The sequence below is a fragment of the Protopterus annectens genome, chromosome 6.part1 (genome assembly GCF_019279795.1).
Source record: "Protopterus annectens isolate FY-2018-M chromosome 6.part1, PAN1.0, whole genome shotgun sequence".
Classification (NCBI taxonomy): domain Eukaryota; kingdom Metazoa; phylum Chordata; order Ceratodontiformes; family Protopteridae; genus Protopterus; species Protopterus annectens.
Genome location: NC_056738.1, coordinates 476,289,374 through 476,361,462, shown reverse-complemented (window position 1 = coordinate 476,361,462; position 72,089 = coordinate 476,289,374).

The window sequence follows — 72,089 nt, the reverse complement described above, 5'->3', positions numbered from 1 at the left end:
CTGAAAGGGCTACTCCTACATACCTTAGCAATTTCTAGAATTGGGTTGCTATGACAGTGAGTACTGCAATTACCACACAGCAGGCTGTATGCATTTACCAAATGCTGGGCACCAATTGGTGCAGAGGGCATCACATGCACATGCCCAGATACCTACTAAAGTAGATTGTATTTGCTATCCCCACATGCAATCATTACATTGCACATGTCAGCAACTACTGACAAACTTTATTACTTAAGAAAGAAACCTTACTTAAGTAAATATTATATTTACGTCTTTAAAACCTAACTATATTAATTAAGAAAAAAAAACTTAATTAATAACCAATAATAACTAATCAGTAAAAAACTGTACTTAATAAATAAAAATAAACCTTGAAAAGCATACACAGATGGACCTGACAGTGAGTAACAGGTATGTAACAGATTTGTGGTTACCAGCAAGTAGTAGATGTTTAGGAATAGTACTGTACATGCTCAGAAACATGCATAAGTGGCATCAGTAGGTATGTATGCAGTGATGCCATGCATAACTACTGCCATGGACAAATTAGTGTGTAGCTGTGTGCAGTGGGGCATAACTGTGATATATGTATCGCAGCATTATATGCCGAACATCTGAACATGTTATCTATGGTCTGTACAGTACTGCATATAATGGCGGTTTGGGGGAGTAGTGCCACCTATATAAACTTGGATGTAACAGAGTAAGACATGCATGACAGTAACATAATTTGTAGCTCAGCATTGGCAACTGCTGTATCAGGCTAGTATAGTAATGTTATCAATTGCAGCTATATATACTCCCTGTACTATTACTGTATGCACACATGTGACAACTGTCCATGTTGTAGCAAGGCCCAACAGGTCATCCATGAGGTGTACGGACTTACAACAGTGTTGACCCTGTGTGTGTATGGCACACACATATGGAGAAATATGTATGTGTCTGATAAAGTAGCATCTGAACATGTGCATAGAGCAAGGGACATACTGCAACTGTTTGTAAAGGGTGGACAATTATATGTTGTTGCAGGCTGTTATGTGCATTTTTATATGTAGGTAGTAGTGTGTGGCAAACAAGACAGCATACAGTGCTGGCATATATGTGGCGTTTAAATGCCATGGATATGATTCCTCAGGTTTTAGTCTTTCAGATAGGGGGTCCTGCTAAAGGTACATGGGCTGAGACTACCTTCCATGCATTCTGCACAAGACTGTGCAATATCTTTAAATAACTGCATCCCTCTCAACCTTTGCATAATTGGTATTCCCACCATGAAAGGTGGACTGTATATGTGCCTATATGTATATCTATATGTACACAAATGGATGTTCATATGTACACCCAAGCTCAATGTTGTAAACGTATTGCCATCCCTCTTGTTAAAAACCCTGTACCCATGAACTACCACATAGGTGGTAGTCTACTCAACACCGAAAGTGTGATGAGAGACTATGGGACAAAAGTGGACAGTAGTGTCCCTATTGATAATCACAGTGCCACACTAATCATGTAAACTGAGTACGGTCCACATGTCGTCAGAAAAGGTGTGTCATCCATGGAATAAGATGTCAGCATTCCACTGTACTTATCAGTCATAACACCCATCATAGAGTACATTGGCCCTGTTGGTATGTACCTCAGAAGACATCCACAGCAACAGTAGACGCCAGACACATACCTCACAAAGAGTATTACCAGACTCAAACAGATGCCCTATGCAGACTGTCTTACAAAACCACAGATACACTGTGTCACATACCGCCTACCCAGAGGCAACCTCTGCCTAACATACAAAGCTATGCTAAACCCACAGGTGTTGGACATGCTCCATATATACAGATTACACTCCATACATGCTACACACTGTACTGATCTAAACCCTGTAACGTGAAAAAGCAGAACATGCTGGAGTGGTACAATATCATCTCAGACACATACCATACTCTGGAACTAACCACCTATCAATAGCACATGAAGGTCCTCATTAGCAGTTGTCATGAATAATCATGATGAGTGGGTGTGAGATAGGAAACACAATCCGGGAGTCACCACTGTGGCTCTGCATGACAGGGGCACATGAACCTACATTACATGGGTGTGGAAGGGCAGGGTACCATATGGCTAGGCTTCCATAGGTCCTACGGATAATAACCTATTAACTACCTAGGACCCCATACACACACGCATGTACTTGTTGCATTACTTGCTATGTGAGGTTGACTGGGTGTGATGGTGAATGTGTAGGTGAATGTGTCAAAGTTGTGTATATGTGTGATAGCCTAGTGTGAAACCGTGTATATCATGGTATGTAGTGTTGTAGCTCAAATCCCAGCAAAGGATACGTATGCTATTGCTAGGCAGGAAAAGCAGTAAGGCATACGGTGTGACGTAGTCCCATGGTGCTGACCAGAGTGTGCCATTGTAGGCTTAAGCAGTACATGTATGCTTATTGATTGGTAACACTAGTGAATACAAATCCTGTATGAACAGTAGTACTACCTGAAGCTGTAGGCCTAAACAGCACAGTATGGTTTATATCCACATTGCTTGGACACACTGTTTTGTTTGTTACCTGCAGTCCTCACACATTACAAACCTCAGGCATGAGGTTTTGTAGGTGCTGACACACAATACTGTATGTTACACAGGTAAAACTGATCTGAGTTGCCATACTTATGTGTCCTGTAGGTATGTCTGATGTGTGTGTGGGTATGCCTGTAACATGGCCTTTGTGGTATGTGTGTCACAGGATATATGTGCATATCTAGCAACATGTGTAGTGTATTACAGCAGTATGCCACCTATAGTGATGAATGCGCACATTTGTTACTGAGGGGTTTGCTATCAACAAGTAGCGTGGTGTACTGATAGTACTTAAACTGTACTTAACATTCATTTCAATGGATGACAAATGTCTGCATGCATTAGCTTCATACACACCCCCTGTGGCAAGGTGGTGCATTGTGTCACATAGAGTGTGCCATGTACTGTTGTATAGTCTTACATACTGGTTCCACTTTGTTGCTGTGCAGAACATATTTTGGAATATAGTATGTGGCAGGCACTGTCAGGCAGTTGTGGGCTGAGCAGTACTATGTGATATTAAAGGTGTGTATCTACTGACAGCCAATAGGTTGCTATATATGGTATTTCATTGATGTCTGTACTTTAGGATGTTAAGTGTGCCATATGACTTGCTCACGATGACTGTTTTATTGTCTTACAGGGATATGTCTCACAACAGGAAGCCTGTCTATTCCCCTGAGGAGGAGGAGGTCATCTTTGATGCCCTGGTACAGCATTACAACCTGCTGTTCTCCAGATCTAGCCAGGACCAGCATGGACGCACTGCACTGTGGCAGGATGTTGTCCGTCGGGTGAATGATGTAGGCATGCATAACCGGATTTATGAGCAGGTACGCCATCACTGGAGTGATTTAATCAGGCATGTCCGGCAGCATGCCTCCGATGTCCACAGACAACAGCTTGCCACAGGTGGTGGTGCATCAACACACCCACCCTCACCAGAGTGGAAGTGCTGCTCCTCAGCGTGGTGGCTCCTGGACAAGCAGTACAACAGTCATGTGTCATCATGGAGGCCGGAGTCACCCAGCACGTAGATACAGAGTGTGCAGGTAACATGGCATATCTGTAGACTACTGTTAGATCAATTGTTAGAACATGCATTTACCATATGTGTACTGTGTATTCAGACGATGTGGAGCTTGGTGTCATGCAATACTGATAATTTGGAAAATAATTTGTATGCCTGTGACTGTCACCTCTTGTACTACTGTGGAATTGCAAACACACAGCAGCAATGCCATAGCTTTTGACACTGACAAACTGTCTCATATCCTTGTAGGTCCCTCTGGTGTGATAGCAAGACAGCACACCCATGCTGGTGAGTGTTCAACATTTAATATAGCATATAACATGTGCATGTCATAGGAGACCTGTAGGCCATATACACATGTAAAACACCTACACATAATGCATGCTCTGCATGTTCTCTGTGGGACTATGCACATCCCAGAAAAATGAGTATCTGCCTCAAACACATGCAATACACAGAGCATCCCAACCAATTGTGGTACACTGTAGTGGACATTGTACAGGCAGAGTCAATACACATGCACACAACATACACCACTTTGTCGTATGCAGTTAGCGTTAATTTGATACACATGGCATATGTAGACACTTGCTGTAAGGTCATACTCCAGTATTCCAAATGTCAACAACACAGCACACATACTATACCTGGGGGTAGAGGACTATCATGGGGTGGTGTGACACACTTCAACACACAACACATTCATGTGAGGCAATGCTCCCTACTGAACACCTTACATACCCATATAACAACTGGCTGTGAAATGGTTAATGTAGCCAAAGTGGTGCAGGTCAGGTACAGTAAGATAGTTGCCAGTGTGACATACATTAGTGGCCTTGAGTGACCATATGATGCTGCCTGATGATGGCCAATGGTACTACACTACATCCAGTTACAGTAACTACAGTACTACACATAGCATTCATTGCTATACACCTGACAGTTGTGTGCATCTGGCCATCATATGTATACCTTAGAGTGATGGTGCACAGGACATTGGAAAGCATTCCAGACTTGCACAGCAATGTTGTGTCCATGTACACGTTGTGTTCCAGGGTGAGGCCAATCATTGAACAACACACGGGCATCAAAGACATGTATACTGTTATCAACAAGGACTCTCCACACTCGCACTTCATGCTGTTGAGCAACACATATCCTGCATGCTGACACGTGTAATAGGACTCTTTGGCTAGTGATACTGTACTGCACCATCAACCACTAATGGATATGTTCCGTATTGCTGTTAGTGTGTGTGTGTGTGTGTGTGTGTGTGTGTGTGTGTGTGTGTGTGTGTGTGCATGTCATGTGTTCATGTGTGCATGTGTGCATGTGTGCATGTGTGCATGTGTTCATGTGTGCAAGTGTTCATGTGTGCATGTGTGCATGTGTTCGTGTGTGCATGTGTTCATGTGTGCATGTGTGCATGTGTGCATGTGTTCATGTGTGCATGTGTTCATGTGTTCATGTGTGCATGTGTGCATGTGTACATGTGTGCATGTCATGTGTTCATGTGTGCATGTGTGCATGTGTGCATGTGTGCATGTGTTCATGTGTGCAAGTGTTCATGTGTGCATGTGTGCATGTGTTCGTGTGTGCATGTGTGCATGTGTGCATGTGCGCTAACATCCTGTACAGATTGTGAAGTGTGTTTCCTGTCTTCCTCTCACAGGTGCTGAGGTATTGGATGAGTGTAGCAGGGAACCTGAGGTCACTGCCACAAATAGTGGACATGATGACACATGTGTAGTGGCACAGGTAGGTTTGTCAGGGTCTGTCGTTGGTCCGCCAATCGACAGTACACAACTGTCCACCCCATCTATGTGCACATTCATACTGCCAATACATCCCTCAACACCAATGGCCTTAGTGGAGGAACAGCATACAACAGGCACCGACCAGGATAGTGTGGTATCTATGGCACATGCAACCCCACACAGCAGCCATACCCAGACACCTAGAATGGCACCACATAGGCATATGTCCAGGGGTGCTCGTGGGAGCACTGCTGGTTGCAATGCCCCTGTCAGATGTGCTCCCACAGGTCTCACAACCTCAGCCATGTTCCGGTCTGTAATGCAGGCACAGGCACATATGGAATGTTACACCAGACAGGGACTAAGGGCGCAGAGGGCTCACAACATCACTATCAATGACAGTATCCGTGACCTTGCTGGTGCCATCCGTAATTACACAAAGGTCATTGATAGACATTGGGGGGAGACACTAGATGTCCTCTGCAATGTAATGTCCATGTGCCAGGACAGTGCAGGACAGCTGAGACATCGATGTGGACATATGCCAGCAACATCATCAGCTGGCACTCGTCTCGGACGACACACAAGTCCCAGCCGCTCCCGTAGTGGCAGTACCAGCCCCAGCAATGTTGTGGCTGGGCTGTCAATAGACCATCCTAGACGACCACGTGCACGTGGCTCTGGCCAGTCCCAGCAGGGTTATGGGTCCAGTTGACATCCCTCTGCCTCTGACGATAGTACCCAGTCTGGCTTGGTACCTGATACTGTTCGTGGCACCCCTGGCAGGCACAGGTACTGTGTCCATGGCCGGAGACAGTGAGCTGTACAGCCTGGCAGGTACAGTCTATGGCTGTCCCACAATCACCCGTATGTGGCAACCACAAGGTGGTACTGTGCACATGCAGACACACACACATAAACCAAACAACTAGGGCTAAAACATACACACACACATTACACCAACATTGACTCATACTGTACTGTTGTCCCTCACACACACACACACACACACACACACACACACACACACACACACACACACACACACGTCAATTGGATGGGTCATTGTTGGGCTCTGGCAAACCAATAATAACCTGTGCATATGATGAAACTGTGCCACCTCCTGTCATCTGTGACAATGATGCAGGAACAGGCTTGCATGGTGCTGATGCACAGGGTGACCTAATAGCAGTGTAGCAATGTTAGCGTGTTGTCAACAGCAAGGTGTACTGATATCCTTGTAGGTATATCTGAGCAGGCATGATGCATTAAAGCTATGATTCTCAATGTAGTATTGTTTTCACCAGTGTTAATTCCAATACTGTATTGTCTGCCCATGTGCCACTTGGCTGATATGTGCGGTACTGGCAGCATGTGTTGGTGAGTGGATGGTACGTGTGTGATGTGTGCAGTACAAATTTGCAGGTATACATGTGTGAACATGGTGGAGGTGCAGGGTGACATGCCCTGTATTACACAGTGTTAGCACTTCATATTTCCTATTAGTGGCCAGTATGCATTTTACTACACATATGTTACGACTTGGGTACACATGTGTGTATGACATGGTTTGACACTATGCTGTGGGTGATACTGTTTATATCGGTCATTGTTTTTCATACTGGTAGTATACATAACCTCAACAGCCTGACTTTACCCAATTGTTAGCTGATGTCTTGACAACTGACACACAGATGTAGGATACACAGTAGCATTTGAGTCCTTCCGGTACTATACTATACCAGTAACCAGTGGTATTAGCTGCCACACATTCCTGAGACCACTCCTGTTTGGCATGTAGACGTCCCAGGTACAAGCAAACACACTAGGGATATCTCCGTCCAGATCTGGTAATGCATACAGTGGCCTACAATGCATTCTCCAGATGAGACACTTATCCTCCACAAGGGTATCATACAGACAGATATCTGTTGACCAACACATGCTGTAAAGCTATAAGCCAACTATAGCATAGACATCCACATTTGCAATACATAGCATCCTGACAGTACCACATTGTTAGTAGCCCACAACATGTAGCAGGGGTACCAATGTGTACATACAGCCACAAGTTATGCCATCTGTCCTTTGGTATTCATATTTCCAAAGGTATGCTGATGTCTCTCAGTGAATCACATAAGCATGAAAGGGTCTGTATGCATATCCATGGAGGTGTTGTACACCTGTAATGAATTGCCATTATTGACAGACTGTGTTGTGTTTGAACATGTCTGACATATACCCCAGGCATGAACCCTCACTCACACTATTCTATAGAAACTGTCATGGGTGTGTGTGACACAGATGACCTAGGCCACAGATCACTATAGTGGCTGACCTTGACACATACATACATATGTGACCTAAGGTCTGAAAAGCAGCAGCACATACTGTCAATGGTAACATATGTATTTGTGTAGAAAGCAGGCTTCACACCTATGAACTCATTGAGGTCACATGTACATATATGTATTTGCCACACAGATAACAATTGATGTCACGTGTACATATATGCATGTGCCACACAGATACCGGAAGTGTGCAATGCACATACTGTTGTTTTACTGATATGTCATACAGTAGTAAAAGCAAAACCCACAACACATTAACCAACAGTGTCACACACACACTCAGCAATTGCATGATTCAAACCCCTACCAAACTATGTTATGATACTAGAGAGATACGCAGTAACATGACGCACTATATGCTTTACTGGAAGCTTTCATTTCCACTGCTGTATTTCTGGGATACTGACATCATCAGACATGCCAAAGAGGAGATTACCTCTTTGAATGTGTTTTCACAGACTCCAAAAAGGGCACTCTTCTCAAAAGAAATCACACACACACACACACTGATTTCAGGATTCAAACCCCTACTTAATTATGTTATGAAAATACAGAGATATGCATTAATATGACATGCTATATGCTTTACTGGATGTTTGCTTTTCTCCTGCCATAGCTGTAGGATGCTGACATCATTAGACTTGCCAAAGAAGAATCTACCTCTATTCATGTGTTTTCCTAGTCTCCAAAAAGGGCACCCCTCTCACAAGAAATCACACATACACATGCAGAGCAATTTCAGGATTCAAACCCCGACCTAACTATGCTATGACACTAAAAGATGTGCATTAACACGATGCGCTATACACTTTACTCGGTGCTTTCATTTCTGCTACTATATTTCTAGGATGCTGACATCGTCAGACTTGCCAAAGAAGAATCTACCTCTATTCATGTGTTTTCTTAGTCTTCAAAAAGGGAGCTCCTCTCACATGAAATGACACACACCCCCCAATCACACACAGAACAATTTCAGGATTCAAACCCCTACCTAACAATGTTATGATATTACAGAGATATGCATTAACACGACACGCTATATGCTTTACTGGGTGTTTCCATTTCTTCTGCTATATGTCTAGGATGCTGACATCATCAGACTTGCCAAAGAAGAATCTACCTCTATTCATGTGTTTTCCTAGTCTCCAAAAAGGGAGCTCTTCTCACATGGGATCACACACAGAGAAATTGCAGGATCACACACACACCACCCCACACACAAAGCAATTGCAGGGTCACAAACACACTTACACCCCCCACACAAAACAATTGCAGGATTCAAACCCCAATCTAATTATGATATTACAGAGATATGCATTAACACAACGTGCTATATACTTTACTGAGTCCTTTCATTTCTCCTGCTATATTTCTAGGATGCTGACATCATCAGACTTGCCAAAGAAGAATCGACCTCTATTCATGTGTTTTCCTAGTCTCCAAAAGGGGAACTCTTTCCACATGAAATCACACACACACACAGAACAATTGCAAGATTCAAACGCCTACCTAACTATGCTATGATATTACAGAATTATGCATTAACATGACGCGCTATATGCTTTACAGGGTGTTTTCATTTCTCCTGCTATATTTCTAGGATGCTGACATCATCAGACTTGCCAAAGAAGAATCTACCTCTATTCATGTGTTTTCCTAGTCTCCAAAAAGGGAACACCTCTCACAAGAAATCACGCACACACACCCCACAGAAATTGCAGGATTCAAACCCCTACCTAATTATGTTATGATACTACAGAGACATACATTAACACAGTGCACTATATGTTTTACTGTGCAATTTCCTTTCTCCTGCTATATTTGTAGGATGCTGACATCATCAGACTGGACATGGTAATGTGTGTGCACTTTGTTTTATGCAATCCCAGGAATGAACCATGTGGGTCAGCAGGTGTTAACAGCTTGAACAGGACTCTACAATTCTTAGCTTGTGTGATCTCTCTGTGGACAAATTTCCATTCGTTCACATGACACTACATATTTATGCACAGGTTGTTGAATTTGTGAATACAACATGTGCCTGTGATGTTGATAAAGGGCTACTCAGAGTCTATGTGGGATGTGTGTAGCTCCCTTCAGTGATGTGTGTCCTGGCTGGCTGCCTTGCAAACAGTCTAGCAGGTTTGGAAACCATGATCTGCCCATGATCATACCACAATTGGTAGGGCTGTGTGTTTGTCAGCTTCCAATAGCTCTGTTTATGACTTCAGTCATGATGGACTCAATGGCCTTGCAGATCAGACATCATAGGCTTATAGGACTATAGTTCCCATGGTCTGTTGTGCACCAACACATGTGGGGTGTGCCATATGTTGCTGTAACACATTCAACAGTTTCAGATCCTGTAGAAAGGGTGTGGCTCAACAGACTGTTCAGGTGCAGAGTCTGTTTGCTCTGTAGTTCACTTATGACACATATGTGGAAACAATGTCATCCAATTGCTGCCATGTTTTCAGATTTGGAAGGAGCTGTTTACCCATTCTACATGTGATATATCCTGGTATGATGATAGGGACATTTGTCAGTGGGAGGTGGGTATGTATGTATGGGCCTGTCTGACAGGATGTCGGCATTGTCAGTCAGGTACAGTTGGCCCTGACTCAGGACATATATGTGTGCAGAGTGCTGTGTATGACATAGCTGAAGGAAGTGTCATGGTTCTGTCTGGACTCCTTCGCAGATAATCTTTCAAACACACCAACATACCTGAGCACTACACCCCTGTTATACTCTTTTACACACTTAATGCCCTACTGATCCCTTTTGATCAGAAAACAGAGAGTATGCCATCATAATATCCTGGCATGTCCAACGGTTAGTTTTGCGTGTACTCCCCAGCCCAGCTGGTGAATATGGGACTTTTGAGGCAATGTTACAACGGCCTTATGTACACAGACAATCCTCACCTCCTCCCAACAAACCCAGATACATGTGGGAGATGCAACTATATAGACAAATGGTAGGCTGAGCTCTCTCGACCCATGACTGGCACAGTCTATCAGGTGGTGAAGGTAACCACACACACCACAACTCAGTCACACATAGACCTATAGCAACAGCAAACAAACTACATTACCACACAATTACATACTCAGAGGCTCTACATAATATCTGCCTAAGCAGCAGAGACCTCCTAAGCAGACACCCAGACAACTGCCACCCCATGACATTACCCACATATCACATGGTTCACATAGTCAGTGTGCCACACATTCACTGCCCTTAGGGGTAAAAATACACCTAATACACTTGTAAGAGATGACTCTCTTGTCAGACACACTGACGTCACACTCACCAGGATGAACAAGGAGATGGACACTTTGCGCTGTCTGTTGGGTGGCAGGTTCTTCCACATTAAACTTGCACTCAGGTCACTCCAAAGCAAGTACAAATATAGCTCCATCATTGTCCATGCTGGTGTGACTTACCTCAGATGTTCCTCCCTGGACTACATGACAAGGGACATAGAGGAGCTCTGTGATCATGTAACCCAGGCCAGTATGACCCTGACCTTGTGTAGCATCTTATGCTCACCAAGAATGATGGCACAGTATACAGACAAGCTGATCAATTGTAACAGTTGGCTAACATATTGGTGTCATTCAAAGGGGATCCAGTGTCAGTCAGTCTGGGATGACATGCTCGACATGCCACGTAGCTTCACTATGGACAGCTTGCATCTGTCACCCCTGGACTTTCAAATACTGTCTAAGGCTGTTGCCACCCCCACAGTGCCTTTTTTGGGCAAGACTCAAATGACAAACCCACCTCCATGGACAATACAAGGTAAAAGAAAGTATGGGTAATGCTGCTCGACACCAGATGTCTAGACCCCAAAATGCACACACTCAAGACTCTCCTCAGTATGGTGAATGTCAATATCTGTGCAGTAACAGACACCTGGTTGAGGCTCCCAAATGCACACCAGTACTATCAGGTTATACTTCATACCATGCTTTTTGGCCACAAGACTCGGACCGACCAACAACTTTAGGGGGAGTATCCGTATACATCACAGATGCACACACCTCCATGTTAGTAGAACTGCAGGAAGCATCACAGAGCATACATGTGCAACTAACAGTGGGCAAAACTGCATTTCAGTTTGTAGCCTGCTACAGACCACCCTCCTGAACTCAGGAACCCCACTCAGCTTTCCTGGGAACACTGGAGGATATGACGGTCTCTACAAACACCATTATATGGGGTGACTTCAACTACAGAAACATTGACTGGGAATACTACTCAAGCCACAACACCCTCGCCCAACAGTTGCTGAAATTTCTAAACACAAATGATATGTCACAACTAGTCACCACACCCACATAAGGGGAAAACATATTGGACCTGATCATCACCAACATAGGGACTCCATGTTCCACACCAGAGGTATGCCCCTCATTGGTAAGGTCAGACCATACATTTATCTCACTGGACATCCATATCCCGTCCCCATCCCCATCCTAGGTTCTCTCGGTGAAGTACTTACCAACAGCAAATGTCACACTCCTCTAAACCAAGGTGGTATCCTTCAAAGACCCTGGGACAGAGGTAAGTATGGCTCAGACCGCTGAATCCTTTACAAACACATTCTATTGACACCTACTGGAATGCATGGATCGTGCTATCCCAAATAAGGACAATACTCACTCCTCCAATGGCAGGGGACCTGTCTGGTGGACCACAGCCATAAATAAGCTATACAACAAAAGGAGGGGGCTACTACATGATAGAGCACAATCCCAATAAGGGAAGGCATCTCTGATCAGTACTAGCAAGAAGCTACGTTCACTCATGAATTCATCTAAGACCCACTTCGAAAGGTAAATTGCACCACACACTGAGAACAATCACAAGGCCTTCTTTAGTTATGTCATGAACCTGGGTGCCAACTCCCAGATATTCTGCGTGTTACTGCAAAATGACAATACATACACTGAACCCACAGACATTGCCATCATCCTGGCAAACAGGTTCAGTGCAAATGTCACCCCCCCATCCCCACAATGAGCAAATGTCCATCCCAACAGAGTGTAGCCTCTGTGACATCAAAGATGATCAGGTGAGTGCTGCCCTCTCCAAGGCAGACAACACAGCATCAATGGGACCGGACGGTGTCCCAGCCTGCATCTTACACAAGCTTCATGATGAACGTAACCCTCACATGAAGTCACTATTCAATTTCAAACTTACTACAGGATATGTACCCAAGGAATGATGTACAGCAACAGTGGTCCTGCTCCACAAAGGTGGTGCCACAACAGACCCCGGACACTATCGCCCTATAAGCCTATCTAGCCTGGTCTGCAAAGCTATGGCATGTATCATCATGATACTCATACACACAGACATCGGGAACCTACGCGCACTGGATCCTACACAATTCAGCTTTGTTGTGGGCAGATCTTGCCTCTTGAACATGGTCGACTTCTTTAAACAGTTACCAAGTCAATAGACATAGGGAAGGTAGTCCACACAGCCTACCTGGACCTCGCATACACCTTCACAACAGTACCCCACTCGGGCATCATACATAAGCTCACCAGCTTAGATATCAACACATATGTCACAATATGGATTGCTAAGTGGATCAGGGATAGCACCCACATGGTATGTATTGCAGATGCCAAGTCTGACTCTACACTAGTTACACGTAGCATCCCACAAGGCTCAGTCCTGGGACCTGTCTTGTTCAGTATATATTCCTCTGACATACAGGCTAATACATGAGGAATATGGCTGACCATGTTTGCAGATGACTGCAAACTGGGTGCCATATTTGACTCTCCAGCTGGCACAAGCATCCTCCAAAAGGGTCTCACAGAGATGGATAACTGGTGCCAGAGCCATGGCCTACAGCTATATGCCATTAAATGCATAGTCATCCCCTTTGGGAATCACATAGTGCCCACACATTACCACATAGGTGTTAATACATTAAGTAGGGTAGAAGTTGTTAGGGATATGGGGACATGAGTAGTTTGTAATCTTGCCTTTGACAATCGCATTGCCATAGTGGTTAGACAGACATTCTATATAGCCCTCCCTAGCCCAACAGGCTTCACATCTAGATCAAGTAAAGTCATTGTGCCCCTATACTCATGAGGCCCATGATTAGATACAATGCCCCATTTGGGATGTACCTTACCCGACACCTGCAGCAACTGTATTGGCCACAAAAGTATCTCACCAAGTGGATCTAGGGACTCACACAGATGCCATGTGAAGTTCAGCTAAAGTAACTCCAGCTCTACTCAGTCGCTTACCACCTACTCAGATGTGATCTGTGCCCGTTGTTTACAGCCATGTCTAACACAGACTTAATGGACATGCTCCACCTCGGGATATCCAGATCCCTTAGAGCTACACACTCCAGGGACTTACACCTCAGCACAGATATTTATAGGACATGCTGGAGGGACACATTTCTATCCCAGACGCTCCCCTCACTCTGGAATGGGATCCCAATCCCACATAGGCTGAGCCCCCCACTGACCCCCTACAAGAGACATGTTGACGAGTGGATGGGTGATCGTATGTTTACCCCTGGAACCTCTTCTGTGTCCCTGCTGGACAATGGCACAATAAAGCAAATGTAGAAGGCTTATCTTGTGTGACCTACTATTCACAGGCGCAGTCTACTAATCTAACAGGACTGCGAAAGCCAAACACACTCTGGCTAGGCTTATACATGCCCTAGGGAAGATAGGCTTGTATCAACCTATGCACCTATGGTAATGTTCGGGATGCACATTGTTTATTGATGATACTAATTGCAGGTTTTTTTCTCTTCTTTGCTTTCACACTTTTGACGAACAACCTAAGTATCTGCAGAACATATTTTATTATGACAGGGTTCCGATATATTATATATGTGTCTGTTGTCATATAACTGTGTGCACATGGCAGATTGGTGAATACTGAGAGGTTCCTGTGTTAACACATGCAACTGCCGGATATGTGTGGCCCACTGCTATACTCAGACATGGCCTAAGTGTGTGAGCATGCCCAGTCTGTCCTTTCAGTGTTTTGTTGCCTGACATTTGTCTCATTTATTCAAGTGTGTGAGCATGCCCAGACTGTCCTTTCAGTGTTTTGTTGCCTGACATTTGTCTCATTTATTCAAGTGTGTGAGCATGCCCAGTGTGACCTTTCAGTATGTTGCTGTCTGAAGTCCACTACATTTGTTGATGTGTGTGAACATGACCAATATTAACAATTATACTATATGTGTGTTGAAAATCAGGTTCTATTCTTACTGCAGGACTCACCTTTGTGTCATAACTTGACAGGGATTATGCTGTGCCTGCAGGGTTTCCATGAGATACGTTGCACAGACTTATCAACATTTCTTCATACAGGCTGACCAGTGCAATACTGTCATTGTTTAGTGGTTCAGTAGTATGACGGTAGTGCACAGTATCCTGGGTTCGAGGCATGTCACTGCTTTACATTTTCATACTGAGCAGACCAGACTGCTTATGGGCCAGTAGAGCAAATATGAGCATGTTGGCTTTTGTTCAGCTATGCCCAACATAGGCCAGGCTTGTCCAGCATTGCTCAACGTTAACCAACATTACAGAACATTGACCAATATTGCTCAACATTGACCACAGTTGTGCTAGTGTTAGTGTGTGCAATTGCTTTACATATACTAAATGGTGGTGAAAGCTGTTTAGCACTGCTTTATATTGCTTAACACATGGCAATCATGCCTCAGGTGGTGCTGCAGGGCTGCCTATGTCGGATGCACATACTGCACTCCCTATACATGTTTGGAAACAGGTAGTGTCAAGTTAGGCATCCCTTTTACTATTTGTGCGAGTCAGGGAGAGGTATCATTTCCAGGGTTCCTACTGAGCCAGTGTATGTGCTATGCATTGCCTCTTTGCCAAGGCCAAAGCATACTGGGCATGCCTCCTTCTGCCTAATGGGGCAAGCTCAGGTTGTTCCTCCTCCGAGTCACGCTCTGCCTGTGATGGCCTTGGCAATGGTGGGGGGCTGTTTGGCCGGGGCCTATGCTGCTCCTGCTGCAGCTGGTTTTGCATGATCATATTATGTAGCCTGGCACATACCATGACAATTTGGGTACATGTAGTTGGTGAGTACTGCAAGGCTCCACCAGATGTGTACAGGCACCGGAACTGTGACTTGAGCAGGCCGAACACACACTCGATTACATTTCTTGTTTATGCGTGTGCCTCATTATGGTGTTCCTGTTCAGGTGTGTGTGCGTTTCTGATGGGTGTCATCAGCCACGGCTCCAGTGCATAGCCAGCATCCCCCGCTAGGTGACCATGAGGGATGTCCCCATTGGCAAATGTCTGGTACAGCTGCGTCAGATGCCAGATATGGGAATCATGGTAGCTTCCAGGGCAGCCAGCGCACACATTCAGTATTATGCCCTGGGCATCACACATGACCTGGCAGTTGATGGAGGGGAAGCCCTTGCGGTTGAAGTAGACCCTACCCCGCTCACCGGCTGGTGCTTTGATGTGTATGTGCATGCAGTCTATTGCACCCCCTACCTCAGGGTATTCCGCTATTTGATGGAAGAGACGCATACTACTGGCCAATACCTCATGGGAATTGGGAAAATATACATGATCACCGACATGTGCTGACATGGCATCCAGGAACTGGTGCAGTACACTGGATGCTGATGCCTGTGATATCCCCATCATATCACCAGTTGGTCTCTGGAAGGTACCTGTTGCTAATATTCGTAGGCCAACACATACCTTGGTTTCCACTGGGATGGGTTCCCCTCTGTTGGTTCTGTGTGTGAGGCGTGGCCTGCACAGCTCAACAATTTGCTGCAAGAGGTCTCTGTCCACTCTATAGCACTCCACTATCTCCAGCTCATGTAGCCCCTGGTAGGTTACCCTGGGCCTGTACACTCTTCTCCATCTCCTTACTGTGGGTTGTCCAGCAGCATTTACATTGTCACCACCCTCAGCATGTTGCATATGTCGCCTTATAACAGCAATGGCAGCCCCTAACATTTCTTTGTCTCAGTAAAGCTTTTTCAGTTTTCACTTCTATTAGCTTATTGCAGTGTTGCAGGGTCTCTTGAGAGAAACATAGTGGAATGTTGTTTGCAGAGTTTTAAGTGCTGGGCTGGGCTGGGCTAGTGTACTGCCTGTGTAATTGCCTGATTCTGATTGTTTTCACCTGCTAGCTCTGCTAGTACTCCTTGGTTAACTTCCTACTATTTGTTGTGCTTCCTTTTCCCTTTCTGTTTCCTCAGGGGGGCAGCGCCACGCACACAAGCGCAAACACGTGCACACCGGCTCACACATGCACACACATGCTTACACTGACTAAAACTTGCTTATTCTTGCTAAAACGTGCACACACCAGCACAAACGCGCTTACACAGCTTTAAACTACATTAGACATGCTTACTCTGGCTTAAACGTGCGCACACAGGCATACATGCGCGCACACAGCCTTACTCGGATATACAAGTGCACACCCGTGCACAAACACATTGCAAGCACTTCTACAAGAAACTTTAGTGTTATCCACGGCATACACCTTCAATTTCTTGCCTTTACCTAGCCTACCTGTTGACACACCTCTTCCACTGATGAGTAAATGACAGCTGACACATGCCACTCTGCTCCAATGAGCTTCACTTCTTTCATACATGCCCCCCTCATGATGTCACCTATCTTCTACTCTGTTACTCCCCTTGTCCTACTCCTAAACTCCACTGACTGTGCTCATTTGCTATGTAATCTTGCGCTTCACTATCCTAACCCTCATTTGCATAGGATTGCCTACTAATGCTTGGTTACATATCTTAGACTGAGCTTCCCCCCTTAGCAACCTTTACTCAGTAGCCATGTTGTCTTCAGCCTGCCATTTCCTTGCATTGTAAATTAAGAATTACAATAAAATCCACATTTGTGGATTTTAATTATTGGTTTTCTGGTTTTTAGAGTGCAGAGCATTTGCACGGTGCTGCTCTATGCTTAAACATTGGTGATCGGGATAAAAAAATACTTTTATTTTTATTTTGCATCAGTGAACATTGCCAATGGGCATATTTTTGGCCATTGGCATGCTTCCTCAAATGGATGCATCCTTTTTTTGGAGCTGTCACGGCTCCGTTTTGCTATTTGCAGAACCATACTCAGTTGTCAACTGAGTACATTTCTGCAAATAACACTACTCTTACTCGGACAGGTTCGGGTTTCCTGGATCGCAAATTTACCTCATTTGCATAGCTTTCGCCTGCAATTGAGGTTATTTGCATATCCAAGCCCTATCCGTGTAGGACTCATTTTGGGAGCTTTGTTGCACGCCCCTACCGGTTGTTCCTGGATTGCTCGGCGGACATGTTGGCTGCATGGAGTCTTACTCTACTCTTAGATTCCGTGCAAGCCTTCGTGAATCTGGCCCTACGTTATTGAATGTGGGATCGTTTTAAGTTTTTTTTTTTTTTTAGTAAGTAGTAGTTATTACTATGTGAATTAGTTTTCAATCATTCATGTATATATATCCGTTATATTTTTTCAGTACGTTTTATGAGATTTGCACATGCAGCAATGTTTTGTTTAGTTAATTAGTCAGTGGTTATATGATTTAGGCTTGACCAATGTGGGATAAAACATAACACTAGTTATTATATGTTAAAAGTGTATGTGCTATATTTATACTAAGCAATGTAATAATTAAATTAAATAAAAATATTAAAGTAAAAAATATATATATTTACAATGAAAAATTAATAGTCGCATTATTGAATAATTGATTAAATAATAACATAATGATAAAGTACTTACTAGAATATATTTGGGGTCAAACAGTCTGGCGTCAAATAGTCCGGGGTCGAACTGTCCACTAAAAAAAAAATCACGTAAACAATACATATAAATTTATACATAAATTGTATAGAAATGCATTGGGGTCGAACCGTCCAGGGGCGAACAGTCCAGGGTCAAATAGGCCTGCTTCCATTTTTAATGACTGCTATTAGATTAGAATGCAAATTTCCTGCATCATCTTTTGTGGAATTTTAGTAATATATTAGACATAGTAACTTCTGACACTTGCTACTTTGAACTATAAATGGATCATGGTACTTGTATGCAGAATTAGTTAACTCTTTCACTGAATGTAGTGTTTGCAAAATAAATACCCTTGTTACATTACCCAGATACTGCTCCATTATATTACCAGGTAAGCTGTATAACTGTCCAGGGCTTTTTTTGGCAAAATCTGTGCAATAAAATTTAGCTCCTCTTCATGAAACACTTTTCTTCTGAGTTTTTCCACAGATGGCCCTCAGGAATGCTTTGTGTTTGAAATAAATGCACTCAGGTATGTTGTTTCTTTGTTGTGTCAATGGCAAGCAATGCTTCCTTTTCCACAGCTGTATTTTTCATGCACAAGATTAGTCATGAGACAGCAATATTTAATTATAGTCTCTGTAACTTTTTTCTAGGTACTGTTTCTAAAAAACATCCTTCAGTGGCTTAGAATATGGCTTCAATCAATCAGCACAGCTTGATTCAATACCAGACGAAGAATGGAATTTTGCAAATAATGTCCATATGAAGTAGAGGAGATGAAGGCATTACAGCATTAAAAGTACACATGGAATGTTAACACTGTCTGCTTTCCATCTGTTCAGTATTTACAGATAAAGGTCTATAGGACATCAAATATACAAACTGAAGTAATGTTAAAAGAATACACATAAACATTTATAGATCATTTTACATACCTTGTGGTAAGCATTTGAAACATTTTTATTAGTTTACATAAGTAGTATTCATATAGTTTCAAAATGTTTGATGGGCAGAAATTACATGCCACTCATGACTTTTTGGAAGTGCCACCCATGTAGTTCCATATCATAAACTTTTATTGTCTTGAAAATCTCATCCTCAAATTCCTGGTGTGCAAAACTTTTTCACAGTATGTCATCCCAGCAATCCACCTGGACAGTTTGCCATTTAACACTGCCAGTTTACATCACCATTTTCACAAATCCACAATTAGTCTTCAAAGGACATTTTTTTTTCATTTCTTCTGTTTGCTCTCCCTCCATATTTCTCTCTATCTCTTTCTGCCATTGTTTTTACTGACCTGTATCCCATTTTGTACAGTCTGGCCTTTTTTAATCACCATACTTGCTTGTCACAGTAATCAGGCTTCTGTAGTTGTTCTTCCTTTTGACATTGTGGCACCTCACTGTCTTTCTGAGCAGTATGCAAGCTTCCAACTTCTGTGTGGTGTTATCTAAAATGTTGCAACATGTCTAGAACCCTGCAAGAGAAGTGATGATGTTAACAGAAGATGGTGCCATATTCTTGTCATGGCTTATAAAAGCAGCACAATATAGTGCCTGAGTGGTTGATTATATTTCAGGTAGAATGCAGCTCTAAATCTATGACACTCCAGGCAATTTGTTTTGGCTAACAGCTTGACCCTTACCAAAAATTAATTGATAAACAACTTTGTGCAGCCTTGTTATATTGGTGGCCGCAATTTCATGCTATCAGATTTTAACAGCCAAGAAGTGAGTTGTGAGGAAGATATAGAGGAGTTTGTAAAATGCTTTGATGCACACCCTTGTATCTTTAAAGTGTCTGATACAGTGCCAACAGAAATGATTATCATGACATACTGGATGAAATACATTCTTATACAGCTACTGCGAGAACTGATGATGCAAAGCTTACACTTTGAGGGCTACTCCACTCTCAGAGAAAGCATAGTTGTGCATATGACCAGATGAAGAGTACTGGGATGGGGTATTTCCAGATCTGTGTGACCACTGAAACTGTACCATGTAAAACTACTAGGTGAAGAAAAAGCATAGAAATGCAGGCATATTACATCATATTTTGACACGTTAGGCATTATATGATACTTTTTAATGGAATTTAATTAGTTGGTATGCATCTGAAAGGAGCTTAATATGCATGCATGACAGCCAGTGAAGAAACTGTCACTTTGCAGAGTCATAAAAATATTTTTTAAGCCTTGTATAGGAAGTAAGGAAGCTTGGTACCATGTTACTTGTACCTGTATGACAAAAGAAGCTCTGATGAGTGCCATGGTATGCTGTGACAACTGTTTACTGTTTACAAGAGCAAACCAATTGTAAATCATTTGAAGAATAAGATAGCTGTGCAGATTGAAGTCAATGTCACCCAAAAGTTGTGCAATATCCAAAGTTGTTAAAAACCTATCTTATATTGGATGTGATAAGTGACACTATAAAAGATACACACTGGGAGAGATAGACTGGCTTAAGTCTGACCTTAAATAAAAACAGTAGTGTGTTGAAAACTGCAAAAAAAAAAATTGTGTATTTTGTATTTGAAGAGCTAATAAGGGTGCACAGGACCATGTACCAGTAGTAATAAACCCACTGCAGTTTAAATTACCAGCCACAGAAATGTGTCGTATACACACTTTTTTGTTAAACAGAATAACAAGGACTGTCTTTTTCTGTTGTGAACTATAAAATATTACACTGATGAAAGCACTGTGACAAGTTATATTTATTTCTGTGAAACATAGCAAGTATAGTTACCTACTATACAAATCATAATAAAAATATACTAATGAAAAGAGACTTGAATGTTATCTTAGGAACGGTTAAAGTGAAGATAAGAAATATGCTAAAAAATACCTAAAAAAATAAACTGTGAGCCACAAACATCTGTAAGAATGAGGAGGTGTATAGATGCTGTATATGGTATTGTTAAAACAAGTAGTAAAAATAATTTCTGCAATCAGGAAGTTACATTATTAACTTTACAAGACACCTACACCATACAGAAGTACACAAAGAAGCGTTTACTTAGAAACAGAGCAGTTGCAAATATATTGATTTGCAATAGCAGGCTGATCTTGGTGATATGTTAAGGTATTTCAAAGCAGAGTGATGGGTTTCAGCTTATTTTATCAGTTATCAATGTCCTACCCAAATATGAATGAACTACAGAATTAAACATTTAGTTTCGCAAAAGTGCTGCAGAGACTGGCAGAACGATTCTCATGACGGCTGTGGTGGTGGCAAACCTAACAATTACATACAAATTATAGATTTCAAATTCATACGACTAATTTTCATATACTTTTGTAAAAGCAAAATGTACAACAGTCTGCAAGTGCTAATGAAGTCATCGTAGAATTACAGTCTAAAAACAAAAAATGGTGAGTGATAGTTCACTGTTTCTAATATGTATAGGCACATCAGTATATTGCAAACAATAAAGGGTTCTATAATGAGAGCCATCACCAAACCATCAGAATAAGAACCCTTAATGTGATTGCTTCAGTTTATTTTTTAAATGTCTGGAAAACACACTATGGTGGTCATAAATGCAAAGCAGGAAAAGACTTTACATATTGAGTAAGGGATACAATATATAAGTGCCATGAATTAAGAAAAAAATTGATAAATATCATGAGCCAGATTTTCAGATTAAATATTATTTATGAATGTATAGCTAAGCTTCTAGCAGTAAAAGATTATGATGGTAATGAAAAAAGAAAAAAATGACTAGGAGTTGATAAAAGGTAAGAGTCCATTATAACATATGTATATGGTTGGAAAATAATTTGTCCCAAATGAAAGTAAATTAAATCTCTATATATATTTATACATATCTTTCTCCTTCTCTCTCTCTAGATAGACAGATATTTCAGTGAGGTGATTTGAGTGGCCATCATGATCTTTCTGTTAGATTTTAAAAAGTTAAAAAATTCTGTGAAAGTATAAGGACAGTCCCCTCATGTGATGGTAACACAAGCGCATTTGAGATGGATGGTGAAACAAAGGCTGAGAATGGTTTTATGTGTCATTGTCCAGCACCTGATCATTGTAGATGTTTTAATAAAGTATACCTTCTGAATATACTGTAAAGATGTAAAAAATCCCAGTTTAATGGGGACTTCCATCAGTAAGGCTCTACAGCAGGCAAGCCTATGCCTAAGTTATAATGACTGAGAGAAAAAAATACAGATTTATAATGGTATAGGTAATACATTCACTGCAAGCAGTATCTCACATATTTTGCATTTGCCACCTGGGTACCACAAATTTATCCATGCAGCATAGTATAATTTGTAAACATTAATTGTGTGTTGTTGCTCTTCTTTTTGCTTTTCCCAGTTAGGGGTCGCCACAGCAGAACTCTGGTCTGCTAATGACTGGCAGTAGATTTTTACAGTGCCAAGGTGCCAGCCTGATGCCCAACCTTCAATGAAGGCACGCCCATTCAAGCATGTCTTTCGAACACCACTCAACCATGGGGAGGACATGTAGACTCCACACAGAAGGTGCTCCAGCCGAGAATCAAACGGGAGAACCTCTTGCTGTGAGGCGACAACACTACAGCTGCACCACCATGGCCTACCTGTAAACATTGATGATATATACAATTTATGCATATACAGATATTGTTAAACATCAAAGAGTTAAGGAAATGTGTAGTTGATACACTGTATAAATTGTAGATGAAAGTAATTCAGTCATAACTGTCTGCCCTGATAAACCTGATTATATACAATTCACAAAACAACAATTTGATACCATAACAGTGGCCATAAAGAATTTTCAAACATGTTATTCTTGTGTGGTAAGGCAGTTGCAAAGCTTTATCTTCATCCTGTAAAGAGGTCTTTTTGAAAAGATGCAATGTGAAAACATTAATATTGATATCTTGACCTATAAACAGCTAATGACCTACCAGGATTTAATTGTGTCCCACTTATATATATGGCAAATAGGGGAATATTTAGAACATTGCTTGGAAAGGCCATTATTTCAATACAGAAAGCATTATAGATATCAAAACATACCTTAAAGTGGATGCTAAAAGCTTTATGGCAGATGGAGATGGGAAATGCTGTGAGATCCTTTACAACAAGCCAGCCACCATCACCACTGTAGCAAGCAAGGTCTGCAGTGGTAGTTTATGGAAGACCTGATATGACAATTTGGAGAGTGAGACCACCAAGGTTTTTAAGCTGTCATTATTATAAAGTGATGTACTCAAAAGTGAAGGTCAGTTAGAAAATGAGAGCACAGCTGAGAAACATTGTGAACCTAAAAAGCAGATACAGTTGTTTTAATCATAGCTTTAGTGCACGGCATGTCAGAACAAGGTAAAAAGTAGATATTGTCTCTCTCTCTACCACAAACTGCTATCTGATAAAGTTATTTTTGCTTGAATTCTCCGGTTGTGAACCACATGTGACTTACATTATAAGCTCATTGGAGTACATACAATCAATCCAGTGATTTTTAGCTCATGTTTTGGTAACAGCTTTTCAGTTGTTTCTATGATGATTTTCCTATTTATTAGTGAACATACTCCAGACTTCAGTGGGAGTGCTCAGATAAAAAAAGGAAAATTCTGTAGGAAAAGGGAAAACGGGCTTGAAAAATAGATTAAAACTTAAATAATCTGGCAGCATAAACTTGATGGAAAAACACAAAACAAATCATCTTGGAATTATGAAAAATAAGTAAAGAGTCTAAATAACAGTACAAAAAATAAATTAATTAATGATTGACTGAACAAATGGATTAATAAATAGCACAGCCTTTTTCTACAATTATTATGCCAGCTGCTTAAGGTGGCCATAATGCAAAGATATTGCTCATATATGGAAACATTTATAGAAACAGAAAAAATGATAGGGATCTTTGGTTGTTACATTAGTTTTTTGGTGAAAATTTCATTTTACTGATATCACAGAAATAGCTGTAGTGCCAACTCATTAGCAAATGAGCAAGTTCTTTGTTTTTGATGCTGATGAACCTGGCAGATCCATAACATTTTCAGCTGGTGCCATATGCTGCTCCCTCATTTAGTGCCTCACAACAATAAACTGAGGAGCAAAAGAAAAAAGTTCTTTTTTCTGACTGCTGCTCCTCAGAGTAGCAGCACAATATCCATTTCATGCCCTTAGTACATTTATATGAGGAGACAAAAAAGGCCATTTTCCTGACTGGTGTAACATCTGTCTCACTCCCTCATGAAGAACCAAAAAAAGCCATTCTTGACCATGGCACTCACAATTGTTCTCCCCAACACCTACTGCCTGGGGTGGCTGCCCCCTTTAACTCATAGTAGCTATGCTTCTGGAACCTGGTTAGACTAGTGCCCCTGATCCAGACAGACAGACAGGTGGCAGGAGGGAGGAAATGAGGTTCAGTCATAAGGCTACCCACTGTTGGAGGTGTGTATGAGGGTTCCTCACTCAGATTCTAAGAGCATCCGCATCATAAGCATCCCACAATAGATGAAGGTTCAAGTGATAAGCTAGAGGCAGGCTGTCAGACCAGGACATTTACATTCCTATCCACAGTGACATGTGATACATTGAAAAAAGAAAGTAAAGTGTACTGAGGCCTACAACATGAAAACATCACCATTTGCCGATGTGATTCTCACCCCCTAACTACTACTTGTAGGTGTGGGGTGACAGATGATCAGCATTAATGACATAATGTAGGGTACAAAGAGTTATATAAAAATTGAATATCAAAGAATATAACTAAGAAGCTGATTTCAAGTTGCAGGAAAACAAAATGCATCACAGAAATAATAAATTAAACTTTCATATGTTTAGCCACACATTTTAGAAATAGTGAAAATCATCATTGTAGTCACTGTTTAACCTCTTTTACAAAAACTGACATTACAGCATAAAATGATTATATTTTGGCTAAGAAATTATTACCACTGGCCGGCTTAAAAATGCATCATGCTACCTTTGACATTAGGTTGTGATCTTGCTACACAAATGTAACCATGAACATGACAAAACAGGAATTCGTAGCTAGTTATTTTAACAGACATACACATCAGTCATGTTGTGAAAGTCAGGAAGTTTACTTATGAATAAGATTAGTGTGTGCAGTGGCCACAAATTCCTGTGCCCATAGAATGGAATACCTTCTAACCATATTCATAAGCATGTGATTTACTTAAGTATTAGTGAGGTCAACTCCCACTATTCAGAGACTTTTCCACTCTAGAATAAAATACTGTTTAACAGTTACTGGCAGGCATCTATTTCTGTTCAGCATGAACCAGCAATTTTTCTGCTTAGTATGTGGTAGACGTCAATGCAGCATCAGCCTAAACTCTTCATTAATTTATACCAAACATTCTGGCCTAGTTTATGTATTGCAGGATACATTGACAGCCATTATGAATGTCAAACAACCCAAAGTTATACTCCATCTTATGTTTACGACAAAGCAATGTATATCATAGTTGATTATCCAGATAATGATGTCAGGTCAGCAAGCCACAAATTCACCTCTGAAATAGAAACCCATGGATTCTATTCATGCAGGAAACTGTTTGACTAATTTTGCAGCGGTAACACTACAATGCATCATGATAGGTTATCATCTAGAGCTCTCATCCTTATAGGCATGACACATACTATACTGGTAGTTTATGTGTGTATACAGATCAAATGGCATATGCTGATAAATATCAGGGGTGGAGTTTACAGAAACTCTCATTTGTAATATGTCAGATTTTATACCTCCTTAATTCTTGTCTGATTCCCACAAAAAGAAAAGAATACCTCCACCTGAATGTGAAACAGTTTTATATAAGCCTCCAAGTTTTTAAAAATAACAATGTAAAGACACCCCAAGAAATACACATTCTCTTATTATACCAAAGTTATGATAAAACTCTGTAGAAGTAAAAAGGTCACACAGACAAATCAATTAATAAAAACTAGGTGCATTTAAAGCTGTATGGAAAGAATTTAGTTGTTACAGATAGAGTGTAGATGTAGGGGAGGGGTTACTGAGGATATCAGCACCCAGCTTTAGGAAGTTTGTGAGACTAACATGAAATTCTGGCTTGTAGTTGTAGTCTATAATTTATATTATTATTTTTTGTCCCTCCCAAGACCTTTTCCAGTAGCACCTCCATCTTCCCCAAATGGCCCATCCTTTCCAGCAGGAGATGTGATGGGTATTTCCAGTCTTGGTGAGAGCCTGCTAACCCACTTCTTCCTGTCTGCTAATCCCCTTTGAGACCTCCATTCCCTCACAACAGGCAGATGGTAGGATGCAGGCCAGCTTATTGATCTTGGGGGATGGTCTACCCTCTTTCCTTAAAAGTACAGCCCTCCCACTCAGTGGCTCACCCAATATTGTTATTGTTGTTTCACATGGGAAGCATGGCTCCCCAAGTTAATTTCCCCACTACAGCATTGTGTGAATGCATTATGGCAGTATGGACTAAGGTGGCCCAGAATTCCAATAGGCAAGCACCTTGTTCTCCTTCTAAATGCCACCTGTCTTATATGACAAGCAGAAACACCGCCCTTCACCCCAGAATGGAAGAGAGATCAGAAGCCAATAACCCCCATCTTTCACAGCCAGCTCCTACAGGTATGCGAGCTACTAATCAAACTGGGGTCAGCTGCAGTATAGTCAGGACTTTCTTTCTTTATGCCACAGAAATTATTACAAGAAACTTCTTAATTGTAGTCTGTGTTTTCAAGAAACTCTTTTATTGTGGAGGAAAGTATGCTTTAAAAATAATACACCTTGGTGAACAGTTTGTAAAATGAATGCCAGGTGTGAAGGAAGGTACTGTATTAAATGTGAGTTTTGTCACTGGAATAAAGCAAATAAGTTATCTTAACTTATTAACATCTATGTGGTGTGGAATGTCACACCTCTTACAGATTACACACATCCTTGCAATCCAGAGCATTTTCTGAAAAAAAAAAATTAAAAATTAAAAAGTATAAGATAATGAAGACTTTTTTACTGCAGACCATCCTAAATTAACAATATTAGTGTAATTATATTAATAAATCATTGCCCTTTGTAATCCTGCCTATTATAAAGTGGTATGTCACTTAGTTACAAAGTCAGACCCATGAGAGGTCTGGACACCATAAGGAGATATGGGCATTATTTTGAAGAATATAAAAATGGTGTTATAGGCTTGAATGAGTAAAGCAAATTGAGAAAGTCTATGTCAAACCCATGGAGTTATTAGACTCAGGAAATATCTTATTTGTACAGATGTATTTTATAGAAGTTCCAAAAAGTCCTTGGTTATTTTAAATATGTACTTTATGCAATATAAAGATATGGGGCAGGATTCACGAAGGCTTGCATGGAGTGTAAGAGACGTGCAACACTCCACGCAAGCCTCGCAATCCAGGAACAGCCCTAAACTCCGTGTAAGAGACCAGCTAATAGGTCTCTTACATGGACTGGGCGTGGACATGCTAAATACCTCACTTGCAGCTGAAAGGTATGCAAATGAGGTATATTAGCGATCCACGAAGCAGAAACCAGTCCGTGTAAGAGACGTTTTAGCTGCAGAAATGTACTCAGTTGACAACTGAGTACGTTTCTGCAAATTCCACAACGGAGCCATGTCAGCTCCAAAAAAAGGGTGCATATGACTCAGGCAGCATGCCATTGGCCAAATATGTGGCCATTGGCAATATAACCTGATGCCAAAATATTAAAAATATAATTTTTTTTTTCGGCGATGTTTAAACCCAGCGCAACCCTGTGCAAATGGGCTGCGCTGTATAAAACATGAAAATGAAGGTTATAAACCCACAAATGTGGGTTTCATGCAATACATGGAATGACAATGCAGGGACCAGCAGACCAAAAACAACATGGCCACCGTGTAGTGGTTGCTAAGGGGGGAAGCTGAGTCTAAGACATGTAACTAAGCATTAGTAGGCAATCTCATGTAAATGAGGGTTAGGATACTGAATCTCACAGTCACATAGCAAATGAGCACACTCTGAGTAGTGTAAGAGATACACAAGGGGGAGGAATAGAGTAGGAGATAGGTGACATCACAGGGGGGAATGGTAGAAAGAAATGCAGTTCATTGGAGGCCAGTGTAACATGACAGATGACAGACACAGATCATGGAAAGAGGTGTGCCACTAGATAAGTCATGGAAAGTCAAGAAATGGAAGGTGTACACTGTTACTTACACCAAAGTTTCTTGCTGGGTGTGCATGCGCACATGTGTACTCCATGAAGCGCGAGTAGGGCAGTGTGCGCGCGTGTAAGGCAGACTGAGCATGTGGGAGCATGTTGGGAGATGTTTAACACTGTTTGCGCGGGTGTGCACGCGTGTAGGGCAGGCTGAGTATGTTGGAGGTTGTTGGTAGACGTGTAACAGTGTTTGCGCGGGTGTACGCGTGTTTTAACCCGAATAAGTAGATTCTGAACCGTGTAAGCATCGCAGCGCGCGTGTAAGCCACTGTGAGCATGTTTCTGATGGTATGCACGTTGCTCCCCCTGAGGAAACAGAGAGGAAAAAGAAAGCAACAGAATTAATAGGAAGCTAGCAGGGATAACTGCTGAAGCTAGCAGGTGAAAACAATTAGAAGCAGGTAATTACACAGACAGAATAGTAGCCCAGCCCAGCACTTAAAACTCTGCAAACAGTAGTGCAGGATGTTTCCCTTAAGAGACACTGCAAGACAGGAGTAAGCTAATAGAAGTGAAAACTGAAAAAGCTTAACTCAGAGCAGAAATGTTAGGGGCTGCCATAGCTGTCATAATGAGACATAGGCGACTTGCTGAGGGTGGTGACAATGCAGATGGTGCCAGACAACCCACAGTGAGAAGATGGAGAAGAGTGTACAGGCCCAGGGTCACCTACCACGGGTTACATGAGCTGGAGATAGTAGAGCGCTATAGAGTGGACAGAGAGCTCCTGCAGCAAATTGTTGAGCTGTGCAGGCCACGCCTCACACACAGAACTAACAGAGGGGAACCCATCCCAGTGGAAACCAAGGTATGTGTTGGCCTAAGAATACTAGCAACAGGTACCTTCCAGAGACCAACTGGCGATATGATGGGGATATCACAGGCATCAGCCTCCAGGGTACTGCACCAGTTCCTGGATGCCATGTCAGCACATGTCGGTGATCATGTATATTTCCCCAATGCCCGTGAGGTATTGGCCAGCAATATGCGTCTCTTCCAGCAAATAGCGGAATACCCTGAGGTAGTGGGTGCAATAGACTGCACACACATACGCATCAAAGCACCAGCCGGTGAGCGGGGTAGGGCCTACATTATCTGCAAGGGCTTCCCCTCCATCAACTGCCAGGTCGTGTGTGATGCCCAGGGCATAATAATGAATGTGTGTGCTGGCTGCCCTGGGAGTTACCACGATTCCCACATCTGGCATTTGATGCAGCTGTACCAGACATTTGCCAATGGGGACATCCCACACGGACACCTAGTGGGGGATTCAGGTTATGCACTGAAGCCGTGGCTGATGACACCCATCAGAAACGCACACACACCTGAACAGGAATGCCATAATGAGGCACACACACAAACACATAATGTAATAGAGCGTGTGTTTGGGTTGCTCAAGTCACGGTTCCGGTGTCTGGACACATCTGGTGGAGCCTTGCAATACACACCAACTACATGTACCCAAATTGTCATGGTATGTGCTATGCTACATAATATGATCTTGCAAAAACAGCTGCATCAGGACCAGCATAGGGCTGGGCCAAACAGCCCCCCACCATTGCCAAGGCCATCACAGGCAGAGCGTGACTCGGAGGAGGAACAACCTGAGCCTGCCCCAGTAGGCAGAAGTAGGCGTGCCCAGTATGCCCTGGCCTTGGCAAAGAGGCAACGCATAGCACATACACTGGCTCAGTAGGAACCCTGGGAATGATACCCCTCTGACTCACTCAAATAATAACATGGATGCCTAAAATTACATGACCTGCTCACAAACATGTACAGGGAAGTGTAATATGTGCATCCGACAGAGGCAGCCCTGCAGCACCACCTGAGGCATGAATGCCATGTGTTAAGTAATGTAACACCATGTACTATATGCACACATGAGCACCCTGACTAACATCCACCCTTACCAAGCATGAAGCCACAAAATGACGATGGGATGATCAAGTGCAATAACTGGCTGAAGTAATGCAGTTAGTCAAAGGGGAGCCAATGTGTTTCAGGCTGGGAAGACATGCGGAGCATGACATGATGCACCACCTGCTAGGGGTGGCGTGCACCTATCATGCCATGCCCCATGGATACTGGCAAAGGCTGTCAGTGCCCACAGCATGCCCTGAATAGGTAAGTCTCAAAACACAAACCCACCTTCATAGGTTCTACAAGGGATAGGAACCTAGATGTAATGCTACCCAATGACAGATGTATAAACAGCAAGATGTGTGCAGTGTAAACGCACACAGTATGGAGAATGTAGATACCAGTCCTGTAATAGAGAACTGGGTCAAGGCTCACATCAGCACCCTAACACTACCAGGTCACATCTCATACTGTGCTGTACAGCCAGAAAACATGGAACAAGCTACAAAAGGAAGGTGACTAGCAAGAAATGGCAAGGATAACCACACCCCCATGTTGGTACCACAACAAGAAGCAGCATGGATTAGCCATGGTCAAATACCAATGGCTAAAACCGCCTCCCAATATATAGCCTGCTGCAGACTACTGTCCTAATACCAGGAACTGCACCTGGCCTATGTCGGAATACATGAATATATCAAGCCCCCCAAACCACATTATATTGCTTGACTGAAAATACCCAGACATACACCGGGAGCATTATACTAGCACCAACACAGTAGGAGAAAATTACCCAGAATCCATAAACCAAAATGCCCAGGAACAATGTACCACTCCCACAAGAGGAGTAAGCATACTGGATGTGATAATCAGAAACATGTGTACTGGATGGCAAGATGAGAAGTGTACCCCTCACTGGTAAGACCAGACCATAGAGTAATCACACTGGATATACACATCCTGACCCCAGTCCCTCGCCAGAATACCACAGTGAAAAACATGTGTAAAGCATAGGTTGCAGCCCTCAAAACCGATGTTGAATCCACAAAAGGCCCTGTGCAAGTGCAGAATATGGGACACACCACAGAACATGTTATACAGGAATTCCATGAACGCAGCCAGGAATGCTTGGAGTATGCAATCACAAATAACAACAACACACAATGCCATATACGCAGGCATCTGGCATGCTGGACTCCAGCCATTACCAAACCATGCAAGAGAATGAGGAAGCTACCACATGATAGAGCAAACATAAAAAGGGAAGTAATCACTGACCAGTAGTATGGCAATAACATATGTCCACACATACAATCCACTAAGTCCAGCCACAACAAGTAGAATCTGTGAATCCAGAGGCAATGTGACACCAGTCCCAAGTACACAGACAACCACAACACCCCCAATAAATACAAATATATGTGATAGATGCATCCATGTATCCAAACCAGAGGTTGAGCTCCACCAACTCAGTACTGTCAAAACTAGTCAGGAGGAGAAGGTAACCACATACATCACAAACCCAGTCCCACATAGACCTACCACAACTGTAAACCAAACACATAAACACAGACAAATATTCCCGGAGGCCTTAATTACAAACACACCACACCAACAGAAGCCTCCAAAGCAGATCACAAGCAACCACAACCTTCAAACATAGCACATGCAATGAATAGTACACAAAGCTGGTGTGCCAAACAGTCACAGGCCAGAAGGAGAAACAACATGCCTGATACAGTCGTAATAGGGTCTGTATAGGCAGACACACTGCTGTCCTGCTCACCAGACTGAACAAGGGAAAGGGTAGAGTAAGCTGCCTGTAGGCTGCCACAAAATGCCACATAACACAAGTACGCAGGTCACCTCAAAGCAAGCAGAAATATGATACACTCAATGTCCATGCTGGTGTGAATTACCTGAGATGTACCTTCCTGGTCAACATCAAAAGAGACATGGATGGTCCCTATGAGTATGTACCCCAGGGCAGTATGACACTGGCTGTGTGCAGCATCCAACCCTCACCAAGAATGATGCCACAGTACAAACACAGAATGCTCATGTTTAACAGCTGGCACAGTTACAGCTGTCAGTCCAAGAGGGTCTAATGTCTGTCTGCTTGAGATGTCAAGCATGACAAGCCATGCTGCTGTTCCAGGGATGGCTTGCACCTGTTACTCGTGTGCGTCTGGATACTGGATAAGGCCTTTGCCGCCTCCATAGAGCCGTATGTAGGCAAGGCTAAAAAGACTACCCACCACCCTAGAAAACATAAGTGGTAGGAAACATATGGGTAATGCTGACCAATGCCAGATGTGTAAACTGCAATATGCATGCCCCTGAGGCACTTCCCATTATCAGAACATCGATGTCTGTGCAGTGACAGAAGCCTGCTGCAAGCCTAGTGATAGCACACCAGCACTACTAGGTTATACCACATATCATGTGTTATGGCCCAACACCTGCACCAAAACATCAAAGGAGGGGGAGTGTCCATATGCAGCACAGACACCCATATTACCAGGTAACTGACAATGCACAAAGCAGCGGAGACCACCCATGTGCACGTAACTGTAGTCAAAACTGCTGTACAGTCTGTAGCATGCGACAGACCACACTCTCACACACAAGAACTCCACCCAGACATCCTGAAGACACTGGACAGTATAAATGTCCCACCAAATACCAGACAAGGTACACACAAATTACCACATAGGTGTCAAACCATTATGTATGCAAGGAGTAATCAGGGACCTAGGGACACAGGTCGACATTAATCTGTCATGTGACACCCACAATGCCAATGTGGCTATGAAGATTGTCGATATTGGACACCGTATCATGAAAGAATTCACATCAACATCAACAGAGGTCACTGTGCTGCTGTACTGTTCCCTTATCAGACCCATAATCTAGTACAATGACTCATATGGGATGCACCGTACGTGACACCTGCAGCGGTTCGGAAGACCTCATAGTTACCCCACCAACAGGATAAAGGGTGTGAAATATATGTCATATGCTGCCTGGCTGTAGACACCCCAGCTGACTGCAGTCACAGACTGCCTACACAGAGGCATTGTATGTCTGTTGTACAAGGCCATGTCCAACACAGGAGTAATGGACATGCTCCACCACAGGAAATCAAAGCCATTGGAGCTGTGAGAGTCACAGATATCAGCCTCAACACATAATGAAATAAGATGTGCTGGAGGGACAGATACATAACCCAGAGGCTCCCCACACCCAGAAACAGGATCCCAATCCATGGTAGGCAGAGCCCCTCACTGACACCCCTCAACAGGAATATTGCCAAGTGGATGGATGACCGTACATGTATACTGGGGGTCCTCACTGTGTCACAACCAGACAGAGGCACAGTGAAGAACTTCATAAATGACCATAATTGAACATAGCAAGGGGTGGCGAAAGACACACACACTCTGGCTAGGCTTACTAATGGCCTAGGGTGTATAGCCTAGTATGAACCCATGAACCTATGAAGATACAAAACGTACAGGACACTAAGGATAATCACAAGGGTTACCCAACTGATGGTATGAACCATGTTGGGCATCCACAGATATGCTCCGAATCACACAGATATTACAAACAACATACCAAACACACACATATATTGCTAACATACAACCTGTCAGGTGCAGTGCAAACACCCCCCCCCCAGAGTGCAAAATACCTATCCCAGCAGACTGATGGTCCCCTGACATTGCAGATGCTGAGGTAACAGCCAACATCTGCAAAGCAGAACACACAGCAGCAAAGGCATGTGATGGTGTCTTGTGCTGAGGCCAACATGGACTCCAAGAATAATGGAATGCCAAATCACACTACTGCCCAATGTCAGCCTTACCACAGGATATGTACCCAAAGAGCAGTGTACAACAACAATGGTCCATCAGAACAAAGGTGTTGCCTGAATGGATACTTCAAACTACCACCCCAGGATCCTGACAAGCTTGTTCTGCACAGCTATGGAAAGGATCAGTATGTACCGCAGACAGAAGGCTATTGTGGACCTACTGATACTGGACCCTACACAGTGTAGCTGTTGTAACTGCAGAACCTGCCCCTAAACATGTCTGACCCATTTGAAGCAGTCATTAAGGTCATTGATGAGGGCAATGTGGTCCACACAGTGTAGCTGGACCGTGCACATGCTTCTAGACAATACCGTACGAGTTCAGTATGGATATGTTCACCAGCTTAAATATATACCCCTATGTCAGTAGAGGGGTTGCAAACCAGACCAAGGACAGAACTGACATGGTCAGACATGCCGCATCCATGTCAGACTACAAAGCGGATATGAGTGGCATCCCACAAGGCCTGGTCTTGCCCTCCCCACCCCCGTTCTGTATATATGTCCCATAGGTATAGGCCAACATGGAAGGACTGTGACTGAACATGTATGCAGAGGAGTACAAACAGCCCACCATATCCGACCCCCAGCTGACACAAGCAACCCACAAAAGGGCCACCTACAAACAGACAACTGTAGCCATAGCCATGTCAGCAAGCTAATTGCAGAACTGTGTATAGACAACCACCGTGGATATACAGTAAGTGCCCACAAATTACCACACAGGTGTTAACCCATGAGGTACCTAACATGTAATGTGAGACCTGGGTACAAAAGGTAATAGATATCCTGCACTGGACAAACATGTGGCTGTAGTGTTCACAGAAACATATACTATATACCCACCCAAACATGAAGGTTGGCAGATGTAGATAAGGGGAACTCACTGTGGCTCTGCAGTCATCCTCCATCAGTGTCACAAGTGACTACAATAGCCCCTGTGGGATATACCACAGCAGACACCTCCATCAACTGTAAAGTCCACAACAGTACCCCACCAGGAGTAGCAAAGAGCATGAACAGATGCCATGTGTTGCCTGAGTAAACAAACTGCAGCCCCACACACCGCCATACTTCCCAGCTACATGAAAGCTGTGCCTGATGTATGAAGCCATGCCCAACCTGGAATGAATGAACATGTTGCACCTTGTACAATCTGAATGGCAGTGAGCTATGCACATGAGAGACCTGAACCCCAGCACTGACATACATAGGACAAGCTGTACAGAATGATCCATAACACAGAAGGCACCCCCACTCTTCAGTAAACTCCTGGTACAGGTCAGCCAGAGAGTCACATATCGACACCCCTCAAGAGGAATCCTGATGAGTGGATGGGAGATGGTAGGCTAACCCTGGGTATTACTGTTATGTCAGAGGTAGATGGAGGCACAGTATACTAACCATGACATATGTCATGGCAAACTCCAGTTACAATGTGTGTCGAAGGACAAACACACCCTGTGACTAGCATCAGAAATGGCCTAGTGAACATTGCTAGTGTTTGCCAATGTCCACCCATGTTGTGGAATACACTAGCAATGTTGGACGAGCCTGGTGTAGGTAGTCCATATCTGAACATATTGCAACATGGTCATATGTGCACAACTGGCCCCTATACAGTCTGTTGTGCTCACTATGAAGATGTCAAGCAGTCATAGGACTAAAGCCCAGGATACTGTCCACCACAGTGAAAGTACTGAACCAGTACACTATACGGTACTACAGTGTTAGGTCATTATGAAAGTATGTTGAGAACTGTCTGCAAAGTATCCCATGCAATCCCTGCAGGCACAGTATAATCCCTGTTGTGGCAGACACGAAGCAGTTGGCCAGTTACTACACAACATGACACCCAACACACAACCATAAACGTGAGATATTGTTGAAGTTCACACACACCCAAATATGTGGTGGACTTCAGAGTGCAACATATGGAAAGCTCACACTGGGCATGCTCGCACACTTTGATAAATGAGGCATATGTCAGACAACATGCCATGGAAAGGCTGAACTGGGCATGCTCACACACTTAGGCCATATCTCCGTTTAGCAGTTGGCCACACATATCTGGTATTTGTACGTGTCAGTCCAGGAACCAACCACAACACAGCAATCAGCCCAGTGCACACAGTAAATGACTACAGAGACATAAGTGATATAGTGGATCGCTGTCATATGCAAACATCTTCCACAGATACACAAGTTGGTCATAGGAACAGGGAATGCTATGGCAATAAAGACCTGCAAACAGTAGAACAGCACAACAAATATTGTGCATCCGACAATTGAACATATGGGTGTAGAGGTCAATACTAGGCTTGTTGCCCTAGGGAATGACAGCTCAGCCAGAGTGTGCTTGGCATCTGCATCCCCAGGACAGTAGGCTACTGTGCCACTGTAAAGTAGGTCACAGAAGGCAACATGTGAGGCTAGTGAGCTGTGCCTCTGTCAAGCAGGGGCACTGTGGAGGTCCCAGGGATTGAATGTGCTAAGCCACAGCCATGTTGTCAATGTGTGCTGTGAGAGGGTTGCTGAGGATCTCTGACAGTAGGTGTCCGTCAATAACAGACTGAGGGGAGCCCTATCTGCATTCTCTGGACGATTCCACTGTCAACACTGTGTTGTAATGAGTATGTGTGAATGAAGTGCCGTGCCGGAACTGTTCACAGATGTCCTCCCTCTGTGGGCTACAGCTCTGCAATGTATTAGGTCACTCTGTCTGTTGTACGGCGCATATATGGCTGATGTGCAGCTGACAGGTGTCTTGTTGTGGAGCAGTCATGGGTATATGTGGGATAGCATGACCAATGCAAACCGTACACATGCTCATAGAATGCAATTGCCAAGGATTATGCTGAGTGGCCAGTATAGTCCCCCAGCATGGGTCCTCTGAAGTCGTCCACCCCAGTCTACACAAGTGTAGAGTCTGCTTGTGCTAAATACAGTTTGTGTGCAGTGACAACCTTGCCTGGGGGTGGAGATGGGATATGGATGTCCAGGGAAAGGTGGGTATGGTCAGATATCAACAATGGTGGTCTACCTCTGGTGTGGAACAGTGAGTACCCACGTTGCAGATGGACAGGTGCAATATGTATTCCCCCATGTGGCTGTGGTGTGTGGTTCTGCCATAGCACATGAACCCACAAATTGTAGTGGCTGTAGGGTAAAGTGGTAGAGGCCTGAGTAGTTCTCACACACAGTATGCCTGTACCTGATGTTAACAACTGGAATGGTGTATGTGAGCACCTGCATATCCTGGCACTGTTCCCAGGGAAGCTAAGTGTGTGTCCTGGATGTGGGTGTGGTGTTCTGGACTGGTTGTGTTGTGTGTTACAGGTCCTGTGGTCCCAAAGCATGGTATAGAACATAACCTGCCAGTGCGATGTGCATATCTGACCCTGACGTAGGTGGCTGCAAATGCATATATATGCTATCCCCCACCTGACAGGTAGTACTACATGTACATACCTCTGTAGAAATAAAGATGTCAGCACCCTATAAATACTACAGGTGCAGAACAGATGCCCAATAACTCGGATAGTGCGCTCTGCTAATGCGTCTCCCTCAAGTGTCATAATATAGTTAGGTAGGGGTTCGAATCCAGCAAATGCTCGGTGAGTGGGGTTTGTATGTGTGAGAGGGAAATGTCCCTTTTGGCAACTGGGAAAACACACTACAGGATGTACATTCCCCTTTCTAAATACTGATGATGTCAGCACCCTATAAGTACAGGAGGAGAAGCGAAATCTCCCAGTAATGCGAATAGCACGCTCTGCTAATGTGTCTGTCTCGAGTGTCATAACATAGTTAGGTAGAGGTTTGAATCCTGTACATGCTCAGTGTGTTTGGATGGAGTTAGTGTGTGTTCAAGACTGTTAGAAAGAAGTATCCCTTTTGCTAACTAGGAGAATACACTACAGGATGCACATTCCCCTTTCTAAACACTGATGATGTCAGCACCCTATAAGTACAGCAGGAGAAGCAAATCCTCCAAGTAATGCAAAAAGCGTGCTTTGCTAATGCGTTTGTCTCGAGTGTTATAACATAGTTAAGTAGGGGGTTGAATCCTGTACATGCTCAGTGTGTGTGGAGGGTGTTAATGTGTGTTCAAGACTGTTTGAAAGAAGTATCCCTTTTGCCAACTAGGAGAATACACTACAGGATGCACATTCCCCTATCTAGTAGTTAGGTAGTGGTTTGGATCTTGTAAATGGCAAGTGTGTGTGTTTGGATGAGGGGGGTTAGTGTGTGTGCAATTTTGTGTGAGGGAAATGTCCCTTTTGGCAACTGGGAGAACACACTACAGGATGCACATTCCCCTTTCTAAACACAGATGATGTCAGCACCCTATAAGTACAGCAGGAGAAGGAAAGTCTCCCAGTAATGCGAATAGCGCACTCTGCAAATGCGCCTCTCCCGAGTGTCATGATATAGTTAGGTAGGAGTTTGAAACCTTTAAATGGCATGTGTGTTTTTCTGATGTGGGGACTCTGTGTATGTGCAATTATGTATGAAAAACATGTGCTTTTTTGAAATCAGGGGATCACACTACATGATGCACATTACCCTTTCCAAACAGTGATGATGACAGCACCCTATACATACAGCTTGAGAAGAGACATCTGCCAGTACTCAGAATAGTGCAACCTGCTACAGCATCACTCTCAAGTGCCATAACATATTCAGGTAGAGGCTTGAAACCTGCAAGTGGCAAGTGTGTGTGTGTGTTTGGATGTGGGGAGTTTGTGTGTGTGCATTTCCGTATGAAAAACATGTTAGTTTTGGCAATCAGGAGATCACACTACCTGATGCACATTACTCTTTCAAAATACTGATGTTGTCAGCACCCTATAAGTACAGCCAGAGAAGAGGAACTGTCTAGTAATCTGAATAGTGTGCTTCGCTAATGCATCTCTCTCACGTGTCGTGACTTAGTTAGGTAGGGGAATTAATCCTGCAAGTGTGCGTGGAGGTAGTAGGGTGTGTGTAAATGCAAGTGTGAGAGAACAGATCCTTTTGGCAAATACTACAATACACCAGATGCTGCATATTCCCCCAGTAAACACAGGGGATGTCACCACACTATCAGCACAGCCAAACAGGGCTAGTTGGCTAGTAATGCCAATAGTGCGCTTTGCTACTGTGTCTATTACCATTGTCAGAGTACAGATAGGTATGTTTTGGTAACCCACAACTGCCACGTGTGGTTGTGTCACACAGTATGACCTTGTGTGGGTCTTTGTACATAACAATGCATGCCATTGCCTAAACCAGCAATGGCATTGCACACATGATGTATGTGTGTGACACATAAACATAAATACCAGTAACCTGCAGTAGTTACCATGTCTGACACATGCCTCAAGTGGATAAATGGTATTTGCAATGTATACCAATATGACTGTGTCTTACTGTGCAGTGTCCGCATGCGGTATGTATCTATACAGTGTGGGTGTATATGGTAAAATACCTACAGCAGGGGATACACATCTGGTCTAGGCCATATAGTGTACATGTAGTCGATGTACAGGTGCTGCATGTTCCCACCTGTTGTGGTAGTGGTAACATGTCATTCCACTGCAATTCAGTGACCACATGCTGTGAACCCTTCAACTAGTGTGTTGTAGTTACAGTAATGCTCACGCACAATGTTTGGCTGGATGCAGTCCAGCCATATAAACACAGTTCATGAGACTGTCATATTGCCAGTGTTGTTATGGAGGATAGGTGGTCTTCCTGTGTATGGGAGGGTTGTGTGTGCCAGGCTATGAACCAGATGGCAGTCTGACACACTGTTAGCTGCACATGATTAGGCCCTGATGCTTTGTGCTGTGCCAACAACCTGGAGGTGTGTGTATCTGTGGTACCTTGGGATACCACCCCCCTGTCCATGTGTGTTACATGTGTAGGGGACAACAGGCATGGTATGGGGCATAACCTGACAGTGATGGGTAACACCTGTGAGCCATGAATCAGGAATCTGGTACTGCACAGACATTGCAGTTCACCGTGCTGAGGACAGTGTCCGGTGCATGCATCTTCCCGTGTACACTGCTGTTGTGTAGCAGCACTGTTAGTGTCCTAACCTGTGTGATACCCACAGAGGTGGCTATGTAAACCGTGTCCTGCAGCATAAGGCAGTATGTGTGTACCAAGGAGCTTTGCCATTATACATCGGGCCATGGGTGTCACATGCAAGATGACCCTTGCACATCATTGTGGATTCCCTAGCATGTAAGCACACACTGACAGTCAGCGGATACCCTATGAATGACATTGGAGACTGAGCATAATGTAGACATACAACACCCTTCCCACATATAGTGGTAGCATACCTGGTGAGGGTATGTTGGCAACCAAGATCAGGCTCATACTGGCCTGTGCCACATGCTGAGAGATCCATTCTATGTTCCCTATCATGTAGTCCAGGGAGGTATGTCTCAGGTCAGCCATACTGGCATGGTCAATGAGTGAGTCATATGTGTCCATGCCTCTGACTGACCTGTATGCATGTGTTCTGTGGTGGACCATAGTGCCCCTGAGGCATATCACTGTGACCTTCACTAGATACAGCCTGTTGAGCGGGACCCCAGTGCAGCACCCAAGACAGGTACCTGACATGTCTGTAGCAGGTGTGTTGTGTAGCCCTACAGGCTGTGAGTGTGTGGCACAGGGGATGTGTGTGCCATGTGTGGCATGTGCTCTGTTCCGACGGAACATATGCCTGTGTGCCAGCTGCGGAGGTGTGTGATGCTCAGGCAGGATGCTATTCTGAGTCCCCAGGTATGCCCCAGTGTGTTCAGCATGCTGTCAGTGCGTGTCAATGTCTGACGTGTATTGTAGTCACTGTAATATATTTTATTTATTTATTTATTTATCCTACATTTGTTGACCGGGATAGTCCGACTGGATGCATGTCCATTTCAGGGAGGCCCGGGAGAAAAGCTACAAGGGTAAGCAGATACAGCATTACATAATACCAGCATTACATATTACAAACAGATTATTTACAGAGATTACATAAGTAAGCAAGTTAAACATGTTCCACAGGTTAATGTTAGTCCTGAGCACAAGTCAGGATTAAATTAAATTACACAGTAAACTGGTTAACAGATTTTACACATTCGAGTTAGCCAGGCTTGATACATTGACATAGCCAGTTAAGTGACAAATGTTGTTTGAGTCTAGTGTTAAATTGACCTAAGGTGGAAAGTAAGGTAGTATCAGCTGGAAGTGAGTTCCAGGATCTACTTACAGAGTTTGCAAAGAGAGAATCACCGGCTGTGTTATTAAATTTGCTAGTCTGAATTAGTAGTTTGTTAGAGGATCCAAGCGGTCTAGGATTGTTATAGGGGGTGATAATATTTGAAGTGCAGGAGTATTGTCCGGATTATAGAGGATTTCATAGGCCATAATCAGTTGGTTATACTGTATTAGGCTGGGTATTTCAAGCCAACCAAGCTGATTTAGATTGATGCAATGATGTGTCCTAAAAGGCAGCCCAGTGGCAAACCTGGCAATGTGGCTGTAGCAAATTGAGTGTTTGTTAAGGACAGTCTTGTTCATATTCGAGAGTAGAGGGGATGCATACAGAATGGTTGAAAGAAGGTGTGAGCGAGATATGGCACCTTTAGCTGGAGGGGTTAGGAAGGCTTTTTTTCTGTAAAGTGACCCTAGTTTTTTATTGATGGCTTTGATAATTTGGTTAACATGTGGGTCACATTTGAGATTATTGTCTATGATGACACCTAATAGTTTAGTAGATGGGTCAGGGGAGATTATTGTGCCATCAGTTGATGTTATGGTAAAGGTGAAAGCGGTAAACCTACGTGTTGGTGAAATAACAGCAGTTTAGTTTATTTGGGATTTAGGATCAGACGATGTTCAGAAAGCCAGTTTTCTATTGTATTAAAGGTGGTCTGGGTAGCTGACCATAACTCTACTGGAGATGTGGCTGAGCAAATCAGAGCAGAGTCTTCAGCATATTGGATACAGCTGACTTTTGGGATGACAGTATAAAGGTCGTTAATGAAGATGGAGAACAGCAAGGGCCCTAGTATAGAGCCTTGTGGTACTCTGAGGGTGTTAGGTAGAAGGTTAGAGAGTTTGTTCTGCCAGAGGCCAGCCTGCTGTCGACCATGCAGGTAGGATTGAAACCATTGGAAGGCTCCAGTATCTGGACAGAATGTTTGCAGGGTGTGGATTACAAGTTGGTGATCAACCATATCGTATGCCTTGGAAAGATCCAAAAAGAGGGCTGAGGATATATAATTAGTGTTGCAAGTATGGTTTATGGTGTTAGTAAAGGCTAGGAGGCCTGAAGTAGTGCTGTGATGAGGACAGAAGCCATGCTGAGTGTCTGCCATAAGGCGATTTTGGATTAGGTGGTGCATGAATTGTCTATGAATAAAGTTTCCATAATCTTTGCAAGTGGAGAGAGTATAGCTATTGGCCTATAATTGGAGAATTCAGTAGAGCTGCCTCCTTTGTGAAGTGGGATTACATAGGATATTTTCCAGATGGTGGGAAATTTAGATTCTACCATGGTTCATTTGATTAGTTTTGAGACGGGATAAGCAATAGCATCATCTGATTTTTGTAGGTACTCGGCAGGGAGTTGATCAGCAGAAAGTGTAGTGGGTTTCACTTTTTCAATCAAGGTACGGAGAAGTGAAGTGTCGACTGGTTGGCAGCTGAACGCAAGTAGGTTTCTAGGGGTGCTACATTCAGGACCAGGGGAGCTAGGAGGTAGATGGCTAGCTAGGGCTTGAAATGTCTTAGTAAAGAATTGGTCAAAACTATCAGAAACATCTTCAGGGGTTTTATCAATAGTAGCAGCAGGGATTGGGGTTGATGTTTGTCCAGGATGTAGTATATATGACATGCCACCTGACAGGGTATGGCATTACTGGGTTCAGAGAGCTCAGTCCCCAGATTGGCTGTGTGGTGGCATCCCACACATGTGTTGTACATTCTTGGCCAAGGGTGATGGCTGACTGCATACATGTGGCAGCTGTGACATTGCCACATGACTCACATAAACCACAACTAGACCATAGAGGTGATTCACAGGTTAACTTTGCACATGCTACCCTAGTAGTGTGATTGCCATGGTGAGTACCAACACATAGGGCCAATGGGGAGCAACATACTGAAGGTGTGTATGTGTGGGTGTACCGCTACTGTTTCATAGCACTGGCATATATGACTGCACACGTGGGTAAATGCCAGGTAAGATATGTGCAATGTGTCACAGGCAACACACATGCGTACAGGACAGACAGTGATGTTCTGTCATGTGTAAAGTTGACATACGTATCGTACACTATGCAGATGTCATTAGGAGTCTATAGAAGCACTGTAACTCTGCATTGCAGGTGTAAGCAGTGTTCCAGGGAACCCCAAGTGAACATGCATGCAAACAAAGCTACAGTAAGCAGGGCTGGAAGTAGTGCATTGTACAACAAAGAAGGGGTAACAATAACAGTAAGTAACAATGCAAATATGTAGGCACTATCAACATGTACCCAGGAATGCACAGTGCAGATGCCCATGGTAGAACTGATATTATGTCATAGTTATTTGTGATTGGATTACATTGGTACTGCACACATATCTACATGCGCGAACATCCACATTGCATAGTCGTTGTGGGCAACTTGACACCATTACTGTACATGTCCACCATTGCATATCACTACTTGCGTTAGCTTCCCCCCTGTGCTACCCATGTATGCGGCTATCTGTTGACAACCTTACCACCGGGATGCAATTATGTGCAGCTCGTACACTTTGGTATGTACTATGGGTGCAGATAACAATTCAGGACATTCATACAGTTACTGTAGCAGGCATGCTGGGATATACACACAGTCATAGCAGCACACTGTACTGTTACCAACATGATACTACTAATACACTTCTATGTAGTCACCCTGTGCATCAGCAACATGTTTACCTGTTCCCGCAATGATGTTGGAGATTGCAGGAGGTGGCACAGTGTCATCATATGCACACGGTGTGAATTAGGTATGCCTGAGTCAGCCACTGATACCACCAATTGACATGTGTGTGTATGTGTGTTGGTGAGGGGCAGCAGTACAGGGTGGGGCAGTGTTGGTGCAGTGTGTGCGTGTATGTGGTCACCCTAGGTGTTAACATTTCGCATGTGTGTATGCATGCACACAATTCTACCTCATGGCTGCCATATACAGGGGTTTGTGGACAGCCACAGACTGCACCTGGCAGGTCATACAGATCAGTGTCTGTGGGCATGGGCACGGTACCTGTGCCTGGCAGGTGTGCTATGGACCGTATCCAGTACTAAGCCAGACTGGGTACTGTCATCAGAAGCGGGAGTGTGTTGACTGGACACAGGTACCTGTTGGGACTGTCCAGAGCCATGTGCACGTGGTCTCCTGGGGCGTTCTGATGACAGCACAGACCCAGCATTGCTGGGGGCTGCTGCTGGCACTATGGGGGCATGCGCAAGCCTGTTGTCATCCACGCCGACTGCCAGCTGCTGCTGTTGCCGGCATACGGCCACATCGACATCGCAAACACCCACCTTTGCCCTGGCTCATGGACATTTCGTTGTGGAACTGCTGTAATATGTCCCCACAACGTCTTTCTATGACATCGGTGAAATTACGGATAGCATCAGCAATGTCACGCATACTGTCTGTCATGGCTGTGCGACATGCTCTCAGCTCCCTCAGACCCTGTCTGGTGTACTTTCCATACGCGACTGTGCCTGCATGACAGTCCGAAACATAGCTGAGGTTGACAGACCTCTTTGAGCACATCGGCCAGAGGCAGTACGCCCACGGATGCTCCCACGAGAACCCATGGGCAACTGTCTGTGTGGTATCATCGGAGGACCCTGCCCATGGCTGCTGTGTGGGGACGCATGTGCCACAGGTACCACATTACCCTGGTCTATGCCCACTGTATTCTGTCCATCACCTAGGGACAATGGTGACAACAGATGTACTGGCAGGATGACTGTGCGCAATGATGGGGTTGACAGCTGTGTACTGTCAATTGGCTGACCAATGGCGGACCCTGACACACCTTCCTGTACCATTACACAAATATCATCATTACCAGTACCCGTGGCACAAGATTCAGGTTCCCTGCTGCAGGTCACCAGAGCAGCACCAGAACCTGTGGGAGGAAGACAGGAAACACAGTTTACAGTCTCCAGACATTGTTACCAGTGATGCACTTCTGCACACATGCACACATGCACACATGGACACATGCACACATGCACACATGGACACAGGCACACATGCACACATAGACACAGGCACACATGCAGACATGCACACGTGGACACATGCACACAGGCACACATGCACACATGCACACATGCATACAGGCACACATGCACACATGCACACATGCAGACATGCACACGTGGAACCATGCACACATGCACACGTGGACACATGGACACATGCACACATGCACACGTGGTCACATGCACACATGGACACATGCACATGTGCACACATGCACACGTGGACACAGATACACATGCACACATGCACACATGCACACGTGGAAACAGGCACACATGCACACATGCACACGTGGACACAGGCACACCTGCACTCATGCACACATGCACACATGGGCACAGGCACACCTGCACACATGCACACATGCACACCCCGCAGTATACACACAGAGCACTACTGAGTTACACTACTGTTACTAGCATTATCAGGACTATTATAGGTTATGTTAAACACACTCACCAGCATGGATGGCCTGCCTTGTTGTAACCCTGGAGGGACCTGCAGAAATGATTAGATTAATGTCAGTGGGCACAACTGTGCCATTGATATTGCATATGATACAGTGCAGTAGTACACCAGTTGCCTTTCAGACGTCAGCTGCTGATATTGCCAGTATCACACATGCACAATTACATACTATGATGACAGATACATACCACGGACACACCTTACATATGCATAAACTAACAGTGTACAGAACAGTCAAGTGTACATATGGCATATTACCTGCACGCTCCATGTCATGCTGCTGTGTGGATCCAGCCTCCATCATGATGCAGGTGTACTGCTGCTGCTGTTCTGGGACTGGAGCCACAACACTTAGGAGTAGCCCCTCCAGTCTGGTGAGGGGGGGATGTGTGGCCACCCCACCGCCTGTGGCAACCTGTTTCCTGTGGATATCTGATGCACGCTGATGGACACTTCAGATTAAATCACTGCAGTGATGTCGTACCTGCTCATATGTCCTGTTATGCATGCCAATATCATTTACCCTACGGACAAGGTCTTGCCACAGTGCAGCCCTCTCCTGCTGATTCTGATTGGTGCGGGAAAACAGGATGTCATACTCCCGCACCAGGCTCTGGTGGATCTCCTCATCTTCCGCTGCAGAGTAGGCGGGATTACACTGACGCACCATCTCCCTGGAAGAGAACACAAACAGGATATCAGCAGACTATGTCAGCAATATATGGCACACATACTATACATGATACTCATGTGTAGTGATATACTACTACTCCCATATGTTGCATGTGTGTGTGTCGTGGTGGATACACAGGTACATGGCCAGATATCAGTGCTCAGCCAACACCTGTGCAACAATACCTGCCACATTCCACACAACATAGTAGCATGCCCCATCGGTCAGCACACACTGACAGGTCCAATGCACAACCTCACTCTGGGGGTTCATCCCAAGGTACTGTATGTGGGACACCATCCACTAGTGTGATGTGGACACAAGTTACTCTGCCTTGATATACATATCCCACCACCACCACCAGCACAGTAGACTACTTTGATATGTATGTGATTAGACAGTTATTCACTTGTTGGGACTGAGATGGTATCCATGCAGCACACTGGGAGAGTGGAAGCCACAACCCACACTGCGCAATGATGGGGTTGACAGCTGTGTACTGTCAATTGGCTGACCAATGGTGGACCCTGACACACCTTCCTGTACCATTACACAAATATCATCATTACCAGTACCCGTGGCACAAGATTCAGGTTCCCTGCTGCAGGTCACCAGAGCAGCACCAGAACCTGTGGGAGGAAGACAGGAAACACAGTTTACAGTCTCCAGACATTGTTACCAGTGATGCACTTCTGCACACATGCACACATGCACACATGGACACATGCACACATGCACACATGGACACAGGCACACATGCACACATAGACACAGGCACACATGCAGACATGCACACGTGGACACATGCACACAGGCACACATGCACACATGCACACATGCATACAGGCACACATGCACACATGCACACATGCAGACATGCACACGTGGAACCATGCACACATGCACACGTGGACACATGCACACATGGACACATGCACACATGCACACGTGGTCACATGCACACATGGACAAACACGTGCACACATGCACACGTGGACACAGATACACATGCACACATGCACACATGCACACGTGGAAACAGGCACACATGCACACATGCACACGTGGACACAGGCACACCTGCACTCATGCACACATGCACACATGGGCACAGGCACACCTGCACACATGCACACATGCACACCCCGAAGTATACACACAGAGCACTACTGAGTTACACTACTGTTACTAGCATTATCAGGACTATTATAGGTTATGTTAAACACACTCACCAGCATGGATGGCCTGCCTTGTTGTAACCCTGGAGGGACCTGCAGAAATGATTAGATTAATGTCAGTGGGCACAACTGTGCCATTGATATTGCATATGATACAGTGCAGTAGTACACCAGTTGCCTTTCAGACGTCAGCTGCTGATATTGCCAGTATCACACATGCACAATTACATACTATGATGACAGATACATACCACGGACACACCTTACATATGCATAAACTAACAGTGTACAGAACAGTCAAGTGTACATATGGCATATTACCTGCACGCTCCATGTCATGCTGCTGTGTGGATCCAGCCTCCATCATGATGCAGGTGTACTGCTGCTGCTGTTCTGGGACTGGAGCCACAACACTTAGGAGTAGCCCCTCCAGTCAGGTGAGGGGGGGATGTGTGGCCACCCCACCGCCTGTGGCAACCTGTTTCCTGTGGATATCTGAGGCACGCTGATGGACACTTCAGATTAAATCACTGCAGTGATGTCGTACCTGCTCATATGTCCTGTTATGCATGCCAATATCATTTACCCTACGGACAAGGTCTTGCCACAGTGCAGCCCTCTCCTGCTGATTCTGACTGGTGCGGGAAAACAGGATGTCATACTCCCGCACCAGGCTCTGGTGGATCTCCTCATCTTCCGCTGCAGAGTAGGCGGGATTACACTGACGCACCATCTCCCTGGAAGAGAACACAAACAGGATATCAGCAGACTATGTCAGCAATATATGGCACACATACTATACATGATACTCATGTGTAGTGATATACTACTACTCCCATATGTTGCATGTGTGTGTGTCGGTGGATACACAGGTACATGGCCAGATATCAGTGCTCAGCCAACACCTGTGCAACAATACCTGCCACATTCCACACAACATAGTAGCATGCCCCATCGGTCAGCACACACTGACAGGTCCAATGCACAACCTCACTCTGGGGGTTCATCCCAAGGTACTGTATGTGGGACACCATCCACTAGTGTGATGTGGACACAAGTTACTCTGCCTTGATATACATATCCCACCACCACCACCAGCACAGTAGACTACTTTGATATGTATGTGATTAGACAGTTATTCACTTGTTGGGACTGAGATGGTATCCATGCAGCACACTGGGAGAGTGGAAGCCACAACCCACACTGCAATGATGGGGTTGACAGCTGTGTACTGTCAATTGGCTGACCAATGGCGGACCCTGACACACCTTCCTGTACCATTACACAAATATCATCATTACCAGTACCCGTGGCACAAGATTCAGGTTCCCTGCTGCAGGTCACCAGAGCAGCACCAGAACCTGTGGGAGGAAGACAGGAAACACAGTTTACAGTCTCCAGACATTGTTACCAGTGATGCACTTCTGCACACATGCACACATGCACACATGGACACATGCACACATGCACACATGGACACAGGCACACATGCACACATAGACACAGGCACACATGCAGACATGCACACGTGGACACATGCACACAGGCACACATGCACACATGCATACAGGCACACATGCACACATGCACACATGCAGACATGCACACGTGGAACCATGCACACATGCACACGTGGACACATGCACACATGGACACATGCACACATGCACACGTGGTCACATGCACACATGGACACATGCACACGTGCACACATGCACACGTGGACACAGATACACATGCACACATGGAAACAGGCACACATGCACACATGCACACATGCACACGTGGACACAGGCACACCTGCACTCATGCACACATGCACACATGGGCACAGGCACACCTGCACACATGCACACATGCACACCCCGCAGTATACACACAGAGCACTACTGAGTTACACTACTGTTACTAGCATTATCAGGACTATTATAGGTTATGTTAAACACACTCACCAGCATGGATGGCCTGCCTTGTTGTAACCCTGGAGGGACCTGCAGAAATGATTAGATTAATGTCAGTGGGCACAACTGTGCCATTGATATTGCATATGATACAGTGCAGTAGTACACCAGTTGCCTTTCAGACGTCAGCTGCTGATATTGCCAGTATCACACATGCACAATTACATACTATGATGACAGATACATACCACGGACACACCTTACATATGCATAAACTAACAGTGTACAGAACAGTCAAGTGTACATATGGCATATTACCTGCACGCTCCATGTCATGCTGCTGTGTGGATCCAGCCTCCATCATGATGCAGGTGTACTGCTGCTGCTGTTCTGGGACTGGAGCCACAACACTTAGGAGTAGCCCCTCCAGTCTGGTGAGGGGGGGATGTGTGGCCACCCCACCGCCTGTGGCAACCTGTTTCCTGTGGATATCTGATGCACGCTGATGGACACTTCAGATTAAATCACTGCAGTGATGTCGTACCTGCTCATATGTCCTGTTATGCATGCCAATATAATTTACCCTACGGACAAGGTCTTGCCACAGTGCAGCCCTCTCCTGCTGATTCTGACTGGTGCGGGAAAACAGGATGTCATACTCCCGCACCAGGCTCTGGTGGATCTCCTCATCTTCCGCTGCAGAGTAGGCGGGATTACACTGACGCACCATCTCCCTGGAAGAGAACACAAACAGGATATCAGCAGACTATGTCAGCAATATATGGCACACATACTATACATGATACTCATGTGTAGTGATATACTACTACTCCTATATGTTGCATGTGTGTGTGTCGTGGTGGATACACAGGTACATGGCCAGATATCAGTGCTCACCCAACACCTGTGCAACAATACCTGCCACATTCCACACAACATAGTAGCATGCCCCATCGGTCAGCACACACTGACAGGTCCAATGCACAACCTCACTCTGGGGGTTCATCCCAAGGTACTGTATGTGGGACACCATCCACTAGTGTGATGTGGACACAAGTTACTCTGCCTTGATATACATATCCCACCACCACCACCAGCACAGTAGACTACTTTGATATGTATGTGATTAGACAGTTATTCACTTGTTGGGACTGAGATGGTATCCATGCAGCACACTGGGAGAGTGGAAGCCACAACCCACACTGCTGACCCCTTTGCAAATGCTTACCACGGACATGCCACAGATTGCATGGAACTTGCACACACATTTCTAACCCAGACCCTATGCACAAAGGTTAGGCATCCTGTCTGGTGGACCACAGACAGAGGCAGATTATATAACAATAGCAGGAGGCTACTGCAGGACAGAGCACATTCACATTAAGGGAAGGCATCTGTGGTCAGCACTGGTACTACGCTACGGTCTGTCATAACAATGGCCACGGCCTACTCTGGGAGGGAAATGGCCACAAACACTATGGATGACCACAAGGCCTTCTTCAGTTATGTTACACATATGGACCAAATGCCTCAGATATGCTCTGTGTTAATACACCCCTACTTAACATTCACCAAACACACGGATATTGGCAACAGTCTTGCAGATAGGTTTGGTGCATGTATCCCCCTCCTTCTCTCCCACCAGTTGAAATATTTATCACAGCTGTATGTAACCTCCCTATCATCTCACCTGTCCAGGTGAGGGCCACCCTCAGCAGAGCAGAACACACAACATCACTGTGACCTCATGGTATCCAAGAGGATATGCAACCGCATATAACACTGATAATTTATCTTGGCCGTACTACAGGATATGTACCTGGACAGTGGCATACAGCGACAGTGGTCCCACACCACTAAGGAGGCACCTCTACTGACCCTGGGAACTACCACATCATATGCATAGGCCTGGTCTGCTAAGCTATGGAATTATGCAGTATGGGATGCATATGCAGTGATATCGGGTACCTGCAGACACTTGTTCCCAGCCAGTGTGCCTTTGTGATGGGCTGATCCTGCCTTTTGAACCTGGCTGACCTTTCAAAGCAGTCACTACAGCCATTGCTGAGGGCAACGCACAGACAACTGCTGTCAGGATCATGGCCTAAGGCTGATTGACATGTAATGTATGGTCATCTCCTTTTGGTGGAACTACGTACACACAACATATCACATGGACATACCTATAGATACAGACCTATGACACATTTGGAGGGTTCACAGTATGCACACTATTAACCTGCTACTTTGCATTACCTGTGTTTGTCGCAGCTGGTTGCGTTACCACTGCTTCTGATTGCTGCTGCTACTGTCACTGCTGACAGCTTAGAGTCACAGAGTCACAGTGTGTAGGTTTTTTTTTCTCTCTCTCAGTTTTCTCTCTCCCTCTGTCTGCTTCCAGACAGTGCAATGAATGTATTGCATATGGGGAGTGTTAGTACAGGATGCTTTTGTAGGTATCTGCATAGGTCCATGTGATGGCCTCTGCACCAATTGTAAGCCAGCATTTGCTAATTGCATACAGCCAGTTGTGTACTGATTGCAGTTGTCACTGTGATTTCAGGTCAGTGCTATAAAAGGGTATGTGGGATAGGCATTGCCCTTTCAGATTGTAAGGGCGGGGACCATGCTGGTATGCTGTGGACACCATTCTGTGAGTGTAAAGGTTAGTATCTCTCTCATGATTCAGGCTGTGTTGTAGATTCACATTTCTCCATTCCTCTCTCCTGTTCCCTGTAGTAAGTGTGTATGCACAATGACACCTACAACTATATATAGATATATATTTATATATATATATATATATATATATATATATATATATATATATATATATATGTACACATACATACATTTATATATGTACATTAACTGACATTATTACCTACAAGCTACCAACTAGCATGGCTGTTTCTGTTCACACACTACTCTTATGGGAATCCAGTAGTTTTGACAGTAATTCTACATTTTATGCTTTGGGTACTACACATCCTATATTCCCTTTAGATTCATCCCTACTATTACATGTTATATTTATTTTAGCACAATGTTCTTGTATAAGAGTCATGGCTTAGTGGTAGGTCATACATACTAGTGTTTCCTGGGTTCAGGACTGACAGTGGGATTTTATTTTGCTTTAGAACTGAGTACAGGACCTGTCAATCAAAGTGACTAAGGCACTTTTAAGCAGTTGTAACCGGGTTAGCGCTGGTTTGCGCGGAGCTCATGCATGCGCACTGGCGGTTAGCTCTGTGCACACACGCGCACACCCGCTTACAACCGCTTACCAGTGCTTACTCTGGCGCACACCCACGCTATTTTCTTTGAAAGAAATGAAAATGGGGAGACAGGAAAGTGGTGAAAAAGGGGTCACAAAGAGGGTAAGACAGTAGGGAAACAAGCTTGGGATTTGCAGGAGGGATGTAGGTAAGGCCCATAGCTGCCCATTTCTTCATCAGCAACAGCTGTGCATATGTATGTAATTTGGTGTGGCATTTGAAACCTTCCACCCCTGAGAGAGGTGTCAGGACAACAATAATACTTGTTGTACAGCCAATTGTAATTGATAGATTCCATGTCCAGCAGACATGTGTGTGGAATGGGCAGCTATGTATGAGGCGTAATTTTTTTGTGGGTACAGAATGCCCTTTTTTTTTTTTTTTTTTTTTCCGGTGAGAGTGGTATGTCAGGTGAAGGAAGTCGGTACAGCTGGGGAGGTAGGTTGGGTAGGTAAACAGACAAGACAAACAAGACGCATACAGGGGCAGTGTATGACACATGTGGGGGGGGTTACACAATTGACGGGGACAGAGGTTTGGACATCCAGAGCCCATGAGCCCACAGATGGCAACAGTGGAACTGATATCCCCACCCATAGGCAGTTGCCACTGTTCCTTCACTGCCCAGGACAGGGCTGTGCTGGGGGCTGTGTAGGCCGGGCAACAGGCATACCCATAAGTTGTGCCACCCATGCCTCAAGCTGGCATAGGGGCTCGAGAACAGAGTCCCGAATCTCCCTACGCACCACAGTCCGGACGCTACGGAGGGTGAGTGGTGGTTCTCCTCCAGCCACACTTGCAGAGGGAGGGCGAGCCCCATCCCCTGCAGCGCTTCCATCCGCAGGTGGATCAGGGCCACCGGAGGAGGGTCCAGACTCGGCACTAGTGCCAGGTGCACTCGCCAGCTGAGGTGGGAGAGGTGGGTCCGCTGGAACCCGCCTTCCCTGTCATTCTATGTTTTGCATTATGCCATGACAGTTTGGGTTAGTGACATATAATACCATTCACAATTAGTTGTAACAGCATGCTACATTTCCCGTTAACCAAACACCCAGATATTCACACCATTGAACAGCATGCATAACACATGCATAATTTGAACAGCAATACACAGTCCAACAACATGCAGGGTTAATTGATGGCAACAGGCCATCAGGTTTGGATGTATGAACAGGGCAGATGCATCAACGGACATGCAAATATATATGACCCAACAGGACAAATGTCCAGGGGTGTTAATTGTGATTGCACATACCATTTTCACGTGTAATGGGTTATATGTGGTTATAGGGTGGGGTGAAAAAAATAATATTAACACCTTCAAATACCAATACATATGCTGTACATTTCTAATAGCTACAGATATATACACACTACTGTTCTAACTACAGTTTCCTATATGATAACTATTTCAACTTGGTGATAGGACTGTTACTGCAACATCAATATGCATTTTATTGTTCTTCATACACATTCATATCTAGCTTTGTTCAGCTACATCATCCTGCTACATTTGCTTTATATAGCTGTAGACAAGTGTGGATGTTTGGTATATCAGACAATCATCCTATCTGCATATTGCAGACTGAGAGCAACATATCCAGATTTTGGGATACACATTCCAGATGCAGCAACACTTTGAACAGATTTCGCTGTTTTGGTTTTGATTCTCACATGCATTTCATTCTGTCTTGACTGCAGTATACTTTATTCAGGGGTTATTAGTACTGTATTGCTGGATTCATGACACTTTCTCACACTCTCTCACTTGCTTTCATTTCACTATTCAGGATGGTACTTACTTCTAGGCTTTATTGACATGTTTTACCTGTAGTTATTACAATCCTTTCCATCAGTCTCACTTCTGTCATGTTTCAGCATTTCAATAGGGATATATTTCACACATGTGATTTCATCATCTTCTGCAGCTATACTTTTCAGCCTGCTGCAGGTTGTGTACTATTTTCTTACAGGTGGGGCATTTTTATTTCAGAATTTATGTCAGACATTTTCATTTTTCTGGTTGGCTTACAGGCTGCGACACACTTTTGTAATCAAGCAATACTTGCAGACACTTTCACACTGTTACTTACACATTTTATTCCTTACTGACTACACTGCACTCTTTTGCTGACTGTCATACTTTTATATTTCTTTACAGTTACTGGTAGTGGATTACTGACCTGCCTGGTGGCGCAACCGCACCAGCCTATTGCCATAGGCTCTGCGGTCCGCAGAACGGACACCTGCAGCTGTAATATAAATGAAGTAATATTGGAATACACATCTCCATAATATCAGCTAGTTTAATTTCTTACATACATAATTAAATGTAACTTACTCAGTAGTGGGGCATTGGGCATTTGCCGGGCCTCCTGGATCCAAAGGTTCAGTTGGTCCTGCTTGCATCTCTTCAGGTCCGCATGGTGGTGACGGACCTGCTCACCAGTCCTTGGAATCCCTGTGGCACTGGTGAGATCATGAGCCAACCGGTCCCACGCTTCAGCCCTGTATGCTCCCCAGAGGACCTGGCCCTGCATGAGTTGGGCCTCATGATTGTGGACTAGGAGCCAGACCATGTACCTGGAATCCTCAACGCCCCACCTCTGTGCTCGTAAGCAAGTACCCTCTCCTACTCCTGTCATTCTGCCTGCAGTTCAGTTCTACAATCGTTTATGCTGTGTATTCCCACCTATGGGGCTTATATAGTCCGTTTTTCCCACACATATCTGTGATTGGCCATTTTGGAATTGTATCAACTTCAGTAAACTTGCATTGTCATGCTCCAGTTTGTATTCATTCCTATATATTAGCTATTATTGCATATATAGGTACTGCTGTCATGGCCTAGTAGTTCAGTACCTTGACTACGGTGTATAGTATTCTGGGTTCGAACCTGGCCACTACTTTTTAATTTTTATGACTGTCTAGACAAGCTGAGGAGTGTGTCTGTGTAAAGGCAGTTTTGATATGGCTTGCTCAACGTTGCCCGTCGGTTAGCTTGTTTGCGCGGTGCGCAGCTCCGCACAAATGGGGTACGCAGGATTAAGCCTCATTTAGCTATCAGCACGCAAATTATGCTCAGCTCAGTTAGGGGCACATAGCTTTAGCGTGTTAAACCACTGCTCAGTAACGGGCACTCATTTTGCACCAGTTAAACCACTGCTCACCTTCGGGCAGATGCACTCACCCTGTTAAACTGTAGCTCAGCTATGGGCACATCTGGCATTTTTTATTGTTTTGTTACCTCACATTTCTTCAATATGAATGGGCTATTTCATTACATTTTACATAAAATGTGATTTTATGTGTACATATTTGTCAGGGACTTGTTTCGTGCTTATTTTGCTAAAAATAAAAATTGGTGTTGTGGGGGCTCGAACCATGAACGCCTGCTCTTCAGCCAACATCTCTATTGCTACGCTATTGCTTCTTGGCTTACTTTGCATATTTAGTTCTTATATGCTTTCCCACTGACTGCTAACTGTAGCTGCGCTACGGGCACGCCCACGCAAACGAGAGCACTCACGGTTAAACATCTTTACAATTTCAAAAAAAATTATGAGATGTTCATTTGTACATTTTATGTTCGTAGTCTGTGGGGGCATGTGTTGTGTTGTGTTTATTCACTTTTACATGGACTGTGTCATGGGTGTTTACTTTGGGCACTTTTCCTCTTCTGGGGGCGTGTCCGCTTACAGGGCTCGGCCTACGGATACGCCTCCTACTGTCTTACATGGACCGTGTTAGCCTTAGGTGTGATTCAGCATGCTCTCATGAATATGCAGAGCATGCTGACATCACTCCGTTTAACTGCAGCCTCCGTGTATGAGTTATAACTCTTACACGGAGGCTTCGTGAATCCTGCCCATGTACTTTTAGCAATATTGGTATTATTTCAGATATTGTTGGTTTAGTTACGAAAAGTTGTAATGACTGCATGTATCATTGGAATTGTTTTTCCAAATTTTCTAAGCTCTGTTTCTGGATTCTTATTTCATTTCTAAGCTCAGCCACTACAGAAGTGACATTATTTTATCATTATCTTTCTTTTTTCAGAGTAAATAATTTGTTCAAAGTTCTTGATAAAAAGTTTAAAGAAGCAGAAAACGTGGCTGTTAGATTTGAATAAGAATATATATATATATATATATATATATATATATATATATATATATATAGGTGTGTGTGTGTGTGTGTGTGTGTGTGTGTGTGTGTGTGTGTGTGTGTGTGTGTGTGTGTGTGTGTGTGAGTGTGTGTGTGTATATATATATATATATATATATACATATATATATATATATATATATATATATTTATATAAAATATATATATATAAATAAATATATATAATGTATATATATATATGTGTGTGTATATATATATATTAGAGTCAAGTCTAAGGTCTTGCCAGAAATCTGGTATATAATGTGTTAAAATAATATGTATCTGGGGTGAGTAGGTGCCAAGAATGACCAGTAGGTTACTCTGGAGTAGTGATCACTCAGAGAGTGAGATAGAATATGGGGGTGTGAAAGTTTGTCTATAATATTGGTAATAACAATGTCAAGTAATACAAAATTACCTGAAATGGAGTTTGGTTTAGTTCCTTCATTTACAATTTGAGTAAAGTTTTGTAGAAGGAAAGCAGTTTAATTCATCTTTAATCTTTTTCTACAAGATTATTTTGAGTATCGTATTTAGTATGTGAATAGAAGGGGACCTGGTTTGACATTAATTAGTTTCCAGCTTGGACTAGTGAATTTTGTTTTGCATCTGTAACTTCATTGCAAATGTCCCATTAAGGAAGGCTCCTTCTTGTGGCTAAAGGTGTTTTCCCTTTTCTATCCATCAGCACCTTCTGATTTTCTTTGTTAATGGTATGCTCTTTAAGGTCCTAGTAGCAACGCACACCTCATCTTTTTTTCAACAAACTACACAAATGCTTTGTCTTACTACTTACCACACTGGACAATTATAAAAAAAGTCATCTGCACCCATTGGTCAGGATCAGTCGAACACAAACAGCTTCAAAATTAAAAATGGCACATATTGTTGACATTTTCTCATGCATAGGAGGTCCCATAATCACTAGACTTACTTAGACAAACTCAGGTTTTGGGTCTTTTTATGCCTGGACAATGTCTGCAATACCTAGATGACCTGCTCTCCCACTGCAAAAGAATGCCACATGTTTAACTCAGCACATGTGGGAATAAACCTGATTGTTGGCTCAGATATCGCTACTTGGTGGCTACTTTTAGTTCCTCTATAGTGCATATTTCTATGTATTAACAACATGGGTTGTAGTCAGGATTTTTTGACTTGTCCACCAAATTGTACACTGAAGTATATCAACTTTCAAAGCGCACTTCTCAGTGTGACATCACAACTGACCAGATAATGCATGTTCAATAGACATCATACATGTTCAGTACTGCTTATACTGCCTGCTTCTAGAACGCATGCCTTTTCTGTGCTGTTTATTGTATGTTATTCTTGACAACATACATGCTCAGAATTGCATATTTTACTAGACAGTTTATCCTGCAATTGTAATTAAGAGGTTAAACTAGAAATTTGACTAAATGTCTCAAATTCACAATCACAGCTGCAGTTGTTCATTCAGATCTCAGATAAATAAAGCTTAAAATGTATATTCCCTGGTGTGTTTGATATATGCCTGGATATAGCCATGTTTATAAGACAGCCTTCTGAGTATCTCTGCATTTCAAGAATTATATGCATGGAGTTCAAGGAAATTATCAATATGCTAATATATTTTCCCATATTACCATAGATTTTGTAGAGTAGTAGCTAGTTCCAAAGATCTTTTTGCAATACTATAATACTGCCATAAGAAGAAAAATCCCAACTTGAATAACTTTAGACACTTCTTTCCATTTGCCATTAAAAAAAAACAGTATGCACTATTCTGTATACCAGGGATGTGAGTAAGCAAAAAGTTTGCGGTTTGAATCAACTAAATATACAAGATATACAATGCCAAAAAACAATATGCGAAATGAAAAATGGGAAAAGGGATTTGCTGACCCATTCTAGACAGACAGAAAATTATCCTCTATATTGTCTAGTTTTACAGTGTATGACTAGATCAGAGGAACCACTTGAAGACCATATGAAACTATTGAATAGTTCATATGTACTGGCTATTTGGAAATCCTACATATCCAGTTGTTATATTTAAAACAATTCTTCGGTTCTGGCTGTTTAGAAATTCTTGCAGGTCCAGTTATTTTGTTTGAGACACAGAGCATGATGTAATATGATTAGGACCTGTTATGCTTTCATGACCTGTTCTAGGTGTGATTGAATCATTGCTGCTGTCTCCACTATGAGGTAATTTTTGATTGGGAAAATATGCATAGTTTAAGATGTTGCATCATTTGTGGTTTCTGAGTACCTTCACATAGGGAGAATTATACAAGACTGGGACTTCTAATTAGTGGGTTTACACTATGGATTGTAGGTTCCAACATATTTTATAACATTTCTTTAAACAATGTCACTTGTCAAAGTATAAGCATATGTACTAGTCAGACAGGGTTCATGATACAACAGCATATGGCAATGTCTTATGGTAGCTTTGTAAGTTATAATTTGTCAGAATTACCACAATAAATGAAAAAAAGCCTAGAAAATACATCACTACTGTTCCAGCCTATTTTTAGGATTTGACATAAGTTCTTTGAGTATGTGCTAGTAAAGACATTGTAGTGTTTTTTGGTATTTGTAATTAGAATATAATTTTAACAATGATGTAATGACATTTCAGAATTTGAACTGTTTCAATGATTCCTTTGTAAAGCAATGTGAGCGCCTGGTCACAACTCTTCATACAGTGTGTTAAAGAAGATCGAAAATGCACTTTGTGCCTATAATGTGGCCTTTCTTGAAAGTCCTGCTCAGATTTTGTTTGCATATTTGCATGAAAAGCAGACAATATGCTTCTCGAGGCTTTCATATGTACTGTATATTGTTGGGGGGCACATTCATGTAAATACTATCTACTTCATTCAAAATATGAAGAAAATATGAAACAGCAGACCTTTTACCGATTGACTAACACTGCCATTTCCTGTTTAAACCATGTGAAAATAAAATATGATTGACATGCTTTTGCCTCAAAAAAACATTTTATAAATGAACACCATAAAAAGGAGCAATGCCGGTTACACTGAGCATCAGATTACTTTTAAAGCAAGTCTAGATAGTGGTAAGACATTGTTTTGTGAAAACACAAACAAAATGTACTAGCAAAAGGCTTTGTGAAAAACAAATCATTTAAATGCAACATGTGTACACCTTGATCCTCATGTCATCAGTTTGACGGGCTTTTGGCGGCAGAAAATGAAACAGGTGGTTCTGAGCACTGAATGTTGCCTTGTGGCAGTTACTTTAGAAGGTAAATTATCAGATTTGGCTGTATCTTTCATACGTCCTTGATAGGATCGGAGTAGAATGAGCTGAAAATGTTACTGTCACTTGACAGCCAAGAAATATAAAGCTGTGCTTTGACCAATGTGCATTAGTTTGTATCTGATAAATATTCTAATCAGTACTGTTAAAATTACAATTACTAGTACAGTGTTAGGCTTGTTTATTTTTTTCATTTATTTAGTTTTACCTTTACCCCTGAGCAGAATAGTGGCACCCATATATATATATAAACAATTCTTTCCTTCAGCATGTTTCTCTACTATATATATTCAATAACACCCTTTGGCAACCCCTCCCATCACATTCATTACACCACATGTTCTGTTTTATGTTCCTGTTTTGGTGACATTGTCCAAGGTATTTTAAATTTAAAAACAACTACTTGCCCAGACAGGTACACTTTGACTCAGGGTTCTGTTAGAAAAAAAATAACAGTGAATAATTAAAGAGGACAAACATTTGATAGCAACCTAAGACTATAAAATACTTGAAAGAGTGAAGTAAATATGGCAGTTGGAGGCATTATAGTAATAAAATAAATATGAGATTGGAAAGATAGGCTGTAGAAGGGGTGTTGGGTAAGATGGGAAAACTGAGGTTACCATTTGTTTCTGATATTTTGGGAAGGAATTCATTCTGTGACTTGTAGCAGTCTGGAAGTACCAGATAATTTTTTGGTAAGGGGCCTTGTAAAACTGAAATAGTGCTGGCAATTTTAAACAGGGTAGAATATGAGCAGATGGTGTTCCAGGTATGCAATGGCAATGGGTCTACATTTAGCAAGTATAGCCAGAACCAGAACCAGCACTAAGTGACCAAAGCAGTAGCCTAGAGCCTACTGGCTTAGGAGGGCACTGGCTGGGGGACTGACACAAAGTTGCACTCTGCATGCATCCTTAAAGAAGAAATGCAATGTACACAGAGTGTGTCCTTAGTAGCATCCATCTGTGAGTCTTTAGTATGATGCGCACACATTTAAACTTAAACAAAGAGGAGCTTGTGCTATTTTGAAGCAAACAGCATAGATGAAAATTACACTATAGGTTAGCTGAGAATTAAGAAGATAGGTGTGTGTGTGTGTGTGTGTGTGTGTGTGTGTGTGTGTGCATGTGTGTGTGCGTGCGTGCGTGTGTGTATGTGTGTGTGTGTGTGTGTGTGTGTGTGTGTGTGTAATGCCCTAGTTAAGGGTGACAGGTTAGAACCAGGCTCATTCTCAAATTCAGTACCTTAGTTAAAAGAGACAAGAGGCTGAATATTGTATAATAACTATGAGGCTATTAGTTTCAGTCCATTTTCAAGGAATTCTGAGTTTCATTATATTTGGAAGGATTTCTGAACTTCAAGGGAAGAGAAGTTTACTGCTGCTCATACCAAGTCTTTTTACAATGTGCAACTGTTTTGTAAAGCAAATGGTCATTACAATTTATGTTAGAGAATTTGAAAGCAGTGTTAGTAGTACAACAGACAGCACACTTGTTTTGATGCAGAAGTCTGTGGGTTCTACTCCAACACCCTGTAGATGGATTGCTGATACTGTGCTGTACTTTAAGGGAAGGGTGGAGTACTGGAGTCTTGAGTGTGTCCTCCTTTGAATGAGATGCCTTGTAACTATGAATCTGTTGGTTTCCCATCCATTCTCTATTGCAATATTAGCAGTGTATCTTTTTCTTTTTTTTTAATGTAACGTACGCAATTTATTCTTCAAGGGCAGCAGGTACTGAGTGTATAGATGAAATACTGAAACACAGATTTCTTTAATGTGGTATTATTCAGATGACTTTTACTTGTGCATAGATTGTGCATATTGTCTAATATTTGTGGACAGAAGTTTGAGTAGCCTTTTATAGTTGAAATGTTCTGAAATGGGCAGTTTTGTTATATGGTTCACATGTTTTGTTTACTGGTAAAATGTTCAAAACTACAAATTTAAAACACACTCTAACAAGTGGTGCTGTGTTATGCAAAAAAAATTGATATATATATATATATATATATATATATATATATATATATATATATATATATATATATATATGTATTATTACAATCAGGAAGATGAACCAAAGAAAATGCTCATGGTCCTAAATGTGTGCAAAGGGCCTATGGTTTGAAAACAGTCCAAAAGTAAGCTTAATCCGCCACTGGCCAGATGTATTTTCTATAAATGTGGGCTTCAATGCTGTTTTAATGAATGTGATTTTCAAGGGTAGGGAAGTTTACTGTTGATGCCAAGGGTGTTTTTATTGTGAGACTGTATTGTTTTATTTTGCAAATGTCTAACAGTGTTTGTGCTATAAAACCTGAAATAAAGGTTTTAAGTTAAATTCAAATATCTGTAATAATTGTAGATGAAAATAGTATGCACACTGACAGGTTTGAACAGTGCTTATGGTAACCGGGGAGAAATAGCCAAGTAATGGGACACTGGAATGGCTGTGGGGGGTTAGGTGGGGGTTGTTGGGAGCCCCAGTCAATTACCCTGCTAAGGGCCCTGTTTGACCATGATCTGGCTCTGAGTATAGCTACCACTGGTATACAAATGAAACACTAATTTTTGCATAAGAGGATGCTATAAGCAGAGAAGCAGCAATGTATAATACAGCAGTGTCTTCTCCTCACAGGATGCGATTCTGTCTACGTGATGAAAAATAATCTTGTTTCAAAACTTGGAGTTCACTTATTGAGCCATCTGTATATCTAGAATAAGTAATCTAATGACAAAGAAAATGTAAGTTTGTAGATTTATAATAGAATGATTAGAAACAGCTGTAAGAAAATACACAATTCTGATGTTACTAATTAATTTCTAAAGGAACAGCATAACAAACAAGGACAACTGTTTAATTTAATTCTATTTGTTATTTAAGAAAGTTTTTGTTAGCACACAGCTGACAGTTTGTATGTTTATTTTATGATGGAAGAATCATTTTAATGAAACATGACTAAGTTTGATTTTAGTTCAGTCTTCAGAGTGGGCAAAATAATAAACAACCATTGATAAGAACAAATTTGAAAATCTTGGGTCAGAAAAAGAAACAGCTTGTGCAGCATGTACTGTGCATTATGACAGTCACATCATATACTGAGTAATGGTATGAAGTTCAGAAAACACGTTGCACAATCCTTTAAAGTTTAACACCAGCAAATATAAATGAAGCAAGGTTGCATGCAAATCAAACTAGCAGTATTATGTGCAATTTCAAAATGTGAGTAAGTCATGTCGTGCTTACAAATGGCAGGAATAACAAAATGCACAGAAATTTAATAAGTTTAACCCTGATACAGATTGCTAGAGGCCGGAGCAAAACTCATGCTAAAGAACACAATGTTTACTGGCAAGAAAAGAGAGCAATTATTGGAGCAGCTGTATGATAGGCTCCAATAACTCTGGCAACACCAATGAGAGAGGTTAACCAGATTTCTGAACAGGAAGTTGTTGGCACCTATACAATAGAGAGGGCTTGGTACAAGCTTTGTGCAGCATGTAGACAGTTTGGTTTCACTTAGATAAATTGACTTCAAGCCAGTCAAATGTAAACTTATCCAGCCCAAAGGATCAAGTAACAATTCCTGACACAAAAAGTCATATTAAAAAACATAATTTCATTTGCAGGGGGTAAGACCCCCCCCCTGCACTCTCCCCATTGGTGACTTTGCTGCCCTACCCGTTGCTTATATGTACTAATTCTATAGCCACACATTTGTAGTAAAAAGGGAAACATCCTGCAAGGGTAAATAAAACTCCTTCATAAACTAGGCTTCCAAGGTTTAATACACATTACAGAAGGGATAGTTGGAGAAAACTAACATTGGGAAAATAGGATCTATTCTATAACAATTGACTAGTTAACACATATAATCCTACACATTCTGTGAGGTGGCCCAAAACTTTCTAGGCCAACGTTTGGACATCTCTGGGCTAACTTGCCCAGAAGCCCTCACAGAGGCTCAAGAGGGACATAATGTGTATGTCTCATGACAGTGAATGGCATAGTTTTGATAATTTCTTAGATGTAATGATATAGTACACCCCAGAGCATACAAAGTTCCTCATGCCACCAGGTGAATGCTAGGCCCACTGAAAGAATTTTACACCACAACCAGATTACCTGGTGCCATAAGGGTTAGACAATGCAGACATAGAATGATTAATAATTCACCTAATCCCAGAATTATTTATTTTCTTGCTTATGTGCGGTTTGGGACAGTTCTGAGACCAATTTCAGTCATAACTTGGGTATAAAGTGACATTTAACAGTTTAGTCAGAATTACAAGAGACATAGCACTATATCAAAATAAAATATTCATGCGTATTTACAAATATGTGACTAAATAAATTTACTGATACATTTTTGATGTGATACCATGGATTGTGTCAACATGCTGCTGCCTAATGCCTGGGTTAACCCACACCATGGCTGCCAGCATCTTTCACCATTATCACATCAGTGACCTCACTCTCTTGTGTTACCACTTTCATCATGTGTGGTTTCTAACATCCCAATCCCTGTCCTACTTGTTCACCTTCTGTGTGGATCTGTAACTATACTTTGAGTGCTCTCATCATTTGTGACTTTTATCCTTGCCCATCCGCATTGCCAAGATTATCTGCTTCTATGTGTACCGGACAAGTTAGGGCTTTATGCCTCTATGCTACTGGCATAAGCTGAGAAACAGACTGTGTTTCCCCATTCCCTGTAGTCAATTCAACAATACTAAGCCTTTTGAAATAAATTTGGATGCCTTCCTATCTTTTACTTTCTAATTTCACTAGATAAGACTAAATAACCCTCAAGTTATTTTAATAATACTAAATAATTCTTAAAGTGTGAGGTCTATACACTGTTTTACATTTAAGCAGAACTAGGCAAACCTTCCTGACTCATACCATTTTATCACAGCATTAAATTACTGTTAATTATATTTCATTGCTATTTACTGCAGTTGATCACTGTTTAACTGCATTTTACTGCATTTCATTACTGCTTTACTGTATTTTTCATGCTGTGAGTTCATTACTGTTTAACTGTATTTTTTTCATAATGTGAGTTCTGTTTTTGTCTGTAAGTAGTTAATCTGTGCTTTTCTGAGAGTTTTACTGTGCCCTTAACCTAACCCTTAAATTGAGTAGCAAAGTCTGGATACAGGTTTGCTGCATCCAGAGCTATTTGTTTTTGCCTTCTGTGTTTCTGGCAACCATTGTGTGTTTGCCTTCTGTGTTTCTGGCAGCCATCAAGTGTTGGTAGGGGCCTATGTTCTCTGCTAGTGACAGTAGCAGAGCTGCTTTGAGCTTGTCTGGTACAAGGTGATTGTTAATGAGAGCAGGGGCTAGCAGGAGTGGCTAGATTTCTGTGTTACTAAAATCTATTTTTTTGTGGCATTTAAACCCTGTGTTTGAGCTGGTGTGGGCTTGTTTTAACCAAGTTCTGCTGAAGTAAATCACCTCTAGGACATATTAGAAAATTCCTGAAGGTCCAAGACCAATGTAAGTGTGCTTTCATTTATTTTCACATATTTTATTGCATTTGCACATGCCTATTGTTTTTATCTGTGTCTTATAGCTAATTTATCACATTTGCACTGCTTTAAAGCAATTTACTGATTAACTGCATTTCATTACTTTTTAACTGTATTTTTTTCATACTGTGAGTTGTGTGATCGCCTAGTAGTACTCATCTTCAGCCTTCCACGCTTTACCCCTTAGTTCTCTCTGGCTTCTCTTCCTCAGATTCTGACAACAAGGATGGAAAATTTCCTTTGGCTTCTCCTGCCAGTCTGGTTGATATGGGCATCCTGAGACAGAGCAGCAACTGTCTCTTGTACATGGATACTCCCTACTGCTACCACCTAGAAATACAATTTGCGAGAGATGTAATTACATTAAGAACTTAGAGTCTATGTTTTCTCTCTCACACGCCAGTATATCTGGCACTGTGAAGGTTGTCAACATAAACACCACACCTCAAACACCACCCACATCTCCACAACAAACACCCACATATGTGGAGGTCCTCAACAAAAACATACCCAAACAAAAGAAACCTCCAAGGCAAAAACACGCGCAAATTCCACAGCCCACCACCCCACACACCACACACAGTCCACACACCTGTATCTCACAGCCACTAAGGCCTAACCCTAAACCCAACATATTAGTCATAGGAGACGCCGTTGTGAGGCACAAATATGTGCCCCTCATCAGGCTGGATACAGAGAAAGTCATGAGTAGTTGTTTGTCAGGTGCCAGAATCCATCATATCACACATGCACTCAAGTCTCTCAACAACAGGTACTGTTATGACTCTGTCATAGTCCATGTTGGTGTGAATGATTGAGATGTACCTCGCTGGACTATCTGAAGAGAGACATGATTGAGCTCACTGAATATGTGTCCCAGGCAGGTATGTTCCTAGTCTTAAGCAGCATTCTGCTGTCACCCAGAATGATGCCACAATACAAACAGAAAATGATTGACTTAAACAATTGGCTTAGTTTCTGCTGTCATTACAAGGGGATCCAGTACCTGACAGCCTGATCGATAGACCACTATGCTTTGCCAGAGATGGCCTGCATCTGTTTCCCTTGAGATTCAGGCTTCTGGCAAAGGCTCTTGCCTCACCCATACTGCCTTTTTGGGCAATACCATGACGTCAAAATTACCAACATGAAAATTTCATCAAAATGCAAATTAAAGGTCATGTTGCTAAATGCTAGGAGTCTAAACATGAAACTACACTCATTGAAATCATTCTTAACCCTGGAAGATTCTGACATTTGTGCAGTCACAGAACCTGATTCAAAGCTGTGGAGAGCACCCCAGCCATAACAGGTTATTCATCCTATCATACATTCAGACCCCAAACCATGGGCAGCAAAGCAAAAAGAGGTGGAGTTTCAATATATATTAAAGACATATACACCTCCAGGCTAGTCAAGCATTATGACACACAGGAGTCATTCCACATACAGTTAACCATTGACACGACCCCTATTTAAATCATAGCTAGCTACAGGCCCCCAATTTTGACTCAAGGTGCTCACACCACCTATCTGGGCCTCTTCGAATCTATCAAGATTCAACCCTTTACCCTGATCCTGGGCAACTTTAACTATCCAACCACAGATTGGAAGAACTACTCATGTCAAAATACAAATGACTAGAAATTCCTTGATTTTGTCAGTGGAAATGCCTTGGACCAGCTGGTCAACATGCCCACAAGAGGTGATAATATCTTGGACTTTGTATTAAACAACATGATTAACCACTGCAGCATCCCTACAGTGTCACCCTCCCTGGTAAGATCCAAGTACAAAGAGGTCACTTTCAAAGTCGCCATCTCCCCCAATTCCCCTAGATAGACTCAAACAAAAAAACTTCTCCAAAGCTGATTACAACCTCCTGAGGGAAGGTATAAACAGCATCACAGCCCCCTCCCCCTCCATGGGAACTGGCACAAATGTCCAAACCTATACCAAAGTACTATACAAGCATTTATATAGCTGCATAGAATCAGAAATACCCGACAGGTAAAAATCCTCCTCTTCAAGGAAGAGTAAGCCTGTCTGGTGGACATCTGCAATACATAAACTCTATAATAAAAGGGAAAAATTGCTGTCCAGGCCCAAGAAGGAGCAGGTGCCTAACTGGAATTAATCTCTCTTTAGCCTGAACAAACAAATAAGAGCACTACAGAAATCCTCCAAAGCAAACTTCAAGTCCAAACTGGTTGCATCTACTAAAGACAGTCATAAGGCCTTCTTCACATATGTCTGCAATCTCAAAGGAAGCACTGAGATCTGCTCAAAACTGGTGGTCAAGGACACTACATGCACAAAAGACATAGATATAGCCAACCTGCAGGCAGACAGGTTCAATGAAAACTTCACCCATCTGTCCCCCATCAGTAAATCAGGACATCCCCAGCACCTTCCCCCTCCCCTTATCTCTAGGGAGCAAGTCATCACTGCCCTCTCAAAGGCAAAAAATACAGCCTCCATGGCACCTGATAACATCCCAGGCTGCATCCTACATGAACTCTGGCAGGAACTTGCAGCACCATTAGGCACCCTATTCAACCAAAGCCTGAGTACTGGTTTTGTCCAAGTGGAGTGGAGGATAGCCACTGGTATCCCTTTGCACAAAGGTGGAGCATTCATCGATCCAGGAAATTATAGACCCATCAGCTTAACTAGCCTGATCTGTAAGGCCATGGAACGGATTATCATGGACCTCATTAACAAGGACATTGGCAACCTCCAAACAGTAGAAGCCACACAGTTTGATTTCATCAAAGGGAGGTCATGCCTGTTAAATTTGTTTGACTTCTTTGAGACTGTTACCAAAGCCATGGATGAGGGGAAAATGGTGCACACCGCATTTGATACCATTCTCCACTTGGATATAATAGACAAACTCTATCAACTTGGTATCAAACCGTATGCTACCAGATGGGTAGCAAACTGGATCACTTAAACCCCCCCTAGTCAAAATAGGGAAAGCCACCTCAAGCATTAGACCCATAACAAGCTACATACCACAGGGATCAGTCTTGGGGCCTCTGTTATTTGGCATATACTTTTCTGATGTATAGACCAAAACCAGTGGAATATGACTGATTAAGTTTGTAGATGACTGCAAGCTGGGCATTGTCATCAATTCCTCTAGTGATGCAGACATCCTTCAAGAGGGTCTCACCCAAACAAATGACTGATGCCAGAAACATGGCCACAGACTGAATGCCAAAAAATGCATCTTCATCTCATTTGGGGAGTGTGACATCCCCACAAATTATCACATTAATAACAAGGTCCTAAGCATGCAATCAGTCATGAGGGACTTTAGCACCAGGTTGATAGCAACCTGACTTTTGACCACCATATTGCCTCCATTGTACTGAAAACTTTCTACATGGCCCACATCATTAGAAAGGATATCTCATCTAGGGACAAGGAAGTCATAACATCCCTGTATTTTTCCATTATAAGACCCATTATTGAGTACAATGTCCCTTTCAGCATATACCTCACAAAGCACATGCAGCAGCTTGAGAGACCACAGAGGTTCCTCACCAGGAGAATCCAGGGCCTCAAACATCTACCCTACACAGATAGGCTAAAAGCCCTGTCCCTCTAGTCAGTTTCATACAGATGTCTCAGAGGTGACCTCTGTCTGGCATACAAAGCAATCTCAGACCCCACCTTGATGAGACTGCTGCATATCTGCAAGTCTAGCTCCAGCAGAGTAACCCACATGTGGGACTTCAACCTGGTCTGTGACATCAATAGGACTTGTTGGTGAGACAGATTTGTGTCCCAGAGACTCCCCCTTCTGTGGAACAGACTACCTCTCTACATCAAGCAGAGTACCTCATTATCCCTTTTTAAGTGCAAGCTGGATAACTGGATGGGAAACAGAAAATACACCCCTGGAATTTCACCTGTGTCCCTGGTGGACAGGGGCATTGAGTGCTGACTTGAATGAACATGGGCTAAATTCCTGGCTAGGCTTATAAGGACCTCAGGGCCAATAGCCTAGTAACTTCCTATGATCCTATAGCCACTCTGGGCATAAAGAACAATTATATTCAAAAACTGAAGATAAGCACAATAAATCATTAACCCTTTATGGAAAATAACTGCCCCCTAACCTGTGTTATTTAAATGCCACTGGTGCTGAGTTATCTGTCTAGAAGATATTTATGTTTGGTCCTTATACTCACCATGACCTCTCAGTCTTATGAATATGATGAACTGCTTTCTGGACTATAAGAGCAAGTTAAACTTCAGCCAGTACATTTGAAACTTCCCCATTTCTCCATGCAGTGCCACTATCTCTTTGTCTTCCTACAAACCTTGTCCACATTTCTGTGACCACATGTTTTCTCTGAATTACATTAATACCTCTGAGCAATTGCAAGTAAGAACCAAAATATGTTATACTCCTTTCAGGAATTTCCATTAGGACTGAGGCATTACATATAACATAATCTTTATGATAAGAGAAGCTTCCAAAAGGAGCATATGTATTACCCCTCCTCATCACTGAAAGTTTCTAAATAAGTTACATATTAAACTCATATGCTTAAACAGCTCCTTTCTGGTTGCAAATATCTAAAACAAAGAATCATAGCTGTAGAGTATATTTGTCTAGAGAGAGTCATAAAATAAGGCAGGTGCACATTTGCCATGCGAGTAGTAGAGCTTCCCTTCTTATGATCTTTACTGTTAATGCTCTGTCAATCTATACTTTCCCCCCCATAATAAGCAAAACCTATCTGATTTTAGTGACTGACCTTGATCCAACACATTGACCACGCCTGACATTAGGCACACTGCGTGTATACAACCATTTTCTTTGATTTATTTTCCAACTGCTGTAATATGTTCAGCTTATCTTAATAATTCAGTGGCAGATGGTACACAGATGTGTATTGTACCTCATTAATGCTAAGTTACTGAAATAATGTCCTATTCAGCACCTCTGACCATTCTATTGAACTGTGAAGATCTTAAGAAGCCAAATCTTGCATTCCCATTGTAGTTTTTAGCCCTTATATTTTATACCCCCCAAAATTCAGGAGCAGACAAAGCAAGAATATGTTGGTGCATTTACTTGTTGCTCCTAACAATGAGGGTTATGGATTTTAAATCTGGATTGTGGTTTCCCATCCATTCATCCAAATTTAGTTTGAATTGAGTAAGAGAACTACTTTGCTTTATGTGGACTGGAGGACAGTCTCATAGAAGTATTCTCTATGATATATACCTATCCATCCAGCACGATCTGTTTATGTTGCAAAAGAAATTGAGATCACTTGAGCAGGTGTTCACATTACCATTGAACTTATGCATGTTTAATAGGTCTGACACTCTTGAGATTTTGAATCTATATTTTTTGTGTATAATATTGCACAATGATATCATACACTTGGCTATAAACTTTTATTGATTTTCTAGGTATAAAATAATTTTGAAATTGCTTTAGTTTATCAGCATCTATTCTTAGTAACACTTTATTGAACAAAGTCAACAAAATACTAACCCTGGGATGCAGAAACATGGTAAGGCAATCTCATTAAGACTACTGATAGTTTTAATAGTAAAACAAACAGTAACTAATGAAACTTGTAAAAACATAAAATTAAAGTAAAAGAAACATATAAAATGACAGAGAACATTTTATTAATGAGTAAATCACAGAGGTAAGGGCTTTTGTGGATAAATCCACTTCATCAGACCATGATGATCTGATGAACTGGCTTTATCCACTAAAGTGCTTACCTCATTTTATATGTTGCTTTTACTTTAACTACTGATAGCATACTG